Source organism: Eptesicus fuscus, chromosome 12 (assembly GCF_027574615.1).
Source record: "Eptesicus fuscus isolate TK198812 chromosome 12, DD_ASM_mEF_20220401, whole genome shotgun sequence".
NCBI classification, from domain to species: Eukaryota; Metazoa; Chordata; class Mammalia; order Chiroptera; family Vespertilionidae; genus Eptesicus; species Eptesicus fuscus.
In genome coordinates, this window is record NC_072484.1 from 76,788,328 (window position 1) to 76,860,416 (window position 72,089).

Sequence of the window (72,089 nt, forward strand, 5' to 3'; positions counted from 1 at the left end):
GTGCTCCCCAGTGCCCCACAGTGCTTGACTTCATCTATTGCCTCTCAGAAGAATTCCAGGTGTTGTGCCCACCCCTTATGCTTTGAGACCACTCTTCTCAGACAGTGTCAGCACCCACTCTGATTGCTTATACCAGGCCAGTTTTCCCAGCGGTATACTCCCTTGCTGCTGTCAGATTCCTTGGAATCAAACTCACTCAAGTTGCAAGCCCCTCCTGAACATTTGTTTGAAAAAAGTTAAGTTATATTTCATTAACTTAATCCCTTAAAAATTAGGCTTACAATGTATTCCTTCTTGACCACTAATTTAAGATCCATGTCTCTCCTTTGTTCTCTGAAGCTTATCATCCTTCTTTTTTTTCTCTTCAGTTTTCATATAATGCAATATCTACATTGCAAATTTAGCAATTACTCCTGATGCTAGGCATTAATATAATGCTGTAAATGATCTCTTTATATTTTCATTTTTCCAGGCAGGTGGTAGAATTGCACTTCCATACACCCTTTGAGTTTGTACATGTCCATTTGACTTTTTTTTTTTCTTTATCTTTTTGTCAATGAAACTTTAAGAGTCAGTATACATTCATCTTGCCTCTAGCTCTTACTTTGGGAATTGTGAAAGCATAGAAATGAAGCCTTCCTTGGCCAATCTTCTGGTTGGGTATGTTCAAAGTGGAGCCACCCAACTGGCCCACAATGGACAAATAATGCGTAATAAATAAACATTAATGTTTATTATTTCCGAGATTTTTGGGTGACTTATTTTCTTTGCATTATTCTCTAAGATCCTGATGTCCTGGGTTACATTGTCAATAGGATTGTGGCACTTAGAAGCAAGAATCTCCCTCTATTTGTTTTATATCTTTTATGTATTTGAAAGAAGGTTGTAGATATGTAGGCAATAATTTGTTTGCTCAATGTGAATTGATTGAATATACATTCTTGTTTTATATCTGTGACAGTGATTTTCTTTTCTTTAAGGAAGAAAATTGGGTAATGGGAATCCTGACTGAATGTACTTAAGGTCACATCCCTAGACCATACATATTTGTTAAGCAGTAATGGTAACTCAAAGTGTTTTTCCCCTTCTCATTGGCAGGAAGTAACAGGTGGGACTCTGCCAAAGAAGATCTCAGATAGAAATAACCTAAGAACTCTACACTGAGTGCTAGGGTGCACTGGTATTCATATTAGTGAGTTTCCAAGTCCTGAACATTGGAATTCGAATACAGATGAAGGCATTGAAGCAACACTGGCTAGAAGCTGGTCAACACGCAGGTCACACACAGATTCTTTGTGGGAAAGCTGGGGGTCAGCTCACAGGAGAGTCGTGTTGTGGAAAACCCAGGAGTGCAATAGGTTTTACTTTTTAAGCAGTAACCCATTAAAAATGAAAACGAGAAGAGGCCTTTGATCTGTTCTCAGAGCCCTAGAGAACCAAAACCAAAAATGGAATTAGAATTCCACAGTCTGAAGGTTTGTGACCAAACTCATAATCCACAGCCATACGTCCCATTTTCTTACTCAGTCATGTTTTTTAAGATCTGAAATAAGTTTCCTTAATGTCATGACAGGTTTTATATTAACTTACTCAAGTCTTCAAATTGCAACATTAAATCAGATACACGAAAACAAAAACTCATTCATTGACATTCTTTTTATAACTTATGAAATGAGGAAAGAACCAGAGGTTGAAAATCTTCACGTTTAAATCCAAGTTAAAAAATGTTAAATTGTGTTTTTTCCTTCATAGTTTTTCTATTTTAAGAACAAAAATAGACTATTTAAGATTTCCATGGATATAAATACCAGAAACTGTCCATAAAAGAAAAATATTTTCTTATTCAGGAAGGTATTTCCTTGATGGGTTTGTGTTCATCAATAAACTATATCTTGTTTTAAAACATGCAGAAATGTAAGGCTACTAGAATCTCAACCAACGCTTAGAGTGGATTTTATAGGAGCTGATAAGAAATGGGGTAATAGGGAAGAAAATGTATATTGCCATTTGCCTGTAAGCTACATAACCTTCTGTGAATTTCCTAACCTCACCTCTCCTCTCAGCTGACTCAACTGCAACATAGGGGTGAAAATAATGCCCATTTCATTAGGTTTTTGTTCAGACTACATGAGACAATGCTTGCCAAACTTTAAAAACGCAGTCTAGTATTTAAAAAGTGATCAATAAATGTGTTGCTGGTTTTCTTTATAAGCTTGTTGTTGTTGATATTACACAGTAACTTTTCCCAAAAAAAGTTGGTAACTATCTAATCTCAGAATAACTGAAAAAGTATAACATCTCAGCTAGAGCTGAGACACTAGAGAGCTGCTAGTTGGCAAGAGTAGAAGGGAGGGAGAAACATTACATCAAAAAGGGTATGTCGAACACACGAATAAGAAAATGCCTGCCAAGATGTGGAAAGGGAACAAGAGAATGTTTGCTTAGATTTATGAAGATCACCATGAACAGAGCTGGTATGGCCTCCCTACAACAGAATGTTGTGTCCCTTTATGGAAAATTGTACCATCTGATCTTGGATTCAGACCAGTGGCTTCATCTTAAAAAATGAGACAAACGCAGACAACAAAAACAAAATAAAAATTAAACCACAAAACCGTAGTGATAAGATAATCATTGTAATTCAACGAAAATGAGTTCTTAAGGAGTGTATTTATTCTAAAAGGACCACACCATTTCTATTTTTATCCATCATCCTGGGGATGGCTCAAGTCTTGAAGAGGCAGCATGAAAATAAGGCTAGGTTTGTTCTTGAGAATATTCTGGCTTTCTTTCTCTGATTAAAAATCACAACTGCTTCTTGGTGGAGGAAACTGTATATCTCAAAGTCACCAGTGAACCAAGTTTGCATGTGTTTTCATTTTTAAAAATTAAAAAAAAAAAAAACACACCAGAGCAAACCTTTCCCTGTGCATTAAGCCTTCTGACCTTTATTGAAATAACAAAACAGTCACTCAAAGGACACGGGGATGAATTAAAGGTAACTTTCTATTTGCCAGCATTCAAGGGGGCATAGCTTGCCTGCTTTTCTCAGAGGGCTGTTCTGAGAGAATGTTTGCAAAACAGTTCTCTCAGGAAGGTTGTTGAAATATAATTTTAAAGAATCAAAATGTCTGGATATAAAAAGTTTGATATGTTAACAATGAAAAACAGCATTTTCAGACTTCAGACTGCCTTAAAGAAACAATACCAAAAAGCACATGGGGAAAATCATTTAGAATATTGAGTTTCAGATCTGCATGCCTTTAAGTAGTAGCTTGGATTTAATTAAGCGAGCCAGCTAGAGGTATCAATGTGATTTTTGGTGGTGTTGGTAGTGGTGGGTCATATTGTTTTATATTTGTTTTCACTCCAGAATTGTACTTAAAGTATACACGGTTCTGAGAGAAAGGGAATTGACAAATCCTAAGAAATCCCTGACAAAACACTCAGATTTATCCCTCTCTTCTGTGCCTAGGTCACATGTAACAACTGTAATAACTTTTGAACTGATCTTCTGCTTTAGCCAGCTGCATCTTCAATCTATCTACTATCTTTATTCCATGTTTATCTTTGTAATTTCCTTATGATTTATCTACTATTGCTACAAAATCAGGTATAAAAGTTTGTTCGATATTCAAGGGTCATAAAATATGGTGCCATTCTCACTTTCTATGTGACCTTTATTTTCGTTCCTCATATAATTTATTTTCCAGGAAAAGTGGGTTTATTTTCATTCTTTAAACACTTCTCACTTTTTTTCTTTTTTTTTTTTTTTTCTTTTGCACCTTTGATGACATGGGCCCTTCTTCCTCAGAGCTCTTATTATGCTGCCCTGCATAAAATTCTGGCACATGCGCACGTGCACTCGCGCGCGCGCGCATACACACACACACACACACACACACACACACACACACACCCCAATTGAATCAGCTTTTGGAAAGGTGCCCAGGTTGAGAACTCACTGATTTCACTGTTTCAGAGGTAGTATTTTGTCCTAGTGTTAAGAATTGTCTGGAATCTGTGCCAAGATTTGGAGGTAATACCATTTCTACTTATTTAATACTCCCTTGGGAATCTGTTAAATACATGACTTTGACATGAGACATTTGACCACACACTACCTTATTTTTCATTCTTGAAGCTATTATCAATAAATCCCATAGTGAATGAATATTGTACATGTAACACTATCCACTGTCACAAACATGGAGAGAAAAACCCTCCTGAGGTTTAGGACTGAGTGGAAGATAAAAACTTCTCTCTCTTACTTTGAGAGAAATTCTAACGTTGGCCATTTAAGTATCCAATAGTCCATTATTTTAGCAAGAAAGCAGAGAGCATAGGAGAAGCCCAGAACCTTGGCCTCTCATTTCTAAAAGAACAGATTTCAACTACATTCTCCATATTTCTCCTAACAAACTTACTGTCTGATTCTAGAAACCTGGAGGTCATGTATTAACTGACAACTATAAGAAATATGATTAATTTCCAAAACTCCATATCAGAATGTCACATAATTCTTACTCTTATTTTATTGTTATTTTTTTATGAATTCAAGAAAGAATTAAATAAGGCTGAGTGAAATGATAAATTTGTATCAATAAATATAAATTCTAGTGATATATCTGCCACCACTTTATTTATAAGCTTAGAGCAGGCTTTTATTCCATGTGTACATGTATTTCCACTTGTAAAGTGGGATAATAATAATTATCATGCAAGGGTATAGTAAATCTAAATTGAGATATTTGACTTAATATATACCACACATGTACTTTCATTGGCTGCATCTTTCTTAAACTTACTCCCTCTTACTAAAAAAAAATCATACGTTAAAAAATTTAAAGATCTCTTTAGTAATTGTAAGATGTATTATTATCCTATAGACTATAAAAAACAAAATAAACATCTGTGTATTTCTGTGTGATACAAATAAATAAATCACGACATATTTTTCTCTGTTCTTTTTGACTTGCTTAACAAAAGGATGACTTTCTACTTTTAGTAATGGAACAAATGTAAGAAATTCTCCCTTAGATGCTCATACTGAGATAATGCTGGGCTATGCAAATTCAATATTTTGGTAATTTTATGGAGTTATCATAATTGTTAAAATATATTGTGTCTCTTTTTTATAGGGAAGACTCAAGAATGGTCTGTGAATGTGTCATTTTAACCATAATAATGCATACTAGCCAACCCAATCTTTATAGATCAAGGTATTCCTAATCATAATAAGATACCAAGCTTAAAATAAGACCAATCCATGGCTATTTGTGGAAAATGAAATAATTTTCACTAAATTTAAATGAAAAGAGGCATTTCATAAAGATATGGAGAGTCAAATGGAATCCAAGATGAGGAATTTGACTTAGCAGTAAGAACAACTAGAGCCCTGATGGTGTGTCCCAGTGGTTGAATGTTGAACTATGAACCAGGAGGTTGCAATTCAATTCCCAGTCAGGGCACATGCCCAGATTGTGGGCTTGATCCCCAGTGGGGATGTACAGAAAGCAGCCATTCCATGATTCTCTATCATCATTGATGTTTCTATCTCTTTTTCCCTCTCCCTTAATCTCTGAAATTCATTATATATAGTATTTTTTAAAAGAACAACTAGAAAGAAACTCAAACTCCAAATAAACTTCCTTTCAACTTTTTTCTGTATTTCATTGTTTTCTGCAGACTGACTACTTATATTTTCTAACCTAAAAAATGTAAGCAAATATACCAACAACTCTCAAAGCATGAGATACATACCTTGTTTCCAAACCAAGCTACAAATGTTTAGGTGTGAGAGCATGTCATATTTCTGTTGAATGTTGCAGAAGGCCTAGCATGGTGCTGCATATGCAGTAGTCACTTTATAATATTTTACGTAGATTGTTTTGCATGTGTAACTATAAGAATGTGCTTAGTTTAATCAAAAATGGCTTAACTGAGTTTACTTTTCTGCATCTATATTTTTTGAACTCACAGAAAGGTCAGGTAGTCAGATCAATAGAACCAATCATTCATGTTGAAGCAAGTTCTAACCCTTTCAATTATATTTATTTTTTCAGTTACTCTTTCATATGTGTATGAAGGGAACCAGGCAGGGCAGCAGTTTGAGATAGCTGCAGGGAAGAGATTGACAGCAGGGAGGAATTGACTGAAGTAGTTAGCCAAATGATATGACATCCCAAACCTCACAGGAGAAGAGTACTAGTAAAGGCAGAGTAGACTAAAACACATCATGAACTATCACATTCAAATCTTTTAAACACTTATTGACAACCTAGGTAGTTGTGTGTTTTTTTTAATCTTGTCCAAAATATTAATTTAATTTAGAATTGTCCATACTAAAAGTTTTCAAATAAAATATTAGGTTAGAAGTATTTTATAAAATTGTATCTCTGTCTAAACATGTATTGATTAATGGAGTGGCTAAATATATTCACATCTATAGATGAAATATTTAGAAGTGAATACATAGCTTCAACATTTTATTAAGAGTATTTTTCAACAATTAGAATACTTTGTTTTTCTCAAAATAATTTACAGATATTTCCACTTAACTACTTTTAGCAAACACATTTGGAGAGAAATGTAGGAGTCGTTAATTTTCTGTTACTATTAGGATCAATATTATTGCTGATTACAATCATTTCAGTGTCATTATCTCTAGGAAATCTTGGAATCCTTAGCTAATATTAGCCACTTTATAAAATGGCATCTCCTATAAAATGTTTCATGTCTGCTTTTGTTAGTTACCATCCATTGCTACATATTTGGTATTTAAAGAAAGATGTGCTTCTGATTTCATTACCCACTTCTAACATGCTCATTTTAAAATTTAATTTTCTCTCTGTTTCCAGGAATGCTTTTTGATATGGCTAATACAAGGATGGTGATAAATGCATACTTTCTAAAGGATCAGATCTGTGTCAGGAACCATTACAAATATCTTTATTAGAACAATGCATTAAGTTTGGAAGAACTGAGTCTTTTACAAAGTTTTAGAAATGCTTATTCTACCAACTATAGCTTTTACTTCTTAGAATAAATCATGGCTCTGTCCTCTTCTGTGATGGTTTTTGTTGGCAAACAGATGAGTGGGAGTTGGGAACTCAGGTCTAACCTACTTACATCAAAGGGAGCATTAGCGCAAATATTCTTAAGTAAGCATTCATTGCCTAATCAAACGAAACTGGCTTACTCAATGTTCAGCAGCATGTCTTTTCAAATCCTGGCTCAGGCTCTTGACTAATGTGGGCTGCTCAGTCGGATCCCATTGGGGCTGCAGAAATCTCCTATTTCCTTTCATTTTCGGGTATGCAGCTGCATTTCTAAGCCATGACTACATTGTTAAATGAATCATTGATTTGGAAAATCTAAAGTGACCTTCAGCTTGTTCTCCAGCTCTACCTCAAGAGAAGAGAGGCAAAATCAGCAAAATATTAGAAAGAGGCAGTTTTTCTAAAGGTGGTTGTGGCAGGTAGATGGTTGGAGACCATTTTATATGTGTGTAAGTGTGTGTGTGTGTGCGTGTGTGTATCTTTGATCTTCAGAAGTGGCATTCTTCATAATAATCTGTGTTCTGGGTATGGCTCAACAAACAAAGGCTTCTTCTTCTTCTAGTACAGAGACAAACACTGGCCTTGGCTTCTCGGCTGCCCCATTAAACTATATGCTGCTCAGAAAAACTGAAATTCTTCATTAAAGTGGTTTGGACCAAATCTGGTTACATACTTGGTCAGCACAATGATGGTTTTTCTAAACAGTCAATACTTTCAAAGGTTACACAACTAGAAATACTATTTTCATTACTTTTTTTAGATTCACCTTTAATTTTCAGTTATAGTTATGAGGAATGTTTTGTTAACAATTGTAGACATACACTTGTAGACAGCCCCATGGAGAAGCACAGCTTTTTTAAACACTGACTTGCTCCTCTTCATGATGGGTGACCTAGTTAGACATATCAATATTCAATGAAACATATAGATTACCCTGATGGAACAATTCAATGAAGTTCATGTAAGGTCAGTAGAAGATGCAGGTACCATATCCAGTGAGTTACTAATTGGTCTCATGCCAGAAGTGTCATTTATCAATACAGTCCAGTTAACCTCACTCGCCTATTCCCTGAATCCGTTACCCCTTAGGAGCTGGGTGTTTCCAAAGGTTTCTCTAACCGAGGCAGGTATTGGAAAAAGAATTGATAAAAAAAAAAATCAACCCGCAGGTATAAATGACTGACAAGTCTCAACTGCTTTAAAACTGAAAGGAGCTGCAGTTTACTATGCTTGAAGGTTTTTACTGTGTGATGGGAGCCATAATTCAAGATTCCTCAGAGATAACCTAAAAGGAAAGAATAAGTTAAGTCCTCCTCACAACACATGGGTTTTTTAAAAATGAATTTCCTGAGAAGTGGAGTTCATTTATTATTAACTTCCTTTTAGAGCTCAGGAAGCAGATTCTGGGGAAGGTCTCCTAGCAGACCAAGGTACAGCCTTCTGGCCTGCAGGTTCAGTCACAATTCTGTGCCAGAATTGGCCAGTCATCCTTATCTGTTGTGAGGCACCACATTTCTTTCATAAACTCCCAAAATTAAAGCACACTGGCAAACTTCTCTCTTGCCTCTGATTTATCCTAATTCTATTCTCACGACGAGTCATTTTTGGTCTCTCTCACCCCATTCTTAATGTTCAGGTGAGGGGGCATGATGACTATAAAAGGCAAGCAATCAATATCTGGGGTTAGACAAAGCTCTGTAAGCCAATCTGCAAGCCAGAGCAAAGCTCCTCGTGTCCTTAGCTGTAACCTTGGCACATGAAAAGCGACTTCCATTCCATTTTACCAACGTTTCGGTCAAAGATCAATTGCCATTGTAATTATATCATATATCACAGGACGGGGAATCAGGGAGAGGGCAGGCCCTCTAAACTAATACATATCATTAGCATTTAAAGAACATGAAAAACAAATGAACATTAGTCCTTATGTAACTCTTTTTTTCTAGAGCAAATAATTTTCCAAATTAAAATGAATAAATTAATGAAATTGCTGCATACTTGGTAATGTTGGCGAGTCTTCAGCAAAGTTTAACTCATTGGACTTCTGTGTCTGATCATTATAACATCTAATCAACGGGAGCTTAAATACTTCAGCGAGCTCTCAAAATAAATTTGATCTCCGCAGCTCAGGTCTTGTGGATTCCTGGGGTTACTGACTAGGTGAAACATGTTTTTGTTTTAATCCCTGTCTCAGCTCAAAGAGGATTAATGCCCATAATTCTCCTATCCCCATTTAATTGAGAAATGAAGTTTGAAGAGGTGCCTCCTGGAACACTCCACTCTGAAGTATGACCTATTCACTGTCTACACAATAAATCGTCTTCTACTCACGCACTCTTACACACACACACACACACACACACACACACACACACACACACACACCCTGTTCTAAAGAAGGAGAGAAGAAAGGCAGTGTGTGTATGTGCGAGTGCGTATATTTGTGTGTGTGTATTCCAAAACGCCCAATATTGTTGCTTTCTCTTTATCATCTTAGAATTATCCTAATTAAGGCATTCTCTGGGGAGCTCAAACAGTGTCTTAAAGAGCTGTGCTCTTACCTTTCTCTGACACTTTAATGTCCCCTTTGATATAAATATCCCTTTCATTAGTACAACGTAATTCTGGCATTAATGTTGCATAATTGGGATTTTCACTTTTGCTTTCCACACCAGTAGAGGTAAAATGTCTGAAGGAAAAAGGGAAGGCAGACACGATACCCTGGAACTGTTTTCTGAGCAGCTGGACAGGCACTCGTAGAAAAGGGCCAACATTCCGAATACAGATCCCTCCTTGTGTCCTTAGAGAGACACAATGCTAAGATCTAATGCAGAAAGGGCACTGAGAAGCACAGGCCGACTTAATGTCAGCCTCACGTTTTCCCTCCCAGTTGATGTGAAGATTTAATGAGGCAATACCTGTGAAGTGCTTAGCATAGGCCTGAGCACATAGGACAGTGTCAGCAAATGCTGGCTGCTGTCATTTATATAAATAAGCATCTTACACCTAAAACAATCATATACCTAAGTCTTAACACTTCAGAAGGACTATATCTGACACTCAATGTCTTTTCTAACCTCATCTTGGAAGTGACATACCATCACTTTATTAACCATAACCTATTGGTCATGCAGACCAAACCTAATGTGGATGGCATTACATAAGCGCATGGGCACTAGGAAGAGGGACCCTTGGAGGCCACCTTGAAAACTGGCTGCCACACTACCTACGGGCTGCAGAAGCCTTTATCAAGCCGCTTTCTCTTACATTTTAACCTTCAAGGACCAGGTTTGTGTGACACTGTTGTGAGTGGGATGTCAGTAAATGATAATATACTCAGAAATAATAATATTTAAAAATGGAATATCTGTTATCAATGTACAGATGTTTATATGTGATAGGGCACTTGAGCTGTAAAATAAACTTTCAAAATAGGCAACAGAGTAGATACTACTATAATAATTTCACAGATAAGGAAACTGAAGATCAGAGAGATTTAATGATTGACCCAAGTTCTCAACTAGATATCCTCCTAGCATTCTCATGGCATTTCTTCTGCTCGGCTAAGCTGCTTTGTGTATGTGTTAAATGTCTACCTGCTTATGTGCTGGGCGCAGGGTTTCCAACAAACCACAAGTGTAAGATTTCCGTCTTAGGGGTATTTTCTAAAAATCACTAGATTTCAGCAACTGATATGTGCTTTTTTTTTTTCTCCCATTACTTGTCACATACAAATGTGTCTATATGTGTATAGAAACACATGCACACACTCCTTTTTCTGGTTTCTTATATTAATTGTAAACTAAATTTCTTTCAGAAAAGACTAGGGGTCATTTTGTCACAGAGAAGTATCCTCTCCGAGTTAATATGTATAAAAACTTTAGTCCTGGCAGGGTGGCTCAGTTGGTTGGAGTTTTATCCTATACACCAAAAATGGGTCCTGGGTCCAATTCCCAGTCAGGGCACACACCTATGATTTGGGTTGTTTTCTTGATCAGGATGCAAGGGTGATTTATTTCCTGGGTCCTTGTCCAGATGGATTTGAAGAAAGAAGCCATGGACAAAAGGTGGTGGATGCAAAGGGGGGAAATTTATTGGAAGCCAATACAGATTCCCACGTAGGGAGCAAGTCCCACGGGGATAACTCTCCAAGCTCTTTTTTGCTAAGGTTTATAAAGTCTGTAGTTCTTTGTCTCTTCATACTGCTTTCTAATTGGTCACTCTTTAGCAGAATATCAGCTTCAAAGCCTAAACCACACGTGGTCCCCCCCCCTCCCTTATTTTATAACATTTCTCTATCTCCTGTGAAAATCTGTTTTCCTTTTTCTCCCATTTGTCGGCATTTTACTATTCTCTGTGAAAGTTTGTTTCCTTTTTTCCCCACACCCTGTGGCTTTTCCTTCTCTTTTGTGAGTGGATGTCTTCCTCTGCCCTTATCCTGTGTCACCTTTTTTTTTTTTTCCTTCTTCTCTGTGAATGTCTGCCTCTGGTAGCTCTAAGCCCTCACCTATGCATTCCTCCTCCATGGACCCTCTTTATTCCTAAAACTCCCTACACCTGCCTATTTTATCCCTAAAACTCCTTTCACCTAGGTTTCAGTTTTGATCCCTGGTTAGGGAGTGGGCACATATGGGAGGCAACTGATTGATATTTCTCTCTCTCTCTCTCTCTCTCTCTCTCTCTCTCTCTCTCTCTCAAAATCGATTAAAAAAACATATCTTTGGGTTGTGATTTAAAAATTTTATATTTTTCTCTCTTTATTCTAAAATAAATTATAAAAGGTTGTATGTTTATGTTCAAGCTTCATGCAGAATTTTTCTTATTTGGGAGGAGTTTCCAACAACTTCGGTTTGAACTGCTAGCCATTTATATGGGAAGAAAATGAATACTAGTGGAAAAGCCCAGAGTGGATTTGGAAAATTATTATAAGCATTTTGCCATAGATTTGGGCCTTTGACAGAACACTTATTCAAGGATGGGAAATCCTCTATTTCTCTTCTGCATTTCTTTTTCTGAATAGAGTGGAATTGAATAAACAGGCTTGATAAAGGATTCAGAGAAATTGTCTTACTACGTAATAGTGAGCCCATGTCCTAACCAATGGGACAGAAACTGGTCTTCTGTATATCTAAGTAGGCAGCCTTCCATTATCAGATTTATAGCAGAGGGGTTGGGGGAGCAGACAGTTAATAAAGAGCAAAATCTCTATAATTTTCACTTTTTGCAACATCCTTTACCTCACCACCAATTAGCGCACTCTGTATCTAAACTCTGGATTCCTGCAGATTTATTTGCACCTCCAGACATTTTCTAGGTAATTTCCTCGTGCTTACAATATATCCCTGTCTTATTTCTGCATATTCAAACCCTACTGACCCTCCTTGAAGCCTCCTCAACTAGTAATACATAGTCATTTACATCCTTGCTACTGCTTATGAATTTCAAAGTGCTTTAACATAAGCTAATTCCGTGATCCTCACACAACCTTTGAAGATTAGCCCAACAAGTATTGTCTTACTATTTTCATGGATGAGAAAAATATCAGAGTGGTTTAATTAGCAAACAAGGTCATAGAGCTGAAAAAAAAAAGTAGCATTGGAGCTCATCTCTCCTTAAGTGAAACCTACTGCTTCACCTGCATCTGCAACCTTCATGAGATTTTTCTTTCTAAGTCCTTGGAGCTCTTGGAATCTGACATTTTAAAGTAGCCTTTAGGTTCTGGCTGTCTGGTTGTGCAAATATCTCACTGATAACCTAGAAATACACTTATCCTCCACATTTTACCTGTAACTTCACTGTGCATGCCTTCTTCCTATGCTTAACCAAAGATGGAACCATGGGAACAATGGAACTAATGGGAAGAATGTTATAGACATCATGGGCACTTCTCTCTTTCCTGCTCCCAGTAATCCTTGAAGTAGATAACAGAGTCAATTGAGATATAGACTTATATACTTCATTTATTCATCCATTCATCTATCCTTTCATTCATTCAGTTAACATAGTTCACCTACTGTGTGATATTCCCTGTGTTAGGCAGTGGAAATTCAAGTTGAATGTGTCATATTCTTGATCTTCAGGAGCTAAATTTGAGTAGGGGAACTTCCACTCTTCCTTTGAAATAGAAACAATCATAAGCACTAATTTTCCAGAGGGAAATAAATTACTCATTTCTTCCACTTACGTTGCATCATGAGTAAGCATGTGACTGTGACTGAGCCAAATATAGTATAGATCCCTCCTGGAGGACACTCTGAAATGGCTAAATGTTATTCCCCTTAAACTGAGCATTATCTGTCAGAATTTAATTTATAGCTTGGGGATTGTGAATGTTAGGTTACCTCGTCCCCCATTTCTCTTTTAGACTTTAACCTGAATGAAAAAAAGGAAACAATATGAGGATTATCAAATATTTCAGGAATTCTGCTGTGGGTAAAGATGAGAGAAAACCATGTATTCTACTTAGATCTAAAGTATTTCACAAGGATATGAAATAATTTTGAACTGCTCAGTTCTCTGGCTAGTTTTTTGATAAATCAGAAGTTAGGACTTAGAAATTTCATTCTTTTTTTTTTTTTGGCCTAGTCAACCTTGGACCAGTAGAAATGTACCTTTCAGGACTGTATTCAATAGCCACTCAACACTTTGTTCCCTATGTTGCCTTTTAAAATGAATGGTCCTACGGTCAAAATTCTTGCTCCCATTCTCAGAGCTTCATGTCCTCATCATTTACTGGATTTGAACTCTGTACTGTTTTTGGTTGATATTTCATTAGATAAATAGTCACTGAACAACTACTGAACAAATAAAATATTTTGGGAAATTTAGTAATGAGCCTCCAACAATGGAAGTAACATGAAAACAATAACAATCATACAAAGCTCAATAGAGATAGTCCTCAAAGGAAGTAATAAGAATTGGAATAAGATACTAGGGGTTAGAAGACAAGTACATCTCAGAGGAGGCTATGGTGGAACTGTACCTCAAAGAATAAATAGGGTTTGCACTACAGAAATCAGGATGGGAAGATATAACAAACTAACAGAACAGCCTAAGCAGGTAAGAACTCCAGCCCTGATTTTCTACAACTATGCATTTTATTGGACAATATTGATATTGACTCTCTGTTCCATATACTTAGTATATTCATAAGATTTTTTATTTAGTCCTGAGTGTATTTTGTCATATAAGTGTCTTTTACATAATTTGAGAACAAAGTGGAGATAGATTTATGGATACAGAGAACAGACTGACAGCTGTCAGAGGAGAAGGGTGGGAAAAAAAATACTCAGGGGCACTGACAATAGAATGGTGATTGCCAGAGGGAAGGGGAAGGGGGAATTGGGAGAAGTAGAAGAGGGTAATGGGAGGGGGGATAAATGGTGATGGAAAGACACTTAACTAAATATAATACAGTTTATAGAAGCTGTATTGTAGAATTGTATATATGAAACTTGTATAATTTTATTATCAAATTTCACCTCAATAAATTCAATAACATAAAATAATTGATATATTTTACAAAATGATACTCTGTACTAAAATTCAAGATTTAAGAGAGAACCCAAGATAGCGGCGTAGGTAAACACCTAATTGGCGGCCGTGCACAACTATTTCAAGACTACAACTAAAAGACAGAACCTCTATCACCCAGAACCATGGGAGGGCTGCCTGAATGAAAGCCACACAACTAGACTGAAAGAGAGGAGCATTCAGGACACAAACGCTGAAAAGCTGCGGTACCGGGCACGCGCGGTGGCGGATCCCAGCGGGCAGTGGGCATTTCTTCCTTAAACCCGAAGGGGAAATGCGTGGGACCCAAATTCCTATGGGGAGAAACATCCTCGATGCTTCTCTGTCTCTGGATTGTTTGCCACTGGGTCAGAAAGTGAGTGTGGCTTGCTTGCAGAACTGTGCAGAGGAATAATTGTTGGCCCCCCCACGCAGCAGCACAAGACTCGGGGTCGCAGTTGGAGACACGGGAAGGCTGGCTGCCAGTCATTGCTGCTTGCCACTCCCTAGCCTAGTGACGTCCTGAGACCCTGCCCCACACAACCTACAAACTCACCCAAGCTCCAAGCAGCGGCATATGAATAGAGTGCCGCTTAACCTAGCAACCAGTTCAGACAGCTCCAAAATCTCCAAATCCCAAGCAGGGAGGAGAGGACTGGTATTCTCCTGTAGCTCCTGCAGAGTAGCCTCAGACAGTAGCTGACCTGCACCCCATTGGAGATCCAGAAGCCAGTGAACCTAGTGGTCAGTGTGAGGCACAGACTTCAACTCCTCACATCCATAAGTGACACATTCAGGACGTGGACTCAGAGAACACCAAAGCCCCACTGAAACAAATCCTGCACCAGAAGCGTGTCTCCAGAGCAGCAGATATAAACACAGCGGGTCCCCACAGCCAATTGGCCTGGAGGACAATTCCTCCCAGTGTACCAACAGCAATCAAGACTTAACTACACCAAGACTTTGCACCCAGCCCACAAAGGGGTGTACTAAGAGCGACCACCTTGGGTGATTGGGGAAGCTGAGCTACTGGCCCCTATAGGTCACCTACCACACCAAGCCACTTCATCAACACAGGGAGGCATCCAAAATGTGAAGACACAGAAGCATGTCACGAATGGGAGACATGGAGGAAAGTAAACTAGTGGATGACACAGTGTTCAGAACCACATTTATAAGGTTACTCAAGAATCTTCTAAAAACCTTTGAGAAACTTGAAGAGACCTCCGAGGAACTTAGTGAGACCTTCAAGGACCTTAATGAGAATGCCAAAAAAATGGAAAAGGACCAGTCAGAAATTAAGCATACACTGTCTGAAATAAAGAATATAAAGAAACTCAACTATAGATCAACGTACCCCAAGAGTCAAACCAAAGATCTGGAATATGAGGAGTCAAAAAACACCCAACCAGAGAGGCGGAAAGAAAGAAGAATCCAAAAGTGTGAGGATAGCGTAAGGAGCCTCTGGGACGACTTTAAGCGTACCAACATCCGAATTTTGGGGTGCCAGAAGAAGAGAGAGAGCAGGATATTGAAGGCCTATTGGAAGAAATAATGTCAGAAAACTTTCCCTACCTGGTGAAAGAAATAGACTTACAAGTTCAGGAAGCGCACAGAACCCCAAACAAGAGGAATCCAAAGAGGACCACACCAAGACACATCATAATTAAAATGCCAAGGGCAAAAGACAAAGAGAGAATCTTGAAAGCAGCAAGAGAAAAACAGTTAGTTACCTACAAGGGAGTACCCCTACGACTGTCAGCTGATTTCTCAACAGAAACTATGCAGGCCAAAAGGGAGTGGCAAGAAATATTCAAAGTGATGAACAGCAAGAACCTACAACCAAGATTACTCTACCCAGCAAAGCTATCATTCAGAATTGAAGGTCAGACAAAGAGCTTCACAGACAAGAAAAAGCTAAAGGAGTTCATCGCCACCAAATCAGGATTATATGAAATGCTGAAGGGTATTCTTTAAGAAGAGGAAGAAGAAGAAAAAGGTAAAGGTAAAAATTATGAGCAACAAAAAGACATCAAATAAATACATACCAACAAGTGAATCTAAAAATCAAGTGAATAAAAAATCTGAAGAACAGAATGGACTGGTGAATATAATAGAATCAGGGACATAGAAAGGGAGTGGACTGACAATTTTCAGGAGGAAGGGGCTCTGAGGGGTGCAGGAAGAGTTTGAACAAAAATCTTACACCTATGGATGAAGACAGTGACAGGGGTAAGGGCATGGGGTGGGGTGGGGAATCAGGTGGAGGGGACCTATGGGGGTGGGGAAAGAGGAACACCTGTAATAATCTGAACCATAAAGATTTATTAAAAAATAAATAAATAAAATAAAATTCAAGATTTAAAATCAAGGCCCACATTTAAAAAAAAAATCATGATGTAATACAATGCTGCTTTATTGGTAAATTCTCATATTTCCTGAAAATCTCATCATTTCATGGTGACATTTCAAAACTGCCTTCATAAAATTAGGATGATTCCAGAAAGCTTGAAAACAGAGCAGATATTCCCATGATATATGATCTTCCTGGACCTCTACCTCATACACTTCTAACTTCCTTTCAAATAATATAGAAAGGCCGATTTTTCCTTCTTTGTACACAACATTCATTGTTTTTCCTCTCTCTGGGCTATTATTTATTATTTAACTTGGTTACTGTATTATTTAAAGAAAAAAAGTAGTTTGCAGTATTGCCTTATGGGAGATGCTATACAGGGTAAAGCGATATTGATTGCATTGTAGTTATTAACTACTGTTATGAAGACAAGGAAGGAGTGTAAGATAGTGAATCAGGGCAAGAATTATTTTTATCCTTTTACAAACTAAAAGGGGAATAAAATTAGAAAATACTCCAAAAAAAAAACTTAAGAATTTCTTCTTCAAGATTCATAAAATCAGCTTCAATGTTTAAGATAATGGGTGAAATCACAGAAATGAAAATGACCCCAAGGAATAAAGGACTTATCATATTTTAAGAGGGTATACAAAGAATAATCAAGCTGTTTTAATTTGACTTTAGTCCACATTCTCAACATGAACTACTAAGTCCTTCACACAAGTATATTGTCTAGTTAGACTGTCTAGAATTCTTCATATATCTTATTCTAAAATTTTCAGATTTAATAACAATATAAATTTTCATATACTTTCATTCCCTGGTATTCCTCCATTAATATAGCTGGATCTCTGTTCTTGTTGTGAATGTAGATATTGGTGGAATACTCTTATAAGTGAGAATTAACCAAGCAAATAGAAATTCTATAGATTATATTTCACAAAGAGAAATATTCCTAAATGGATCTGTAAGAAGACTTAGGAAGCATAAATAACCCAGTGGAGTAAAAGTAGTCAGTAAAACGTAAAATGGAAGAACACATTTTTAAAAAAATCAAACTGAGAGAAAAGCAGCAGATGTCAAATGCTCAGTAGGAAGTCAAGGCATAGGGACAGTAGAATTCAGAGTAGAGAACAAAGGTCAAGAGATTAAGTAGGAGGTTATTTCTGGAAAAAAAAATAAAGAAGAGGTGTAATTTATCACTGACATTTAATTGGCCTCCGTGGTGAGATGCATTGAAGTACCACTAGTATTTAAAAGCCTATAGCTAGGGCAGAATTAATCAATCACATTTCCAATTGGATTCATCCCTCTGTTAAGTGTTGTGGCAATAGAAAAGATATGCTGCTTTAAAGGAAGTTAGAAGATCCATGTACACATAAATCAAATAGAAAATACTGTTTCAGGGCTCAGAATATTGGTTTTCATAGTCCTTGTAAAACACCTTGCTCATAGTGATTGATCAGCAAACACTTGTTAAGTGAACATAAAAGCTGTTGGTGTTTTCCAAATTCTATGTACTACAGAATTTGAGAAGAGGAGAAATTCAATGAGGGATAAGTAATGAAGAAGGTATAAAAGAAGGTGAGTCTTCAACTATGTTTTTGATAGTAGAAGAGACAATAGGAAAGAAGAATGAATTTGAAGAAAAATAAAGATAAGATAATTTCTTCCAGAAACATACTTGTTATTTCCTTTTCTCTAAGTAATATCTCCTAACATGTTTCTGGTTTTTAAAATTTTAATATCACATAAATGTCCTTTCCTATTTGCCATGTACATAAATCCATATGTAAGACAAACTCTTATCCTCTTAAAGCCACGACAGAGCTCAAGAATGACCTTGAACTCCCTGCTCTTTGGCCTTCCATCTCTTCACCCTGTGAAAGGAGTGGACTATAGTCCTAATCTCCACGATATCTAAGTCTGAAGCAAAACCTTACCTCATTGTACCATTGTTGTTGTTGTTTTAAATGATAACCATCCAAAGATATTCATGCTTCGTGGTCAAAATAAATGTATTGATTTCTGTACATATTAAAGTTTTTACTAATTTGCACCAATACAATTGAAACAATAAGCTCAATAATAACAACAAAATAGCTAATTAAGTTGATGATTGTTTAATTTTACTTTTTATGATGCATATGTTTTTATTTAGATGAATACAATGTAAATGATAACCAGCTAGTTGCAAATATCTCACTTGAAGTGTGTGCCCAATGATGGAAAACTACTGAAATGTGAATTCCTCATGCTGCTGCTCATTGTGGGAAGAGGCAGACGTGGGGCCCTGCAGTTGTCCACGGCCTGATCATTGCACAAATGATCAACTTGTGAAATGAGGGACTGATGTTTGTTTATATTTGCGTGCACAAAGACACACTAGTGGTGCATTTTATCAAATTAAGAGAAACAAACAAATATACTATGCTCATAGAATTTGTTCATTCATATACTCATTCATTCATATATTCATTCTTCCATTCATTTATATGCAAGAACTTTGTAAAAAAAAATTGGGAAAAAAAATCATATAACATAGCATCATGAGTATCACATCCTAGGAGCACAAATAAGTAAAAGGGAACTAAATTACATCAAGTATTAGGAGCAAGCACTATGTCAAGTATTTTGCATACACACATCGTATTTAATCTAAACATGTGAAGGATACACAGGAAAACCTGGATGTGACTTTTGAGATAAATCTTAATAATAAAGAATGGTCATTAAAACAAGAGGTGTAGGATTTGAATGTTATTCCTACTGTGTTGGAGGAATATGAGAAAGTCCTCTGTATCTTAAAGAATAAAGCACACTTGACACTATGCTAGGAAACAGTAAACTGGATCAAGTGCTTAAAGATTTTGAAATTAATTTTAAAATAGAAACTTGTGCTGTGAGCAACAGAAAAAAAGCAGTTAAAACAAAAATGCTAATCAATTCCATATTTTATAAAGAAAAATATGATATGATTGATAATGAGAAATTGGAGAGGAAGGAGACTGGGGTGGAAAGTGGTTGAAATATCCTATCACATGAGGGTCTGTGAGCCAAAATAGTCAGAACACTATTGCATAAGAGGAGGCTAATTAAGAGACATTTTGAGAAAAAAAAGAAAATAAATAAACAAACAAACAACTCTGCAACCTATTTTTGCTAGCAGATGTTCTTGTTCCCTGACAAGTAGACATGTAGAATAGAACTATCACATTTATTTTGAAAGCTGATGGAAGCTCTTGGATTAGATGTGTGGCCACAATGGTTTCTTAATCAGTTATCTTAGTACTTTAATTACCCTGAACAGTACAAAGCTAATTAATTACAGATCTCCTCAGCAGGAGCCTGCCTCAAGAAATTGACATCATGGTAAAATACAGATCAGAAAGCACCCTTTCCACAGGCAGGGGAACCACAAAGATGGTCCAGAGATATTGAGCCAAGCATTCTCTGATTCTTCCCCTACATTCAGACCAGACTTCCACCCCTACGTGGAGAAGAGGAAGTGGTGGTTGTAGAGTGTAATCACTAGTGTGTCAGTCACCTGGGGATCTTGTTAAAAATACAGATATTAATGAAGTATGTCTTGGCTAGTCCCTTAGAATTTACATTTTTAAGAAACTCCTGAGAAATTCTTATGCTTATGGCCCATGGAGTAGTTAGGGCAGTTACTGTGACAGTTTTCCAATGTTGAAGCACGCTTTATGATTCTCACTACAACATCTTGGTTGAATAGGGCTCTAATTCTCTGATTTCTTGCAAAGTTCGGAACTGAGAACATTTTTTTTTTCTTTCTTTTTGCACATTATAACTGGGTAGGCTCACAGTAACCAGTAATTGCTGGAATCTTGATAAATGTGCCCTAACACAACTATAAGAGAATAATTCAATTAAATACTCATAAACCATTCAGAGTTAGAAATGTTGATTCTCTTTCATACTTTTCATATATTCTTCCTTCTGGCTTCAGAGGGTTTAAATATTTTTAAATTAGCTCATTCTGCCGCCAGAGGTCTTCATTTCTTCATTTGTTTTATTATATCATATTAGCTTATAAGCTGACCCATATATTTTTGGGATGTATTTGGGGACAGAAATACAATAATGAAATTGGAATTTCCTCCCCTAGAAGTTGGGCTTCAGTGTGGCTCTGCTTAACTGGCATCTTTATTTTCTTCATCACGGTGCTCTGCACATAATAAATCATTAATAAATACTTTGTTGATGTATACACTTTAAATTTTGATTATTTAAGTGGGTCTGAAATATTTACTTTCACAAATCTATTTTTTCCTTCTCTCTTTAGAACTTTACCCAATTCTTTCTTCTTCAAAGTGATAGCAAGTATCTCAAGTTTATCCTTTTAGCTTGGAGGTGATAATTCTCCATTTTGGGGGAGATGGATGCTACGCTCCAGCATTTGAACACTTAATTAAAGCATAAAGAATGCTTAATTAGGGTAATAAATGCAATTAAACTATTTATTATGGAGAAACTGCTGCTCAATTTTTAAAGCAACAGAGAGGAGATGACCAGATGGGTTAATTAATCAGTGTTAACTCTCATTTGATGAATACTTTGAGATTCTCTGATACAATAAGACTATAAAGATGCCATTAATTGTTGTTTTTATGTCTAGATAGAATATAATTTGGACCCTACTTCCTTAGCCCTCTCCATTTAACCAAGTTTTCACTTACAAAGTTGACTTTAGCTCTCTCAGGGTGTAATTATCTTGTTTCTATCTCCTGATAGTAACTTAGACTATACTACAATAGAAGAAGGTAAATGTCAATTTTCAAGATTTTAAGATATTTGTTTACATATTGAGCAATGTACTACTTTATTTCTTTTAAGAGAGAAGCATATTTTTTTTAATCCTCACATGAGGATATGTGTTTTGAATATGTTTTCTAATTGAATTTTAGAAAAAGAGGAAGGGAGAGAAAGAGAGAGAAACATCGATCAGCTGACTTCTACAAGCACCCAGATGGGGGATGGAACCCACGACTTAGGTATGTGCCCTGACCAGGAAACAAATCCACAACCTTTTGGTATATGTAACAGTGCTCCAACCAGCAGAGCTATCTGGCCAGGACAAAGAGAAAAAAACATATTTTGCTGTCACTGTTGTTAAATTCTGTGAGTACCAATATTTTTCTGTAAGTAGAAAAGACTACAATCTTCTACAGTATGCCACTGAGTCTTACTTTCCCTCAGCCACTGCTTTTTGAATATCTAACATATACCCTCTATAAAAGAACCTTTGGTTGCTTTTATTGGCTTTTATTAATATATTTGTAAAAATGGTTGAGTCTCTTTCTCATACCTAGTGTACCATATTTTTCATTGAATTCAATTTCTGGTTGGAAAAAGAGTCAGCCAGTGTCTGATATTTAAATGATTAGAAGAGTTAACTCTGGCTCCAAAGGCACAGCCAGTTATCTCCTCTCTTGTGTATGTATAGATATCTCGGGGGCAGGGGACACTGGGTGGCAGGAGAAGACAAAGGTATGTGGCCACCATGGCTCTTTGTCAAGGCTTTACACAAAAGTACTGACTATACTATAATAGGAAATCAACTTGCCAAAACATTACAAGAGGCTGAAGCTTCTAACTCACTGAAATTCTACTTAAATTATTATATGCTTGGATGGCTACAAGAACAACAGATAGCTGTGTAATTAATACAAACCATGTCAGCTTCCCTCACTTCCTTCTCATCTCCATGCAGACCAGTAATGAGGCACCTCCTGACACACAATCACAACACACTGACAAAGCATCCTGGTGTGTGAAAAAGACACAGACAACTCCAAGAACCGTGACAATGCTAGCAAGCACAGTTCCTCTTCGCCAGAGATTTCACATCCCGGGCTGTCCCGGCAACAGAGGCTCCTTTGGAGAAGTCATTACCTCCTGGGCTATAGACAAACTTCCAGGTCTGAAGGGCTCTTAGTATGTATCATATAGAAAACAAAAGTTTTTATCTAGAAGAATTAGTTTCTTCTTTCTTATGTTACTACTAGAGGCCCAGTGCATGACATTCATGCACTTGGGGGGGGACCTACCTCAGCCTGGCCTGTGCCCTCTTGCAATCCAGGACCCCTTGGGGGAGCTGGCTTAGGCCCACTACCCTGTGTCTGATATTTGAATGATTAGAGGAGCTAACTCTGGCTCTAAAGGCACAGCCAATGAAATCCTCTTGTGCATGTACAGATAATATACATATCCTGGGGAAGCAGGCCTAAGCCAGCAGTTGGATATCCCCCCAGGTGTCCTTAGCACTGCTTTGGAGGTAGGAGAGGCTCCTGCCACCACTGCTGTACTCACCAACCATGAGTCTGGCTTCTGGCTGAGCAGTGCTCCCCCTGTGGGAGCGCACTGACCACCAGGGGGCAGCTCCTGCATTGAACGTCTGCCCCCTGGTGGTCAGTGTGCATCATAGCAACCAGTCGTTCTGCCGTTTGGTCAATTTGCATATCAGGGTTTTATTATATAGGATTCTTGAGAAAATACTGAAAATGAATACAATTACACATTCCACTGCTTATTTTCACAACCATATGATGAATGTGATCTGAAATCTGATAGTTTCTTTGCTATGGCCTTATCCAATAGATTAAACAAGATAATGAAGTTAACTTTTGTTATTATAAAAAAGGGTAGAATTTTACCTGATATACCACAAAATGTAATCCTTACCACTCTGCTTTATTGAGTCTGTCCATCAGTATCACCATCCTATATAATAAAAGGCTAATATGCAAATAGACAGAATGGCAGAACAACCAAACAACCGAGCGCTATGACATGTGCTGACCACCAGGAGGCACGCACAAAACATAGCGGGCATCAGTAGCAGGCAGCAGAGCACAGAACATGGCAGATGTCGGCCATGGCTGTATGGTGGAGTAGGTGAGCAGGGGTGCCGGACCAAGGTAAGACTCTGGTCACTATCATCGTGGCGAGCCTCTGGTAGTTATTGAAAATTCTTTACTCTTGCACACCACGGTTCCTCCTGGTGCTTTTACCTGCTGCCGGTGCTGGCCCTGCTCACACTCATGCCAGTGCCGGAGCTGCTGCACACACCCGCTGTTGATGCCCCGCGCCGGCCCTGATCACTTGGAGTTGTCAGTGGGTGCAAGTGGCGGCTACCGCCCTGATCGCCCCTCAGGGCTTCTCCACCTTCCTCTCCCGGCTCCTGAGGGGCAATTGGGGCCAGCAGCTGCCTCTTGCACCCTCTGCCAGTGACGGCCTCTCTTGCATCCATTGCCAGCACCAGAGCTTCCATTTGCACCCACAGCTGGCGCCAGCCCTGCTAGCACCCACAGCCGACGCCAGAGCCGCACTCACACCCGCTGCTAGCACCCAGTGCCAACCCCAATCACTCGGCACTACCAGTGCGTGTGAGTGGCAGCTGCCAGCCCTGATAACCACTGAGGGCTTCTTTACCTCCCCCTGCTCCTGAGGGGCGTATGGTGCAGCAGCTGCTGCATGCACCCGCTGATGGTGCCGGCATGCAGGTACAAGCTAGGCTGGTGCCAACAGTGCATGGGGAACAGCAGCAATGGGAGTGGGGCTGCCTGCAGACAGGGGACTCCGGTGGCTGTGGCAGGAGGGCCCGAGACCCGCCCCTGTGCCCTCCACAGCCTTGTGGCCCATAGTGCTTTTCAAGGTGCACAAATTTGTGAACTGGGCCCCTAGTTACCGTATTTTCCGGCGTATAAGATGACTGAGCATATAGAAGATTTTCCTGGGTTAAAAAGTCATCTTATCCTCCGGAAAATATGGTAATTGATATGCTTAGTGCACTTTTTCCTTATCTAACTATGCAAGTTGTTACAGGTAATATTTAAAAGCATAAACCATAGTCTTTGAGCCTTTACTTGACCTTAATACAATTAGTGAAATAAAATTTACATGCAGAATTATTGAATGCAATACAATCTAATTCCAAATGTAAAAGACAAACAAGATAGAGGATGGGAGATCAGTGACTGAGAACAGAATTACCACAGGAGAGAGCAAAACAGGTAAATTCCTCTAGGATTAGTAGACTCTGAAGGAAGGGCTTTCTAGACAAGAGGATATGTGTGAGCAGCAAGAAGATTCCATACTTATAAAAAAATAGTCACTAAGAATGTCCTCATAGGTAGTAATATGAAAAGCAATAATGTTCTGCACTGGAAATAAACTTGGTTACTAAAGAAAGGAAGACATAACAAATAGAAGTCATTGTTAAAGACTGTGAAACTTAAGTTCTAGATTTTTAGAGAAGTCTAATATGCAAAACAAAAGTGAATAATTTGGGAAAATATAATAAGGCTAATTGGTATATCTCATAGCATAAACTTTAGCCTTTATGAGAATTCATATTAAAGAAATATCAGTGGAAAGTAGAACAATCCAGTAAGATATCCTGAGGGTGACACATAGGTCTTGACTTGCATTTTTAACTAGTAGCTCATATTTGAATTTATAGAGATAAGAATAAATACCAGATGGACATAAAGCATAATATAAGTCATGAAGTCATATTAGTTATTGTATGTTTGTGGGGCAATAAAGATATTAATTAAAGACATGATGCAGTATGGAATAGTGATCCACTGAAGTTTAAAAAATATAACTGATAGCCCAGCAGGTGTGGCTCAGCAGTTAAGCATCCATCCAAGAACCAAGACTTCACTAGTTTAGTTTGATTCCTGGTCAGGGCACATGCCTGGGTTGCAAGCCTTGAACCCCAGGAAGGGGCATGCAAGAGGCAGCCAATCAATGATGTCTCTCTCTCCTCATTGATGTTTCTATCTCTCTCCCTCTCCCTTCCTCACTCACTAAAAAAATCAATAAAAAGATAATTAAAAAAAAAACTGATAGAAATTGTTTCTTAAGGTAGATTAATTAAGGGCAGTGGTTCTATGCTTTGTTTTTTACGCACCAGAGGCTATGAAAATAAAGCCACATGTTTATGTGGCTCCAAGTACACGTTGAAACATGTGTCTACAAAATAATGAGTATATTTGCAACTCACATATCCTTTAAATATGTAGAAGTGTGACTAATACAATGAAAATAGATTTAATAAATTAAATATCTCCTAATCTTATGCCATTCTATATTTTCTCAACTAACAGGTGTTGTTATTATCTCATACTGAGGGATGCATTGATTCCTTAAAAATGCTGCCAACTTATATTTGTTTTTCAGTTATCAAATATAAAATGTATGTCAGATGCTTAGCATTTTAATTTATTTTACTTATTGATTATTTGATATTTAATTTTTAATATTGTTACTATCATAAATATGGCCATTAAAATTGATATACTTTATTGTTATTTCTTCTTAAAGTTTTAATAATTAATTCAGAATCCATTTTTAATGTGTAGAGTTATAAAATATGTACATTTTTGAATGACACTAGTACCTTCTAACTCTATTTGTCCCCACAGAATTTGACTCTTTTCTTCATCAAGTAGCATTTGTGGTGTATTATTGAAGACCAAAAAGCAAAGGCATGTTTAGGATTTAGCTGATAGCGGCACATTTCGAAGCCAAACAAGCTTGTTTCATTACCCCAGACTTTGGATTTTCATCACTTACAACATGTCAACTTGCTAAGCACAAATATTCCATCCTCCAGAAAGCACTAAATATTGAAAACAAGATTTGACGAGCTAGAGTAAATAGGATAGAAGTGATATAATGATACAGTTCAAATTTACCAAGAAGTTTTATCACAGACAAATAGTAAAGAAAAAAACCAAACACACCAACTTGTTTCACAACTTCACTCCTCACCCCAGACACATAGCTGTTACCCCTATAATTTATTTAGAAACAATAAGAAAACATTTTTTTCAAATAGAGAATGCTTGTGGATATGCACTTGATAGTGGGATGTGTAGTAAATTTGATGTTGAACTAAATGTATTACAGTGAAATTGCACTTTGATTTGTGACCTTACTGTTCAAGCAACATCGGAAGGAAAGAATTAACTCAGCAAGTCTGGATTGATCAAACCTTGGACATGCCAAAGACAGGCCTGTCTTCAGGACCGACCCTTGCCCAAAATTTTGGAGATAGTTTCTGAGCCTGATAATAAGATTGTTTTGTATGCCAGAGGTCTTGGCCCACACAGACCCATCTAACTATATAAGTTTATTCTGACAATGTGATTTCTGGTAAGTGTTTGTTTTTCCCCTTGGACTGGTCTTTGCAGTTGAGAATTTTGAACCTAGACACAGGCTGATAGAACTACACCCCAGTCAAATCCCTGAACACTAAGACATGGGTTAGCTTCCTGCTTGGCAAATGTTCAACATGGGCCTTATCCTTTGCTGACTTTTGTGTGTACCCTTTTTAAGTAAACAATAACCATAAATAAAGCAGCTTTTTATTTCAGTTATGTGAGTCCTTCTAGAGAATTATCAAGCCTGATGGTGGTTTGGGGACCCTCATCACACTACTCTTTTCTAATTCTCGTATAGACTTCCCTAGTTTGACCCTCATTGTTTTTCTTCTACTCTGAACTCTTGACACTTATCAATATCAAAGAATTCAAGGATTTTGAAGAGCTCTCACTTGAATTGTTTATCATTGTTTTATATATACTCCTTTTTCAGTTAAATAAAATACTTACTTTAGCACAAAGGCTGTGATTGCTGCTTTCTCCAGAAAAGTTGATATGTTTTCATAATAGTCAGCACTAACTAGGCACTCAATCAATGCTTTTACAGTAACGATCAGCCAAGAAACTCATGGGATTATTGGTGAACTAGAAACATCTATTAGTAATTGATCTAATTATTTTATCAGCCTATCTGCACTTGTCCAGAAATATTCTGGATTATATTACTGTATGGCCTAAGCACTGATAAAGCCTATTTTGACCAATTTGTACCTATGTACCCAACATATGGTCAAGTACCAAATGTTTATAAAATGAATGTGTTAAAAGAAAATTTTCTATTGGATTTTGTAAGAACCTTAGTTGAATTTTTTTTCAGAAAACCTAGGAAAGACTGATTATGATCTCTGAAGGCAAAAATAATCTGGCCACTCAGTATGTGTATGTATATATGTGTATGTGTGTGTGTGTGTGTGTGTGTATGTGTGTATTTTACAGGTCCAGTGCATGAATTCATGCATGGGTGGGGTCCAGCCAGCCTGGCCAGGGGGAAGGGACATGGACGGTTGGCCGGCCTGCCTGCTGGTCGAACTCCTGGTCGAGGGGACAATTTGCATATTAGCCTTTTATTATATAGGATATATACTGAGTGGCCAGATTATTATGTGTTCAGAGATCATAATAATCTGGCCACTCAGTGTATGTGTGTGTGTGTGTGTATATATATATATATATATATATATATATATATATATATATATTAAATAGAAGGGTTAAAAGGGTGTCAAGACTGCAGTATTCCAACATTTAGTGATCCATTGCAAGAGAAATATTCAGGAAAGCATATACAAAAATATTAAAACAGGAGAATGTATTGTCACTCATTGGAGAGAAGAGTTTCAAGAAGAAGGAAGTGGTTAACTATTTTAAATGGGCAGTTAATTAAAGTAAGTAAAGACAAATAATCATTGATATAGACAACAGATTAGTTGTTAGAGACCTTTTCAGGAGCAGTTTCCATGTCAAGAAGGGGCATCAGCTTTTTAAGAGTATATTGAGGAAAGAAGATGGTACTAGAGAAAGAGGAAGCTGGGACTTTAACACTTTCAAGAATTTAGCATAGAAGTGTGGAAATAGCTGGAATAGATATATGTGAGCTTTTTATTTTTTCTTCCTCTCTGTTTCTTTCTCATTTTATCTTTCTGTTTCTTTTTTCTTTCTGCTATTATTGACAGAGGCTAGAAGACACCAGAATATGTCTGCATGCTCATTAGAATAACATTGCCATTAGAGGTAAAGTTTAGGGATAAAATGGTGACAGTGCCAATACTGAAGTAGGAGTAGGAAGTGTCATTAAGAAGCAAAGTTCCTTTGAAATTAAGAGGACATGAAATCCAGAACATACAGTTGAGGTATGGAGTCTTATAAGATCATAGGAATTTATCCATTAATCCATTTTTAAAATTCTTGTTTTTTCCTTTTGGCTATATAATATAATTAAATTATACTATGGTGGCTATTGTGCTGTGTTGCCTAGATTTTCCCCTTTAGAAATGAATACTAATTTCCACAGATGCTGAGAGAGTTAATGATTGGCAGTTTTCAGTTGAGACTCACTCCATGGAATACCCTTGTCTGAAGAGACTAACTCACCCAAGACTTGCCCCCTTCCTGTCAGTAACATGCATCTGGTAACAGGTGAAAGTCTACCTCATGTACTCCATATCTGAACATCTCTGTTGAACAATCTTCTCTCTCAGAGTTTTCCACAGATTCAGCTAGGACTTATCTAATAACTAGTAGGCCGACTTTTTTCAAATGCTGCTCCTTTACTCATTCACAAGTATTGATCCTGAGAATACCCTCCAATAAACTTTTATATGCAAATATCTATCTCACTGATTCTTTGAAAACCAACTTATGACATTTGTTACCATGAATGACCTAAACTAAGGCCCTTGTAAAATTGAAATTTTTGGAGATGCAGGCAACAAGAACTCCATCACTAGAAGTAGTTATAGAAGCACTATAACTGGCTTCTGTCAGCAATTGTTCATGCTTTTGGAGGTGTCAAATTGAGATGGTGTATTGAAAGAAAGGAATGAACTAGCAGTGCTTGAAAATTATAGGGAAATGATAATTATAAGAGCTATAGAATTTAATGGCTAATGCTAGGGAATACTTATGTCTTGAACAAAGAGAAGGGAAAGCTAAAGGTGATTCCTCACCAAAGGTTAAGTATAAATCCCCAAAACATCCTTGTCATAAGAGCAGAAAAGACTGAGAATCAGGCCTAAGGCTTAACGGTAAGCATAGCAGAGCTTAATTCTCAACTTTAGAAGATAAGTAGTAGAAGTAGTATATCATGAGCAGGGACATACCCCAGATTTCTTTGACTCCTCTGTACTTTTGAAGTGGTCCACTCCTCTGTGTTAAAAGTTAATATTCCTCCCATGCCTGAAGATGATGCAGGATTTTCTACCTTGAAGGAAAACACACCCTTACTTCCCTTCTCTTCCTTACCAAAGGATTAAATCACCCTATAACCTATTCAGGGAATTGTTAGGACTGCTAGGATAGAAAAGGGATCTTATCTTGAGAAAGCTGAAGGACTTAACCTTTATATATAGGCAGGAGTCAGGAAAGTAGGTATGGGGCAATGATGCTGGGGGATAGAGCATAAAATTTGATAAGTGAGCACTCCTCCATAATGTATAGGAAGTAACACCTGTAAAAAATCCTGTAATATAATACTAACATATTGCTAGGGTAACCTTTGTAAACTTGGAAAAAGAAATGCCCATAGCAAATGATATAGGCATGACAGTACTACTGTGACAGATAGGTGAAGAAGGGATCAATAGGCTCAGAGTTTGAATATCCTATATACAGCTAGAAAGTAATAAAATGTGCATTTTCTAAAGGAGGACCCATAGGAAAATATCCTCTGTTTATCAAAGTAATAATTAGCATTTTAGTGAAAGTGACCCCAGCATCACTGAGAAGCTCAGTGGTGGTTGTTCTCTGTATATCAGGGATGATGGTAGGAGGTTTCACAACTGGGCTCGCTGAACATGGGGTTGATACAATCCTCATACAGTAAATGTCAGGCATCAGTCTGTTCAACAGTTAGAAGACAAGTGGGTGTAATCATTATAAAAACCAGCAAACTCATAATGACAGACAGGGATCCATATCTGTAGAGAACTATGGAGATGGTTCATAGAGCAAAACATCCCTATGGGCAAGATAGACAGGCTGCCAACAAAAATATTGCTTAATGTATACAAAAAGATGAAATCAAGTATGGATAATCAAGAAGGTAAGGGCTGCTGCCTCAATAAATAAATCATTATTCCCTTACCAAAATTACAGACTTCATCTATTTTTTATCTCTTGTGATCTATTAACTAAACGAGAATTGGATCTCTGGGGAAAAGAAACCTACAACAACATGGGAAATATATATGGAAATGATGACTTCAGTCTTTCCCCAAAGAGATCAGACCAGATGAGCAAGATGGCAAGTACATTGAAGGCTGAAGGCCTTTTGGGAGACAATTCTCCATGGGTCTCTAGCATTTCTGCATGTTTACAAGCAGAGGCACCGACTGTCTTTGTTCTAGACTATCTTTTCAAGAATGTTTGTTTACTAAAGAGAGTTGGAAAATAGAGTGTCTCTCTTCAGAGCAAAGGGTAGGTTTTATACACTATTCAGAGTAAAGACAAAGTTTCCCTCTGGGACATAGGTGAGGCAGGCTTACTATTCATTTTAAAAGATTTCTGTTCACTAATCTTAGAGTTTCTCAGCTGTGATGCAAATGTACGGTGTGTACAACATTCACCTGGAACCCTTTACATATCCCAATAGGTTTTGGTGTCAAGGAAAACGGAGGCAAACATAATGTCCATGCTGCTTGCTATGTTGTGAGTAAGACACCCTTCATCTCTGATCATGGGTTTTGTGTCTTCATCCAAAACCATTGCAGGCAAAAATTTTTAGTTTGCAAGTAGGATAAAATCTTGTATCCTTTACAGTTCTTTTTTGTTGTTTTTAATCCTCACCCAAGGATATTTTTTCCATTGATGTTTATAGAGACAGGAAGGGAGGAGGATAGACAGAGATAGAAATATTGATTGGTTGCTCCCCACAAGCCCTAAGACCAAGAGCCTAAAACTGAGGTACATGCCCTCGACTGGAATTGAACCCAGTATCCTTCAGTCCATGGGGCGGATGCTCTCTATCCACTGAGCCAAACTGACTAGGGCTTTCATAAGATTAGGAGACCTGCTACATCAGTAAAGTCTTTAGGATCCAATATTCTCAGGCACAGGACATCATTATATTCCTCACCTCTCTGTACTAACTAAAAGAATAAGGAGACAAAGTATCTGGTAGGTTTCTATGGATTCTGGAAACAACATTTTCTGCAGTTGAGGATATTCCTTTGACATGTATAGTAGAATACCTTAAAGGAAGCCAGTTTGGGTGGAGTCCAGAATTTGAAGGAACTCTGAAGCATATATATCTAGGCTGTAGCATGAACAGTATCTCTGTTGGAAACAGATATTGTTTAGAGAATATGGAAAATCCCAGTAGGAGAATCACAATGTAGCCCACTAGGTTTCTGGACCAAGAACATAACAGCTGTGACAGAGAATGAATGATATGCTTTCAGAAAACATATCCTGGCTTGAGGTAAGGCAAGAGATACTTGAGTTCATCATGTGTCATGAAGTAGGCTTGGGACCAGAAGCACCCATCAAGAACTTAACTCTGTAGTACCATCAACTAGTAAGACTAAGCAAGATGAGCAAGATGGAAAGTACATTGAAGGCTGAAGGCCTTTTGGGAGACAATTCTCCGTGGGCCTTTTCAACAGTGACCCATTTTTACATGGAAGTAGCACATCTAGGCCAAGTCATAAACAGGTGTGGAACTCACAAGTAAGCTGCAATAGTAGGTGTCCCAGAACCCTGTGCCATCCACTATGTTGAACCAATGCCTCTTCCTCAGACCATATTTCTGATTGTATGAGGCTCACCCCCATATGATTGGCTAACAGGGAGAAAAAAGCCTGTGTGTATTTCATAGGTTGATTGGCTCAGTATGTGGGCACAAACCAAAATAGTTTGCAACTGCAATGCATCCCTTCTCAGTGGTTGCTATACAAATAGTTGTGAGTGGAAATCCCCCCACTAATCAGAGATTAATGTGAGACTCCTGGCTATTCACCATGGATAGAAAGACAGGTGGCCTGAGGTTAAAAACAGAAATGACTTGATTAGTTGGGTGGAGACAGGGAACTGGAAGTGGGAAGATTAGAAGATCAAGGAGAAGTGAGTCTAAGGAAGAGGAATAGGGAAAGTCCTATGTGTGTGGTCATAGTGTCTGAATATCTTTGTAATACATGTGCCAATCAGAGAACATCCATTTCAGAAAAGTCACTAGAAAACCAAGTAGATAGACATAGCCTAGCTGATGTCAGCCACTTCTGGTCATTGGCCATCCTAATACATCTGGAGTTTAAGGGAGAAATCAGAACTAGACAAAACAAATCAGGATTTATCAGTTTCTTCAATTTATTATCTATTCATGAATAATGTCTTAATTCCATCACTTGGATGCAACAAAACTGGCTGTGCAATGGGATTCCAACTACTCATCAGCCCCCTTTCCACTTTGATCCTTATGACATTCATTATGCTGGGGATCAAACCTGCAACCCAGGCACATGCCCTTGACTGAGAATTGAACTCACGACCCTTTGGTGTGTGGGCTGATGCTCTAACCACTAAGAACCATTGGCCAGAGCACTGTAGCACTGTATATATTCTTGAAACCATTCCACACTTTTTGTTTGGGAGAATAGAGTCCACTAAATACTAATTTTGTGTATATATATATATATATATATATATATATATATATATTAGATATCTATCATCTTATAAATACAGGATATAGAATCAAAATCATGATTTTAAAACTGGTTACATCCTACATTAGCTTTGAACATGAACAAATTACTTAGCCTCTCTGAATCTAAGTTTATTCATTTTTAAAATGGTTTAAATGAGCTAATTTAGAGGAAGCTTTATCAGACTTTTGTACAAAGAAAATATTTGATAAATATAATAATATTAGTAGTAATTTCTATGCTAAAATAATGATAATGGCTATTAAAATAGAATGTTGTAAGGATTAAATGAGATAAATATGTTATTTCATATTTGACTCACTAAAATATTATTAGATCTTAACTATTTTCTGGTGATATTATTAAAATATGAGTCTTATTTGCATTGTGGCCACACTTTGTATTAGCTTAATATTTGCTTATACACATTTCTTATCCTCTCAACACAAAAAAAATCAACATTTTCAACTGTACATAAAGTATAGTACTGTCAAGCATATTAATTTAATCTCAGACTTACTGCGATTTTGTGATAATTCAGACAGTGGTATGTTGAAATATCTTTCTTTGCCATGAAACAAAAGTGTTTATTGAAAAAAATGGTAAATATAATAGTACCAAAACAGAAAAGTGAAGGTGCTTAAGAGAACAAACCCTTACAGTTACTTAATTACTAGAGGCCTTGTGCATGAAATTCATCCAAAAGGGGGGGGGGGGGCGTCCCTCAGCCTGGCCTGCACCTTCTCCAATCCAGGACGCTTTGGGGGATGTCCGACTGCCGGTTTAGGGGGATCGGTCCTAAACGGGCCGTCGGACATCCCTCTCGCAATCCAGGACCACTGGCTCCTAACTACTCACCTGCCTGCCTGCCTAATGCCCCTAACTGCTCTCCTGCCAGCCTGGTTACCCCCAACATTCATATGGCTGGGGTCCCTCAGCCTGGCCTGTGCCCTCTCACAGTCTGGGAGCCCTCAGGCAATGTCCTCGGGGGGGCAAGCCTAAGCCAGCAGTCAGACATCCTTAGCTCTGCTATAGAGGTGGGAGAGGCTCCCACCACCGCTGCTGTGCTTGCCAGCTGTAAGCCCAGCTCAGGGCTTCTGGTTGAGCAGCACTCCCCCTGTGGGAGCTCACTGACCGCCAGGGGGCAGCTCCTGCATTGAGCGTCTGCCCCTTGGTGAACAGTGTGCATCATAGTGACTGGTTGTTCCAACATTTGGTCAATTTGCATATTAGCCTTTTATTATATAGAATTCATACCAAAAGGAATAATATTGAGAACTTACAATGGGTAAGCACTATACTAAATGTTTAAATTTAATGTTTATTCTATCAATGTTATGCATGCTTCTAGTTTTATTTTTTTAATTGCAATGAACATGCAAACATTTTATAGAACTTGTTATTTAAAAAAGGTGTTTCCTTACCATGTCCCCTCTTCATTCCTACATTTCCTATTACCCAGGTAAAACTATTTTTTGGACCTTTTTTTTTTAAAATATATTTTATTAATTTTTCACAGAGAGGAAGGGAGAGGGATAGAGAGCTAGAAACATCGATGAGAGAGAGACATCGACCAGCTGCCTCCTGCACACCCCCCACCGGGGGGTCTGCCCGCAACCAATGTACATGCCCTTGACCGGAATCGAACCTGGGACCTTCCAGTCCACAGACCAACACTCTATCCACTGAGCCAAACCGGTTTCGGCTATTTTTTGGACTTTTAATAGATGTGTTTGCTATTTTCTTCTATATCTCAAAATGATACACTTATATAGTTACTTTGGAATTCTTTACACAAAGTTGAGATCCTAGCAATCTTTCTCATACCATTTTGCCCTTACACATATACATTCTTCCTATCTTTTTATTACTCACAAATGATTATCTCATACTTTGGAGTAAATCCATATTTAGTAATTTACATATTAAGTAACTTTTTGTTTCTCTTAAGTTAATGTTTTTTGTTTACTATAGTTTCCTATTAATTTTCACTAGTTTATTCCATATTTCCTTCTTTTCTTGGAATTTTATTTCAATACATTAATATCCTTTAGATATTCTTTCTGTTATCTTCTTGAAGCAGTTTCTCCTCTTGTCTTCTGACTTGCTTCTAACTGATTGAAGCAGCTAGAATCTATCTATCCTTTGGAATTTTCCTTCACCGGGATCTAGAGCATTTCCTTTGCTTATCTACTGTGTCAAAATCCATGTCTCCATTATGCCATATCTTCCTTTTTTATTTACTTTTTTGTCTTTCTTCTACCATCACTATTGATTGACAGTGATGAGGTATAATATCTTTGGATGGAAACAATTTCATCTCAGAATTTTATAAACCTTTCTCCATTGTCTCTTAATTTTCAGTTTTGCTTTGTTTGTTCTGCTTTGTTTTTAGAGGTTTGATGCCACTTTTTTATGTTAGTCCTTAGTATGCATGCTTCTTACACTCTGAAAACTTTAAAGTAACCTGCTTACACCCATCACTCTGAAATTCAAGATGATGTGTTTTCGTATAGATGTATTTTAATTCATTTTCTTGGGCCCTTCATAGGCTCTTCTCTTTCAGCCTGGCATGCAATTTCCTTGATAAGAATTCCTTAAAAAAAAATCAATCATTTCTTCTTAGAAATGTTCTTACGTTGTTTTTTATTGATTTTTTTTTCCTTGGGTTTTTCTGATCATTCTCTCTTGAACTCTATTATGCAGATATTGTACCTTCTGTACTAGTCTAATAATTTTTATGTTGTCTCTATTATTTTTATCTCAGTCCTTTGTTCTTTCTGATATAATTTTCTTAAAATTTATCTTTCAATATTTTTATTTTATTTTATTTATTCTATTATAAGTTTCATTCACTAAAGCTCATATTTCTTCTATTAATGTTCTTTTTTTTATTCACTCCTCATTTCAGATTATCTATTTCTCTGAGGTTACCTGGATACTAATCTTCTCTTACCTCTCTTATGTATTTTTCAACATTTATTTTTCCTGCCTAGTCTCATTTTCCACTTATTTGTTCTTATTTATTTTTTTCCGGCTTATTTTGTGGTTATCATTTGCTGTCTATTTACATTTATGAGTGTAAAGTAAGATGCTTACTGGAACCTCAGAATGCATAGGTGGGAAATAACTGTGATGCTTGCTCAAGGTAAACTAGTTTGGCTATGTCACTGAGAAATCATTGATGTCAGCACATTTACAACTTTTTCCGTGAGCGAGTGGTGTTTTCCAGAGAAGGCTCTTGACTTCTCTGGCTGTGGGGTAGCTGGTTGGGTTAGAAAAGAAGGGTAGTAGTATTAATAGTTGCTAACATTATGATGCACAGTACAGTGAACTATTACACAACTGTGATTGGCATGATCCTGTCTAGAGTTCACTGCAATTCCTATCTTTGGATGGTGTGAAAGGGGTAGTTATTTGCTTATGCAAAGTAAAAGAAGGAATCTAAATCTAAATCACTGTTTCTCAGTGGGAGAAGTGTATTGTTATTTTTGGCTGGATAATTCTTTGCTGTGTGGGGTCATTACATATTGTTCAAAAATGTATCATTGCAGATACCAGTCCTCTGAATGCCAAAGGCCACCCCTTAGTCATTGTGAAACTCAACAATGCACTCCCATATTTCCAGCACTCCCTGGGAATGAAACAGCCTAGTTTTCATTCCCAGGGAGTGATTTCTAAATACACTTTTATCCATTTTATTACTTTAAGCCCTGTATAAACCTACTCCTAGAGATACCACCAATTCTTAAGATTAACATTTCTATTAGAGTGCCAACAATTTTGGAGGATTTTAGGGTTTCTTCCATGAAAATTGAAGTGTTTCTTCAATTTTTCTGCTGCCAGTTTAAATTCAGCTTTTGGGGGCTGGATAAATAGTTTCATATTCTTCAACTTTCTAGCTTCCAAATTTTAATTTTTTTTGTTTCTTCTCTTTGTGAGTTTGTATAGTTTGATAACGATTCCTTTATTGTTATTTTAGTGGGGTTTCATCAGGGAAAGGAAGTTAATGAGCACATTATACCTACTGTCTTTAGCTGTTGCAAGAAATCCCTTTTGTGTACTATTTCATTTATGTTCACAACAACCATCCGAGGAAGAAATTCAAATTAAGTCCATTTTTTTTAAGCCAAGGAAAATGAGGCTTACAGAGCTTATATTTCTTGTCTATGTGTCTAGCTCAGTGATGGTCAACCTTTTGAGCTTGGTGTGTCCAACTTCGCCAAAAAACAGCATAACTTGGGTAGTGTGTCACTTTGAGGAAAAAACTAACTCCAAGACTCTAGTCGCAAATGTTTCATCCTCAGGAGCAGCAAATATTTCATCCTCGGCATGCGGCCATATGTCATCAGAAATGGCTAGGCGTGTCAGTGCTGACACGTGTGCCATAGGTTCGCCATCACTGGTAGCTATTAAGAAACAGATCAATACATTTAAGCCAGTGTCCTCACACCCGGCTGTCTGTTCTCAGAGGTGTTTGAAGGGTTTTCTTTTGTTTACCTATGGGTGTGGGTAAGAGGCAGTTTCCAGAACTGGGAGTGTGAGTTCTTTTCCAAGGCCTCTTGGACCATAAATAGTCAGAGCCTCCATTTTGCATCTGTTCTCTTAACCCTGCTGACCTACGTGAGCAAAACACCAGATAGCCTTAAAAGTCAAGACTGTTGTTAAAATTTTTCTTCAGATTGTGCCACATGTGAGTTACCATCAATACCCTTCAACCCCCTGTTCAGACTCCATGCCTTACTAGTATATCTATTCCTCAAGTGGATGGAAAACTTTAAATATCTTTTTTTTTTTTTTTTGACAGCGACACAGATTCTTTAGAAAATTCGACCAAAGTAATAAACTTCCACCTAAAAATAATTCTTTTACATAAAATTTCTGTATATATTTTTAGGGAATTTTCAGATTATCTGAATCCAGTGTGAGAGCCCAGGAAGTTTATATATTATTTTAATTTAATAATAGTAGAACTATATTCTGAAAAGTACCCACCCAAATTTTTACTCTTTTGTATATAAGAACTAGAAAGACTAGCATTCTTTTCCCCAGGACTTTTAAAATACGCTTTTGAAAAAGATCCTTTGAAACTACTGTAGGCATAAGTTATTTTAAGTCACTCTTACCATGTTTTTTTTTTTTCTTTTCTGTCCTAATGAACAAGTGAACTTCTAAAAATTTCAGCTCATAATAGTGACTATGAAAAAGAAGTTTGGGTAGCTGTGTAGAGGCTTTACCTCATCTCTTGGGACTTTCTAGTGTGCTCTCCATTGATAGAATAACTTCAATGTCTAACAATTCTCCTCCTTACATGTTACAGCGCAGACAATCCACAGTAAGTTTTCTTCACTCAGTATATTGTGATAGTTAATTTTATGTGTCAGCTTGATCAGGCCATGAGTGCCCTAATATTTGGAAGGTGTTTTGGATGAAATTAATATTTAAATCAGTAACCCCAGCAACGAAGATTGCTCTTTCTTATTTAGGAGGGCCTCGTTCAATCAGTTGAAGGTGTGTAGAAGAAAAAGGCTGACCCTCCACTAAATGAAATAATTCTTCCTGCTTGAGCCTTCAAACTAGTATAACATCTATTTTCTTTCCTTTGGACTTGGGACTAAAACATTGGCTCTTCTAGGGTTTCAAGTGAAACTATACCATTGGGACTCTGGCTCCTCAGATCTTAAACTGATACTACACAGTTGTTTCTCTTGGGTCTCCACCTTGCCAACTCACCCTGGACATAGTAGGGCTTATCAGCCTTCATAATTGCATGAGCTAATTCAATTGGATAACCTTCTCTCTCTCTCTCTATAAGGATAGATATAGAATATAGATATAGATGATATAGATAGATGCTATAGAGATAGAGAGAGAGAATATATATCCATTGATAGATATCAATCTTATGGGCTCTGTTTCTCTGGAGAACTCTGACTAATACATACATGTTAGAGAGAAGGAGATATAATGAGAAGAGAAGAAAAGATGGTTTAAAATATAAAGATGAATATATGGTTTAATAATGGTTTAAAAGATAAAAATGGTGTGCATTTTTCCTTTTAGAATAAAAGATGCCCAGTGCCCTGATGCAAGCTCCACAGGTAATCCCAGCATATTCTGCAGAGCAGAGTTCTATGGAGCCTGGTGGTGAACTTGTTGCCCCCAGACCAACCACTTCACAGGACTTTAACAAGCAAAATATTTGATTTATCTGCATGTCAAATCAGCATCCCATCTTTTATTGTTATACTAGAGGCCAGGTGCACAGAATTTGTGTACTTGGGGGAGGGGGTCCCTCAGCCCAGCATGCACCCTCTTGCAGTCCAGGAGCCCTGTGGAGAGTGGGCCTAAGTCAGCAGTTGGACATCCTTTGCGTTGCTGAGAAGGAGGGAGAAGCTCCCACCACTGCCGCTGTGCTCGCCAGCTGTGAGCCCAGCTTCTGGCTTAGCAGCGCTCCCCCTGTGGGAGCACACTGACCACCAGGGGGCAGCTCCTGCATTGAGCAGGAATGGGCCGAAACCAGGTTTCAGACATTCCCCTAGGGGTCCCAGATTGCAAGAGGGTGCAGGCCAGGCTGAGGACTCCAACAGTGCATGATTGGGGCCAGGAAGGGACACGGGAGGTTGGCCAGCCAGGGACGGACTGCAGGAGGGCTCCAGGGCATGCCCGGCCCATCTCACTCAGTCCCTATGGGCCAGACCCCAGCAGCAAGCTAACCTACCAGTCAAAATGTCTGCCCCCTGGTGGTCAATGTATGTCATAGCAAGCGGTTGAGAGGCCTTAGCATATCATTAGCATATTATGCTTTGATTGGTTGAACGGACAACTGGACAATTGGATACTTAGCATATTAGGCTTTTATTATATAGGATAAAAGTTTTTTTCTCTCTTATATTTTAATGGTAAGAAAACAAAAATATTTTTATTTCCCATCATATTAAAGTGATTTTGTAAGTTGATGGGACTTTAAATATGTAACCATTTAAATACTTTGTTTTACTTTTTGCAATGTGACATATTAGTACACATAAGAAATCATACATCAAAAAATGCTGGCTTCAAATTATAGTTCCTCCTCTTATTAGTTGCATAAGTATTGCTAACTCACTTACCCATGTTTCAGTTTCTTTTTTGCTAAATATCGTATATAATAAAGAGGTAATATGCAAATTGACCCTCACACCCTCACAAGATGGCTGCCTACAACCAGGTCGGCAGGGGAGTTAGTGAGGGGTAACCAAATGAATGAACAAGCAGGCTGCGTGGGGTGACCAGGCTGGCAGGGGGATTAGTGAGGGGCGACCAAATGACTCAACAAGCAGGCTGCGTGGGGCCACCAGGCCGGCGGTGGGGGGGGCTGTTAGGAGCAACTGGGCTGGCTGAGTGGGGCAGTTGGGGGCAACCAGGCCAGCAGGGGTCAGTTAGGGCAACCAGGACAGTGGGGGTTGCAGTTGGGGGTGAATAGGCTGGCAGGAGGGGCAGTTGGGGGTGATTAGGCTGGCATTGGGGGCAGTTAGGGGTGACTAGGCAGGCAGGGGGACAGTAAGGAGTAACCAGGCCAATGGGAGGGGGAGGTTAGGAGTGACCAGGCCGGCAAGGAGGGGGCAGTTGGGGGCGACCTGGATGGCAGCAGGGGGCAGTTAGGGGTGAGCAAGCCAGCAGGGGGGGCAGATAGGGGCAACCAGAAAGGCAGGCAGGTGAGCAATTAGGAGCCAGCAGTCCAGGATTGTGAGAGGGATATCCCAGACTGGAGAGGGTATAGGCTGAGTTGAGGCTGCCCCCTCACCCCGGTGCACGAATTTCATGCACTGGGCCTCTAGTAGAAAATAATACCTTACATTTTTTTCCTTATGGAGCCCTTATGAAAAGTAAATGGGATAATATATATGACATTATGTGCTCTATGTGTCTAATAATTAATATTAATACATTTGAATACCAGAAAAAGTTTTTTAAAAAGGAATGGAACATGATTTTGTTAAGGAAAAGAAGAGTTTTATCAACACAAAAGAAAAAAGTGGAATATCATTCCATTCAAATCTCTAATGCTATAGTATTTTCTTTCATATATGAGTTTCTGGCTAGTTATACCTAATATTTGTGCCTACAAGCATGTAGGTATCTGTGTATAGATTTACACAAGCAGATTGGAACTGTTTGCTTCCTTTCTCTGCGCTTAGCTGGAATGGTTCCAGAATGAAAGGGATACTGATTAATCCCTCAAACCCCCTATAGGCCTAAACATCAATGGGATTATCTCAAAAAGCCTAAAAAGAGACAGAAAGATCACAGAATGTTACAGCTAGAAGCGATCATCAAATCCAATTCTTCCCTGCCCCTGTTTTGCAAACTGCCCAGATACAAACAGAAGTTTTGCAAGATCTGCCTGAGTTCATTTGACTAATCAGTGGCAGAGCAGATATTCTGGGTCAGCCTCTGAACTGCCCATCCCACTGTCCCACTTGCCCCCTCAAACCACACTGCTCTGACTTTGGTGTTCATGTGTCTGAGGAGACTGGGGCCTCCTGGGTGTGTATCCTTGCCTCCCTGTCAGCACAACTGGATTTGTGCACAAAGGGTTTTTCTGGCCTGGGGTTTGTTTAACAATGTCTGGAGAGCAGACAGTGTTTTGGCCCCAGAGGAAGGTAATTATAGGAAGTAGGGGAGTATATGTAAAGGTATATATTATTTTTACTTTCTGAGAACTCCTTTAGTGGCAAGAGCACTTTATAGGTCCCTTGTTAGGGTGCTAAGGAAGTATTCCCCACACATGGATACCTGGCTCCTCTCCTTCCACATATTAAGGATATTTTCTTAAGGGTCAAACCATCTCATCTACACTAATAAAAGAGAAATATGCAAATTGACCATACCTCCACAACACCCACCAGCCAATCAGGAGTGGGTATGCAAATTAACCCAATAAACATGGCAGGCTAATTTGCATACACAAGCATGGAGCAAAGACTGAAGGCTCCAGCCCAAGCGAAAACTGAAGACTGAAGACTGAAGACTGAAGATGACTGAAGACTGAAGAGGCTTGGCTTCTCTGCTCTGGCCAGAGCGAAGGCCTGGGTCCCGGGTGCCGGAGGAAAACCCGTGCCGGCAGCCAGGGGAAGGAAGGCCTATTGCATGAAGATTCTAGTTATAAATAAAGCTAATTGTGGTGGTATGGAGTGTGGGTGTCTCCAAGTGTCACTGAATCACTTGCTGCCTCTAGGAAAAAGAAATGGAAATGCTTCTTTTCTTAACTCTTAGAATTGCTCATAAAGCTTAGGAAAAAGTAGTAATGGGGAAAAAAAAATACATGGCTACTTTGTGGGGTTTTTTAAGACTTTATTTTCTTAGAGAAGTTTTAAATTCACAGAAAACTTGAGAGAAAGTTACAGAAATAGTCCATATACATACATATAAGCTCCCAATTATTAACATCAGACACAAGCGTGGCACATTAGCTACAACTGATGAACCTACATAGTGTACATTAGTGTTCACTGTTGGTGTTATACATTCTATGGTATTTTTGACAAATGGAAAATGGCAGGTATCCTCCATTGTAATACCATACAGAGCAGTTTCACTGCCCTAAATATATTCTGAGCTCTGCCTATTCATCTCTTTCACTCCCATAATCTCTGGCAATCACTGATCTTTTTACTGTCTTCATTAGTGGCCCAGTGCATGAAATTCGTGCATAGGGGCTGGGGGGTTCTCTCAGCCCAGCCTGCACCCTCTCCAATCTGGGACCCCTTGGGGGATGTCCAACTGCCGGTTTAGGCCCGATACCTGTGGGATCAGGACTAAAGTGGCAGTCGAACATCCCTCTCACAATCTGGGACTGCTGGCCCTTAACCACTGGCCTGCCTGCCTGCCTGATTGCCCCTAACCGCTTCTGCCTGCCAGCCTGATAGCCCCCTAACTGCTCCCCTGCTCACATGATTGACACCTAACTGCTCCCCTGCTGGCCCACTCACCCCCAACTGCCCTCCCCTGCAGACCTGGTCACCCCCAACTGCCCTCCCCTGCCGGCCATCTTGTGACAATGTGGGGGTGGCCATCTTGTGATGTGAGGGTCAATTTGCATATTACCTCTTTATTATATAGGATATTTAAATTTGGTCTATGTATCGATATCTTTGCCATACATTTTCATTTAAAGGCTCATACCCCAGAGGAGAGTTATACATTCTTTGCATAGCCTGCAATTTTCTAAAACTTTGAGTATTTGCTGAACCTCAGTAGAGTCTTGTGAATAAACCTGCATTCAGAACTACAATACCCATTAATATCACCACTAATAAAACACAATTACACAAAATTAAACAAACATGTTAAATAAAATGAAAGAAATAGCCTGTTTGATATTTACCCTGGTATTTATTAAACTAGTACCCAAAATGGTGAGTCCAAATGCTCCTACTTTTAAAAAAATATATATATACTAGCTTTCCCGTTGCAGGAAAATTCCTGCAATGGGATTTCCTGCTGCACTCTACCCTGCCTCTGTTCGTTCCTCCCTTGCCGCCCGCCTCGCCTTCTCCTCCGGCCCGCCCTCGTTTCCCTTCGCCCCCGGCCCGCCTCGGCCCCGCCTCCGCCCCGCCCTTGCCGCCCGCCTCGCCTTCTCCTCCAGCCCGCCCGCGTTTCCCTTTGCCCCCGGCCCCGCCTTCTCCTCCAGCCCGCCCGCATTTCCCTTCACCCCCGGCCCAGCCTCCGCCCCGCCCTTGTCACCGGCCTCGCCTTCTCCTCCAGCCCGCCCGCATTTCCCTTCACCCCCGGCCCCGCCTCCGCCCCGCCCTTGTCACCGGCCCCGCCTTCTCCTCCAGCCCACCTTCGTTTCCCTTCGCCCCCAGCCCCGCCTCCGCCCCTCCCTTGTCACCGGCCCCGCCTTCTCCTCCAGCCCGCCCGCATTTCCCTTCGGCCCCGGCCCCGCCTCCGCTCCGCCCTTGTCACCGGCCCCGCCTTCTCCTCCAGCCCGCCCGCATTTCCCTTCGGCCCCGGCCCCGCCTCCGCTCCGCCCTTGCCGCCGACCCCGCCTTCTCCTCCAGCCCACCTTCGTTTCCCTTCGCCCCCAGCCCCGCCTCCGCCCCTCCCTTGTCACCGGCCCCGCCTTCTCCTCCAGCCCGCCCGCGTTTCCCTTCGCCCCCGGCCCTGACTTCACTCCTCCCTTCTCCTCCCCCTGCCCCCCTGGCTTGCTTGCTTCTTCGAAGCTTTACTCCCCTTTGCAGCTCTTGGCTTCTTTCGACACTGTTTTGATATGCAAATTAGCCGCCATCTTTGTTGGGGCAATTTGCATACTCGTCCTGATTGGTTGGTGGGCGTGGCTTGGCTGGTGGGCGTGGCTTATGTGTAGCGAAGGTGCGGTCAATTTGCATATTTGTCTATTATTAGATTAGATATTTATTGATTTCAGAGAGAAAGGGAGAGGGAGAGAGAGATAAAAACATCAGTAATGAGAGAGAATCATTGACTAGCTGCCTCCTGCACACCCCCAACTGGGGATTGAGCCCACAACCTGGGCATGTGCCCTTTATAGGAATCAAACCTGGGACCCTTCAATCTGCAGGCCAATGCTCTGTCCACTGAGTCAAACCAGTTGGGGCTATTCCTACTTCTTTTTGACCCTACATAGTCATTTTCATCCTTCTTTTGACTTTGGCTCCTGTGGCCTATGCTATTTCTTGGCTCATTCCTTCAGTGAGAAATACCTAAGATGTGAGTTTCTATCTTGCAATAGATGATCCGACACACTCTACTATTTATTATTAAGTTATGTAGCAAACAGCACAACATCTTCAGAAGCATCAGCTAACATTGTTTATAGTAACAGCTCTTTGACTTATTTTATCAAGTAATCTGGTGCTCTGAGATTAATTTTGGATTGCTTAGCAGAGGATATTAAATTCCACTTACATACCATCCTCTATAAACAATTTTATCCCGTTGTCTCCCCACCTTGTCCACATTTCTGCCATCATAATATTTCTCCAATGCTCATTGTTTTCCTCGGTAGCATTTTCTATACAAGACTCAACAGATATTGCACAGGACTCATGGTTTCATTTCCAACTTTGCAGTCATCTTTAAATAGTTTCTCCTAAATTTTCATGCAGTGTAGAACTAAGATAGAGACTAGACGAAAAACTGCAAATAGAAAACACTCCCCAGTTCCCTTGGCAGAATGTAAGCTCTCCCCATAAAGAGAGACACTGAGCTGTATTCAGCCAGAGCCAAAATTATTCCCTACTCATATCCTGCCGGGATATTAGATAACTAGGGTGATGCATGTAATGTTTGCCTCATGTTCTGAAAGTCCTGATGTTCCTTATTCCTGATACTCTCATTTCCAACAATTTCATTCCATTTTCTTTGAAGCTAACTTAGTTTAATACCTCATGACCTCAGACCCCATAAACATCCCCAAGACTTGTTTCTCCATCTCTAATCTATAGCTTTAACTATAGGCTTTCCTTGTACCGTGTTTACTGTCCGAAAGAACAGATTTCTCTTCTAAGTTCCCAGGTCAGGACCCTGAAATGGTTTTCAATTGCCTATGAGAGAATCTGTGCAGTCTTGAGTTCAGGGACAGTCACAAGTACTGGCATCTTTGCTTTTTCTCGTGCTGTTCCTCCACATAAGCCTGTCATGGTACTCAGTGCACTGTCCCACCTAAAAATCCTGGTGGGTTTCAGCTTTGTATGTAACTCATATCCACATCAATTCTGTCTGCCTAAAATGTTCTACTTTTTTTTCTATTCAGATCTAATGCATCATCCAAGTGTTAACTCAAATTTTTAATTTTCATTTCTCCATGAAGCCTTCCTAAGCAATCTGTAAGAATTTCCCTCCTCTTATCTTCATCCACATTTATTACTTGCATTAATCATGTTGATACAACTTAATCATCAATGCTTCTAGTTATTTTTTCCTGTGTGCCTCTTTTGTTTACTCAGCTGTACAGTTAGTCCCACAAAGCAGACAGAGTAAGCTCCCTAGAAGACATTTGTGATTATATATTTTCCTTATCTCAAACTCTCCAAAAGCTCCCCATTGTGGCTAGAATCAAGTCCCAATGTAAAGGCCTTCACTACCTATCTCATGACTACCTCTCTAGCTTCATCAGTAACTGGGTTTACCATTTCTTCGTATTCAAACTTTAAGATAGCAGACGGACTTTACTGATTTTCGATTCTTGCCTGCCATCTTTTTAAAAAAAATGTGTGTTTTTTTTCCATTGATTTTTTAGAGAGAGAGGAGGGGAGAGGGAGAAAGTAAGAGAAACATTGATGTGATAGAGAATCATTGATCAGTTGCCTCTCATAAACACACTGACCAGGGATTGAACCCACAACCCGGGTATGTGCCCTGACTAGGAATTGAACCGGCAACCTTTCGTTGCATGGGATGCCACTCAGCCAACTGAGCCACACCAGTCAGGGCTTGCCTCCAATCTTACATACATTCAGCCATCAAATCCTTGCCTTTCTGCCTGCTAAAGATCTTTAGAATCTTCCCATTTGTCTCCAGTCCTATTGCCACTAATCTATAATATGGCAATAGTCACTCTTTTCTGGAACAGTCACTTACCTTTTTCCTGTCCTGGGTGATTTTATAAAATAAAGTACTGAGTTCAAAGTGATTCTCAGTTATCAAAATAAATAATTAGAGTATGAATTTGAATAAGCGTATTCTGAAGCAAAAAGTAAAATGAGAGTCAGTGTCAAATTTTAACCAAGGGATAGATGACAAGAAGAAGGAAGACTAAAGAGTGAGTCAAGAAGAGGGTGTAAGGCAGAATACCAAAGATACTTTCTATCTATCTATCTATCTATCTATCTATCTATCTATCTATCTATGCCTAAGCAACTGGCTGACCAGCCAACCAGCCAGTAGCTATGATGCACATTGACCATCAAGGGTAGATGCTCAACACGGGAGCGGAAACTTCAGGCATGGGCCATGGAACAGACTGATGAATCTCATAGGAAAGTGGGGAGGGAAGAGGATGGGAAGAAATTAACTAAATTTATATGCATACTAGAGGCCCAGTGCACGGATTAGTGCACTGGTGGGGTTCCTTGGCCTGGCCTGCAGGGATAGGGCCAAAACTGGCACTCTGACATCCCCCAAGAGGTCCCGGATTGTGAGAGGGACCCCGCCAGTGCATAAATTCATCTACCAGGCCTCTAGTTTAACAATAAATGAAATATGAGAAAGAGCAGCCATAAAAAGAGAGAAAAATGAATCTAGTGGGGTGTCATAAGAGACAAGAGAATAAAGTGATGTGAAATAGGGTTGAATCTTGCTGAATCTTGAGAGTGGATCCAATGTAGATAGACTGAGATGCAACATATTGTAAAATATGTGAACAGAAAACAGGTCAAATGTATTGTGTATTCATTATATGCCAAACATTTGACCCATAATGATTTATTTACATTTTCTAATGGAAAAGGTAGATTATTGCCTGTGAAGGAGTATGGGAATGAACTAAGATGATCTAATGAGATGTAGGATATTAGAGAGAGACTCGAGCAAACTTTAATGCTGATGGGTGGAACCTGTACAGAAACAGGAGTTGCAAGTGAGAGAGAAGATAGAGAGAGTGAGTTCAGATAAGAAGGCAGGAGGCAATGGATACAGAGCCCATACAGAGGGGTATTAGCCAATAGCAGAAGGGCCACAATATCTTCTTTTTACCCTTGAACAGTGCTGTATGAATGCACAGGGCTGCCTGGAAGCTGACAGATAGGAAAACTTGTCATTTATTTCTAATGACTTCGTTTTGGGTAGGTTGCAGTGGGTAAGTTTTTTTACTGGCATTTAGATGTTAGTGGTAGTGAAGTAATTAATGCATTTGCAATGTGAAGATCTGGGTTCAAATCCCCCAGTTTTGATGATTTTTCTTACAGTATCTGAGCTGGCCTTTTTCAGTTACCAAACCGGGTTCATATCACTCAATGCAGAGGGTCATCATGGTAACACCTCACCCAGGGCCTGTCACATAGTAAGTAGGTACTCCAAAAACGTATAGTTAAATCTGAATCTGCATTGCCTTCCAGTTCACCCTTTTAGCTTGTTGAATTAGAAACCAGTAATGAGCTATTTCAAAGCTTTCTGCCAACAGCCATTGTAAGGATAAAAAGGGTGGGGGGAGCTTTCATGAGTAGACAGTGCTATTTTCTGTAGAGAGGACTTAGTGCCCACCATGCCTGGGGCCATTAATGAAGCCTGGCTCCTTTTTCTCATTGCTGCAGCTATTCAAAAGGAGAAAGTTCTTCTTGGAAAGGAAGTGCTATTTTCAGAGACAAGATTAGGCTCATTTTGGGCAGGAGTCGTGCTTCTTCAGTCCCGGCACCTCTGAAGATTAGGTTAAAAGGTAAGAAGGAATGACTCAGAATAATTGCATTGCTTTCCTGTGAACTTTAAGATCTTTTAGCGGAGGAGTTTTACAAGCAGTGATAGATAGTCATGGAGAGAGGAAAAGTACAAACCCAAGGGACAAGAACGGCAAAGCCTGACTGAATTTGCACACAAAAAGAAGCTTGGCCAGCCTTGTTATTTTCTTTTTAACCACCCCCAATTTCACAGGAATATTTTTAATAGACCTTTATCTTCCCAGGTCATGAAAACAGATTTTCCCCCCTATCTACCATCACTATATAACTGCATGTCTTATAAAAAGCAGATGTTGGAAATTCCACTCTGAGAGCATGCACATGTAAAATTCAATTGTTGTTTTGTAATTGGGGAAAATACATCCCATAATGATGTCTCTCAGTCAGAATCCAATATCTTACCTCTCAGCACTAATCAAGCAAACTATTGAATAGTACTTATTGATTCCTTATTGAGTTTTTAGTTTAATGCTCAGCTATTTGGGAGATGCAGCAAAAATAAAATTAGACAGTTTCTAGACTTATGATTTTACAGTGCACTTGGAGAGAAAAGGCATGGTTCCGCTGTAAACCTGACAGTAAGGAATAAGACATAATCATAGATATCTCAGTACTACTTGTACTTATTATTTTACTCCCTTATTTGTTCTCTTTCATTCACCCACTCAGGTCTCATAGTGGGTCACCTGGAAGGAATCCTGGGTGCCTCCCTTTTTCTGATCTCCCATAGCTGACCAATTGCTAAATCCTATGGTTCCTACTCCTAAATATTTGGGGAAGGCATCCGCTTATCTCTGGTTCCTGTTGTCATCATCTGTTGAAGCCACCATCTATCCATACCTGGAATACATCAAATTTGATAACTGGTTCCCTGACTTCCAGCCACACTTTGCCAATGCATTCTCCATAGTGAGCCAGAGGGGTCTTTCTAAATGCCCAAAATAGTAACATCCTCAAGTTCACACACAACCCCATCTTTCACACCCTTTTTCTCATGTATGCTTAAATTAAACTGCTTAAAACCATCCTAAGACTGAGGATGTATCTTAAGACAAAGTCTGGGCTCCTTGTGGTAGGATTACGGCACTTACTGCTCTGGCCTCAGCTTGAATCACAAAACTTTTCATCAAATGCCAGAAAAAGAAAAAAAAAAGAGAAAAAAAGGATGTACAATCTGGATTCACTTACTCCCTTTCCTCTTCGCCTTTGCTCTCACCCCTGGCCATGGTTTAATTTTTATCTCCATATTTGGAAAGCCTGGCTTCATTATCTTATACCTCTATTGTGTTTTGGACTCAGTCATAACAACCATCAGTTTATTGTAATTATTTGCTTTAGTCTTTGTCCGCCTCTCTGTCCTTCAATAGAATAGGGCTCAGTTTGATTTATTTGCTATATTCCCATCTGAAACTGGACCAGTCCCTGGCATTTAGAAAATGGTCAATAATTAATAGTTGAGTGAATAAACATGGGACTGGGTAAAGGTAAAGATAAAATTCTGTGAGAGAAGGGCGACTGATCTATAAACCAGCAGGAAAGGATTGAGGTTGGGTAGGATTTGAGATAGCCACAGATAACATTCCATTCCAGGAAATCACATTAGGAAAAGCATTAGAAAAGAGATACCAGCATGATCATGGAGAAACCACCTGTTTGACAGAAACAGTAGGTGGATGTTGGAAATTCTGGGAAATTGGAAAGTTGACCTAGATTTTTTTGGGGGTTGGTGGGGAACATAGAATATAGAGGACCTTGATAACAGGAAATAAATTTATCCTTAATGAGTTAATAAATATGAAATATTTAAGACACTTGACCTCACATCTAGAACTTGTCAGGGAGAGCAGAAAAGCTTGCATGAAGGACATTAAAGCTCTATTCTTTCTCCTATTCAGTTGATAGAGCAGCAAGAAATCCTCTTTCTACAATTCTTGAATTGGACGAGAACTTTTTAAAAATCTTTGATTGGCAGGCTGGTTCCCACAAAGCATAAGCTCATAAGCTGGGTAGCTGATGGCTTAGTCTAAAGCAATGTGCTTTATGTCTGAGCTGTATAATATTATAAGTATCTAACCTCCCTAAACCTCAGTTTTCTCCTCTGAAAATGGGGATAAAAATAATTGAATCTACCTCATAAAGCTGTCATGAGGAAGAAGTGATGTAATTCAGGTAAAGTGCTTGTCTCATAGTAAATATTCAATGAAAGTACCTATTATTTTCATGACAAATCATATTTCTTTTATTATTTTGCATTTACAGTTTCCATTCTAAGGTAAAAAGGTTCAGCGTGAGTTATGTACCCTTGTTAAATTAGTTTTCTGATTGTGGTTTTTGATTAAATGTCATGTAGGATTCGAAGTAGAAATAAATAATCATGCAGACAAGATGTTATACCACAAAAGAACTACAGAACACAAATGAGGGAAATGTTACCATTTGTGTCACTGTCTAATTCACCTGAAGGACTGGGAGGCATTCAGAAGAACTTGATGGTATGTGAATTAGTAAGTGAGTTAACACATTTGATCAAATATTTGAAAATGACAAATCAACAAATATTCTCTATTCATTTATGACAAATGTTATTCACACAGCACACAATAGTGTTGATGACAGCAGACACACATGCAAAGCCTGCTTAGCTCTCAAATCAGAGGCACATTTGGGGACACATAGAGATGAATCAAGAAGTTGTATGCTCTGGGATAAGACACTGAGAAATGGGAGGCTCTGTGGAGAGGAGGAGAAGGCTGGGACCCAAGAGAGCAAGGGAGACAGAGTTGATGGAAGACGTTGGCACTGACAAAGATGTTGGGTTTTTCCAAGCCAAAGTTCCAAGAAAGTAGCAAGCTCAGGCACAGATCATAAACATAAGAAAGTCAGTGGTGGTCAGAGCAGAATCTCTAATAGAAAACTTATTGTAATTGGTCAGAATCCCATCTTGTTGTGGGAGAACAATTAATTTGTTGCAGGTCCTGAGCAAATGCCAGGCCTTGAGGAGAGAAATTGAGTTCCTTAGGATAGATCTAGCCATAACTAAATAGGAAGATAATGCAATACAAGTTGATTGACATCTAGGGTCATAGACTAAAAAAAACCCCTATATATTTTTTTTTTTGTTACTAGTCAGGATAAAAGAGAAGAGGAAGGTGTAAGACTTAAATGTGACTTAGTAGAATGACTTTCCATATATATCAATAGGATACTCTTACTGAATCTAAAGCTCATCTTTATTCTGTCAGGTATTGTAAGTATTGGTTGCACGATTACTGAAGGCCATCAGTAGGTCAAGAATTGGAAACGTCACAAATTCCAAAGGGATAAACTTCCCATCTCTGTCAATCTGGGCTCACAAAATAGGACCATGGATCTGTGGTTGCATTGATAAGAAAGCTCAACTTTGAAGACCTGAAAAATGGTACAAATAAGAGAATCAGAGTATTGACTATAGGCCTGCATTGTCCAAGTCAGCATGGACAGACCTATGTACTATCAGACAATACCATATTATTCACTGAATATGACAGAAACAACCATACCTACCCTAAATGTTCTGAGTGCTAGGAACTTCTTGGTAAACTGTACATTGGCTTGGAAATGAAATTAGAGCTTCAAATGTTTCTGATTGGATTATAGTACTTATGCACAGGTAGTTCTTGAAAACATTATTTTGGTTATTTTATAATTATATATAAAACAATAGAATAGAAAGAATGACTAGAGAAAACCAAAGAACTATTTTTTCTTGTTTATTTGTTTCATTTGCAAATGAATGTCTGTGTTATTAGGAAGGTAAAACAGGTTTTAAAAATCTAAGTATTACCTTTCCCTTATTTGTTTAAAAATTATTTTAAAATTATTTTATAATAACAATGTAGCTTTTGATTTCTTCTCAAAAGCTATATTGTGTTTTTGTGTTTCTTGCAGCATTTTGTATGTGCAGACTATCCACATATGTTTCTGGATATTGATAATTGATATATACATTCACTATTTATGATAAAATACATAACTGGAGTACTTCCTGAACTCAGTGGCTTAATATATCACTGAAAATTAAAATAAAATGCTATTGAACACTTGAGAGTAGCTAATAGATGAAGCATGATGGTTTTAATATCAATAAAAATACATTTTTATATGATCATTAGAAACTAACTTTAAAGGTTATCTGTCTTTATTAAAGAACAAGATAGTGGACTAAAAGACATTTAATATTATTTTTCTTATATTTAACTTATTTTAACTTTCCTTAGGCAATAAATGTGCAAACTATGATCACACTTCTGTAGCTATTTAAATATATAGCTTTGTAAAACAGAAGAAAAAAATACCTCTAAGGAAATTATTTCGGTGCCATGTTCTTGGGCCAAATGTGCCTTTGTACGTCTAAGAACTTTTCCTATTAACCAGGGCCCTTGTGTTCCAGAAAATAAAATGGACAACAAAAAATATTTTTAGTTGTTTTAAAAAGAAAACACAGTTTTAAACTCATTTTTAAAAACTGCTTTCAATAATTGCCACTTTCACAGCATAGGGGCTGAGCCTGGCTGAGAGGAGGGAAAAGGGATTATAAAAGCTGTGCACAACTTGTCTGGTTTGGCACATCTACAGCGGAGTGCTGCAGCTTGCCTGCCAGGATGGTGAAGTCAACACTTAACTAGTATGTGTATCAAACAAAACGTGCTTTTGGGCAGCACATTTTTTAAAAAATTCCCCCCTCACTGTCCCACAAACAAATAGCCTGGTTTCTGCCCAAAATATTCAAGGAAAAGGCTGTGCTTGCCTGGGGCAGAGACCATATGCCTTGACTTCCAGCTTCCTTCCATCAAAGCTGTGCAGTTTGGAAATTAAAATCTACAGCAATAATGAAACATATTAAAATGCATGCAAAGTCTTGAGGGCTTATAATATGCTAAAAACTGGCAATGCATGTTTACATCCATATATCAACTTGGATGTGCTGAAAAGATTTAAAGTGTAAAATATGCAAATATGTGTCATATTGTCACACTTGGTCTCTCTAATGGAACTCCCTTTCATCTCAAGTCGTCTTAATTTCATGAATATTACATGGCCCTCACACCTTTTACTCCTGCTGTTGCTAGGCTGAGAAGATTATGAAAATATGTTAATAGTAACTTTCATCAAATAAAAGTTGCAATATTCCAAATAAAGCATTTTTCCCTCCTCTTAAAATACAAATGGTGAAGGGTTTTACGCTATTTAGTTTCCCTGTGGGAGCCTAGATAACTATAGGCCAATTAAATTAATGAGAAAAGACCATGTGAATGACAACATTTGTGCATAATCCTGGCTAGTTGCACATATAGACAGGTATAGAGTGGTATTTAAAATATCGTTGAAGAATAAAAATCATCCCAGCTCTGAGATCCTGATAGTATATAAAAATGGTTTTTTTACTAGTAAATTAGGCTGTCCTAACACAAGAGCCCATGATTTTATATTTAATTATTGAAACACTATGGGAAGTAGGAGAAGAGAAGTTTAAGGTGAGGAACAATAATATTAGATTCTCAGAAACAATAATAATAATAATAATAATAATAATAAAGATATACTTTATCTTGGATATGCTGTCCCAAAAATTTTAGAATGACAGTCTTGTTTCTTTATTTTGATATCTGCTGGAGGGCTCATTGCTTGGTGAATGGCAAAAAGCAATGAAAAGCATTCTTTTTTGGACCTAATTCTAACCAATGGGTAAGAACAGTTAGCAGTGTAAAATGATAAGAATCTTAGATTGAATGACACTCTGGGTTCCATAATAGAAAAACAATCAAACAAACAAAAAACCCTTGGGGTTTAGTTAGAATTTTATTTTAGAGGAGCACTGGATTTAATAAATTTGTAGAGAAGATCATTTTTAGCATATTCATGGATTTTAAGGATGGGTAACTAAAAATAAAATAAAAGGTTATTCTGACAAGGTCTTTGCCCAAGATTGAAATGAGGAAGTTAACACTTGATAGGAGCCAGCTCTGTGACCCAGGAAATTTTTATGTGGGCGCTGATTCTCCAAAGTGTTTGCATGGATGGAAAGGAAGGATAGAAACAAGAAGCCGGTACTTGGATGCTTACATTGGAAAGGTTGCAGTGCAAAGTAAACTGGGCTCCAAGATGCCAAAGGTAGCAGGAATAATACTGGAAACCACAAGGTACAAGAAGACTGCAGGGACAATAAGCTACGGCTGAAGAGAGATGGCATAATGCTGACTGATAACAGAGGGGAGATAGAACTTCATAACTGTTTTGTGTGTTTTTTTCGTGTGCATTTGTGTGTGTGTGTGTGTGTTTCTGAATCGCTGTTGTTATTGTTGTTTTAATTTGCTTTCTACTGTATTGTGACTATTCCCCTAAAAAAAAAAAAAAAGCTTAGAATTGTTAGACAAACATTAAAGAGGAAAGTGTAGCCCTTGCTATGTGAAGCCAGAGGGAGTAAGCACATAGTTTCATTTGGTTTAATTCTATTTATTAGGAATTCCTCCTTTTTTAAAGTAATATGTATAATCTTAGTGGAAAATTTGGATTTTCCAAATTTGGAGAAAAATCAACATTCTATATCTTTCTCCTTCACTCAAAGGCAATGTCTCTATGTATTATGCAAAATTTAGACCATACTTTTTAAACAATTTTATATGCTATGTCTTAAAACCAAATATTATCTCATGAATAATTCCCTACATCATTAAGAATGCTTATAAATCTCAATCAGTTGCTACATAATGTTTTATAATATGTTTTCATCAATATTTGGATATTTAGTTGGTTTTAACATTCTGTAAAATAATAAAAATGAAATCATCCTCTAAAATACAATATTTTCACATTTATTACTTCTTTTTCCTTCTTGGCTTAAATGTACATTTCAAAAGAGAACACAGATAAAACTTCTCTGACTAGTAGGCTGAACTGGGTTATTCAAAATAAATTCCTTTTGAAAAACAATTAAATGGACTGGAAACAAATTAATGACATCAAAACTCATTAAAGAAGGTGTCCAGCAGGCAGTTAAAAATAACACATTATTCAAAGAACAGAGCAATATGAGTAAGAAGTAAAAAAAGGCAGATAGCAGAAAGATACTGACTCATACTTCAGATATAGGAAAAGTTTAAAACAGATTAGGAAATGACCTTGCTTACTATGTTTAAAGGAATAAAAACTAACCTGACAATACCTGCAGGGCAGATGAAAGTATCAATAATAATAAAAGCGTAATATGCTAATTAGACCAGACGTCCTTCCGGACGACCTTCCAAAGCTGGGGCTGTGAGGAGGGAAGTCTGGGGAGGGAAGCCAGGGTCCCAGGTGCCGGTGGCTGGAGGGAAGCCCGGGTCCCAGGTGCCAGAGGGAAGCCAGTGCCAGCAGCAAGGGGAAGAAAGGCCTACTCTTGCATGAATTTTGTGCATTGGGCCTCTAGTACTAGAATAAGGGCAGATTTCAACAAAACAAAATAGGATTGTAAAATACAATTAAGCAAATTTAAAACTCAGTGGAAATGCTTAAAAGTAGAAATGCCACACCCGAATTGAGAATTAAGAACCACAACCACATCAAAATTACAACTAAACTACAGAACAACCAGCATTCAGAACCACCTGAAATTGAGATGAATGGAAGTATTACAACCTGGAAATTAAAGAAGCCACATCAAGACTGGTAGGAGGGACGGAGATAAGGAATGGGCTGGCCCCACACGCTGGTGAGGTGGATAAAAACTGGGAGGACCCTGGCCGGTTTTGCTCAGGGGATGGAGCATAGGCCTGCAGACTGGCAGGTCCCGGCTTCTATTCCAGTCGGAGGCACATGCTGAGGTTGTGGGCTTGATCTCCACGGGGGATGTGCTGAAGGCAGCTGGTCGATGATTCTCTTTCATCATTGATGTTTCTATCTCTCCCTCTCCCTTCCTCTCTCGGAAATCAATAAAAATATACGAGGGGAAAAAAAAAAACAAAAACCTGGGAGGGATATCTAGGCTACAGAGATCCCTCTGAGGACCAAGGGATCCCAGCTCCACACCAGGTCCCCCAGCCCAGGGTTTCAGTGCTAGGAAGACAAAATCCCCAAAAGTCATGCAAATCAAGAGGTTCAACTATCTGTGTTCACTTTAAGAACACTGGTGAAACTGCCCAGTCTATCAAGGGTATGTATATCCAAAAAGACACCAAGTATCTGAAGGATAGTAACAGCTCTGTTGCTTTCCACACCTAGTAGATGGATTCAGTTCCAACTACAGGTGACTGCAGGGAGGGAGCCAAAGAGTGCTGATCTTGGGCCTCTCTGCTTCTTCAACATTTAAAGCCAGTATAAAAAAATGAACATGGACAATACTACTCTTCAACATGACCGAAGTCCCTTCTGAACCAGCTAGCCCACTGGACCTGAACCTTAAGCAGAGATTATCAGTGATGACATGACAGACCTTTCACTTGTAAGGATGCACTTTCTCAGGGCGTCCATGTTATTATCTGTCCTAATGCTCAACTATTTTTAACTGCCCAGATTTATTATAAATGGTATAGCAAAGCTTATAAGGTCATGCAATCCTTGATTACTATTGCAGTAAATTAACCCAGATTCATTTTAATGAGATACATAATTTCTTGGTTGATTTTTTTTCTTTTCTTTTCTTTTTCCTTTTTTCCCCTTTTGATGAGGGTTCATCTCAGTGCAAGCCCAGGATTTGGTAATTGGTTGAAAGATTCTCATTTTTGTCTCCTGACCTTGCTCTCTTTAATGTCTGCATGCAGCAAAGTAAGAGTTATTCTAAGAGACCAGAACAAATAGATTCATAGTGAACACCCAGCATTAAAAATGCACCCAGAAAAAAACTGGTCATCAGTTTTTAGGTTTATTTTCCTTCTTCATAATGTATTGCCACAATGTGCACAAGAGTGATGTCTGCAGTCTAGAGTTTTACCACTGATAATGGGAAAAGAGCAAATAACTGTCTGATTATATAAGCAAGATAGAACCACTACCAGCAAAAAAAGTGAAATTTTGTTAATGAATTGTGAGTTTTGTTTGAGTTATACAAAACAGCCTGTATAAAGTTTTCTTTTTCTCTGTATTGATTTATGTGAACAATTAATTTGACTGTTGACACAGGCAATGAAAAGAGAAAATAAACAACTATGCTTATGATTGCTTATAATTTTTACATCCTCAGAATGCCAGGTAGACAATTGTGTGAATTCACCTAAAACCATTTAAAGCAAATCATATGGTTGCACTTCTGAATCTCATTTTAACACAACTATAGCTGTGTATTATTCCAAAAGAATATGAATAAATGTGTCAGTACACACAATTATTCCCTTGATTAAGGATCGATTGTCCCAAACTTTCTGAACATTATCTTTCATGAAAAAATACCAAGACAAACTGAGTTTTACTTTTAATGGGGGCTTCTCAAGTACAGCTTTGCTAACCTGCCTTTAACAATAGATCATTTATCACATAGCCCATATCTATAGAATTATTTGTATAACAATAATAGTAACAATAGTAATAACTATTATTATTAATAGATCTTACTCTTAAAATAACTTAGAATTTTAAAAAAATGCCTAGTTTTTCTCTTAGATATTGTATAAAAGAAGTTACTGAACCAAAATAAGTTTAGGATTGGTGTTTTATGATTGAAATATATATCACCTTTTACAGTATGTCTATCATCAACAACAAGAAAATGCTATAATCAATTTTCCATTGATAACTTCATTTGCTATAACTGTCTTTACATATTATTTATATGTTTTTAGTCAGAAAATTATAATATTGGAAAAAGTAGAAATTAAGTGCTAACTTTTCAGTAGGTATAGATGAAGAAAGTTAAAATCTGAGAAGTGACACTGGTGGCCAAATAAAAATGAGACCCAACTTTCCTGATCTCTAACCAGGTATACTTTCTACCAAACATTGGTTTTTATCATCAACCTAAAAGAGAGTCACACTAATAGAAGAAAGATCCAGAACAGGAAGGATTGTCAATCATACTAAAAATCAGGGTATAAGAGTAATTTTCACCTACTAAAGGATATATTTTTTAAAGTTCAGAATTATGTACATGGAGGCAAAGACTAACAGGGCCAGAAAAATAAACAAACAAAAACTATGTCTATAGAGACAGCAGAGAAAGGGTTTTTCGTTTTTCTAGTTCCTTCTCGAATGATACAATTGAGAGAATTTTTGAAATATGAAATAATTTAATTGGAGTCAAGCATTACTTCACTGAGGCTAGCACACCTATGACTTTAATGGGGATGGATATTCATCAAACAGCTGTGATGTGAGAATGTGATGAATTTAGCACTATATTTAGTGGCTACATGATTGTATGTTCAGAGACTTATAATAGGTAGGTTGAGCCAAACTAACAAAACAAAAATAAAAACTTGTGAAAGAGTTTTAAAGAACTGTCAATGTACGTGACATTATTTTATTGGAGCCACTAGGCTTCTAAAGAGGCTTCTTCAAGTAGCTAAAATCAGCCTCACAAATAAAGCAACCAGAGCAGTTTTGAATGGAGAATGGTGAAAAGGTTAAATGAAGTGAGGCAGAAAGCTACTCCACAGAGGGAAAGAGCTAGGCAAGGTAGAGAAGGCAGAAATGGTAGGGCTGCAGGAGGGCTCAATGAAGACAGCCCAGATCCCAGCAGAAAATGCATGCTGAAGGACTTCAGAGTGAGCAACAGAAAGGCCATTGGTGGGACAACTTACAGAATCTAATTAGAGGTGCTTGTATTTATATATGATAAATGCCTAATAGATTATGGGGAGAGGCAGATCCTTGTAGGGTATTGGTAAGTTAGTGTGCTTAAATTGTTCCTTGTTAACAGTTTCAGAATCCTGGGCTATATGGATTTTGACATTAAATTTAAATACAAATAATATTGGAGCACATTTTATACCATGTTATCATCAACAGAATGTAATGAGCAAGCCACCCAAGTTTTTGTTGATTTAGCTATTTAAACAAGCTATGTGGCCCGGCCAGCATGGCTCAGTGGTTGAGCATTGACCTATGAACCCAGGAGGTTACAGTTTGATTCCTGGTCAGGGCACATGCCTGGCTCAATCCCCAGTGTGGGGCATATAGGAGGCAGTCAATCAATGATTCTCTCATTGTTGATGTTTCTATCTCTCTTTACCTCTCCCTTCATCTCTGAAATCAATAAAAATATATTTTAAAAATCAATCAATAAATAAGCTATGTGACAAATGGATTTAAATTGATGACTATTGCTATTTAGTTATATATCAATATTCAAATACATATATTTAATACCTGATGGGATTAGTGCAGACATTATATGAGTGCAGACATTATACTAAAATATGAGATAAATAATCATTCACTCTTAAAATTTTAGAAAAGTCAGGTATATTTTCACATATTCTGTTTTATGAGATACAGAATTTGTCTATATAATCTATTATTTGTCCAGTTAATCCATTCCTAGATGTTATCCAATAGATGTTAAAACATAGGTTTATACAATCCTTGTGTAAGAATGTTCATAGCAGCTCCATACATAACAGCATAAAACAGAAAATAACACATATGTGTATATATAGGAGAATAGATTTTTAAAATATTGATATATTCCTACAATGGAACACTACTCAACAAACCGACTACTGATATATTCAATAGCATACACACAAAAAATATTATTCGGAGTCAAAGAAATTAAAGTAAATGATTCTCTTTACAAAAGAATAAATAATGTATGCTCCATTTATATGCTTTCTAAAGTAAGCAAAACTAGCCTATGGTGATAGAAATCAGGTCAATGGCTGCTTCTGTGGTGAAGGGATTGACTAGGAAAAAGAATAGAGAGCATTATGGGTATTAGAAATGTTCTAACATTTGATACACATTTTTCAGACAGTACACTTAAGATCTGACAGTTTGCTGTGTATAAATTTTACTCTAATAAAAATCAACATCCATAGTTGTTTTTCTACATCTACTTGTCTCACATTGGAACTCATATTGAACTTATATTAGAGGTTCTACCATTTTATGTTCTCTTCACTCTTTGGTTAATGGATGGTTGGAAAGATTTTCTTAATTTTGTAGAATGTGTGTTTATTGTTTCAAGATAAATTATATCAACAAATTTGGAAAATTGTTGAGGTATTCTCCATAAAATATGATATTAGCCTGGGTAGTGTTGGTCAGTGGTTAAGCATCGACCTGTGAACCAGGAAGTCATGGTTCAATTCCCAATCAGGGCACATACCTGGACTGAGGGCTTCATACACAGTTAGGGGCATGCAGGAGACAGCTGATCATTGATTCTCTCTCATCATTAATGTTTCTATCTCTCTCTAACTCTCTGAAATCAATAAATATATATGTACATATATTTTAAAAAGAGGATATTACATTTTATCAATTCATCTCATAGATTTCTGAATAAAGGTTTTAGTGAGGTAAGGTCTAAAGCATAATATTAACATTGCAATCATAAAGTGGGTTATGAATGAAAAAACATCTTGACTATTCTTGAACTATTAAATATATCCAAGTTTCTCTTAACTATTAAATATAGCTTGTCATGCCTTTCTTTACTTTTCCTCTTCTTCTTCACGACATGATGCTTCACAGCTCTGGGCTACTATCACCTGTAATTACAGTCTCCCTCTTAACATCTCAATCAACCACTTCAGTATTCTGGTCTATTTTTCCCTGCAATTTGCAGTAAGTTCATCCCGAAGTCATAACACTACCAACTTGACTCCAGTGGCTACATTTGGGCAATGAGTCCTTATAGTATTATATAAGTTTAAGAGATTCTAGATGTTCACAATATAGTTTATAGAAGATGTCTTACTCATTTTAAATGCTACTCATTTTAACTTTAAATATTAGAGTTAAATTCAAAGGTATTTTGTGTACCCTCTAGAAGTTCAATGAGAACAATGCCCTAAATATTAGGACACCAAGCTTCTCTTCCTAGTTATATCTCAAATATACCCTCTCCAGCAGTTTATTTCATCCCAAGATCATGTTTTGCTCATATATAGAGAAATGGATTCATTAAATACAAATCTAGGTCCTTTCCAGCTCTAATTATAAATGTGTGTTTATTATGGTTTGAGTTTAAAATGAGATAAAACAACCCAAACATAAAGTCCCACAATGGTGTGCACTGTACATAAACACTTCACAATTAAAGATCAAACATGTTTTAAATTTTTTTAAGGAATTAGGTTATTCCCAGTGACCATATCACTGTCCTGCTTACATCTATTGATAATCAAATATGAGGGTTTAAAAAGTAAATAATAACATTTTTTTCAAAGAATCTTATAACTTTTTAAACCCTCACCTGAGGATATTTTTTTCTTTGCTTTTCAGTTAAAATGGAAGGGAGGGAGGGAGATGGGAGGTGGAATGGGGAGAGAAAGAAACATCACTGTGAGAGAGACACATCACCCTGAGTCCTACATGCACCCTGACTGGGACAGGGCATGAACCTGCAACTCAGGTATGTGCCCTTGACTGGGAATCAAACCAGAGACCCTTTGGTGTTTGGGCTGACACTCTGCCACTGAGCCACAAAGGCCAGGGCAAATTGTATAACTTGAAATACCATTAATCAAAACTACATTAAAAACACAAAACTGCTGACAAATAATTTTAATTGTCAGTAAATCAATAAGTTAAATTAATACCAAGCAAGAGAAGGAATAAAAGGGAATTGCTACTCCTGATGTAAAAAAAAAAAATTAAAATAATACACAAATCAAATAACAATGTCCTGGTTTTTGTTCTCCAGAATCATATATGAAAACAAAAATTTAAGTGAAAGCAGTTCATTTTGGAGGTGATCTCAGTAGGGAGCAGGGAGCAGAAAAGGAATGGAAGTCAATCACACTTGCACAATTGGACCAGTTACCCCTGTGGCAAGTCGAGTTCCATCCCACTGGGGAACTCTAGGAACCAGGTTATAACAGGCCTCCAAATTATCCCAATCCAGGTTCCAGGAAACAGCATATTTATCCTTCCTCTCCCCTCACTCATTGCTTAAGGGAAGATTCATAGAACACTCAAATCTACACATACACTGTGTTTGAAGTATCTCAGTACCCTCACTATTGGAAAACCTCTACCCTACTATAGTGACTGAATCAACTTAATATTTTTCTCCTCGCATTGAAAATACTGGTCAAAAAATCCAATTATTTTTCTTGAAATCACATGTCTGAATATTATCTGAGCCAGAATTAGAATCAAAATATTCTCACTCATGAGTTAGAATTTACGTTTTATATCATAAATATGAGTTTTTCTCCAAGTGTGATGTTCAAAGGAGTAACATTAGCATCAGTTGGAAACTTGTGAGAAGTGAAAATTTCGGGGTCCCACAATCTCAATGAGTTTGTCCCAGTTATCTGTTTTAATCAAAGTAACTCTGATACATGCTAAAAATTGATACCTGCTATTAAGATTTTATCTATACACAAGTAGGAAGTGACATATCCCCCACTCTTCATCACACACACCAAAAAACTATGCTGGGTAACTTAAAAATGTATTATATTGCATTTTTCTTTTCTGGCTGAATTTAAAAAATGTATTCACAATGTATATTTATCCACAAATTTTTGTTAATAGGTCAATATCCTATATAATAATAACCTTATATTCTAAGTGTCTAGTCATCTGGTCGGCCATTCAACCAATCAAAGTATAATATGCTAATGATATGCTAAGGATGCTCAACTGCTCCCTATCATGTGCACTGACCACCAGGGGGCAGATGCTCAGACAGGTAGGTTAGCTTGCTTCTGGGGTTCTGCTGATGGAGACTGAGCGAGCTGGGCTGGACACACCCTGGAGATCTCCTGCATCCCTCCCTGGCTCCGATCATGCATGGGTTGGGTGCCTCAGTCTGGCCTGTGCCCTATCGCAATGTGGGACCCCTCAGGGGATGTTGGAGAGCTGGTTTCAGCCCAATCCCACAGGTCAGATTGAGGGACCCCCCACTGGTGCACGAATTCATGCACTGGACCTCTAGTATTAACATATTTTCCATGTGAAAATAATTTAATTTGGAAGCAACTTAGTATGAATAAAAGATAGGAATACTATGGTCACATTTGTGTAACTTTCTGAAAAACCATTTTTTTCCCCCCTTTGGGCCCAAGTTTCTTCAACTTAAAAAAAAAAAAAGAGTCTTGAACTAGATGATTTTTAAAATTCTATCTAGCTTTATATTTTTCTGCTCCAATGACTAGTTGTAACTGAAGGATAATTCTAGCAGAATGGTGAAGCTGTCCTGTGTAGATATAGATCTGGCTCCTTTGCTGGACAATTGTTTAAGAAAAAGAAAACCCAGAAATATATAGCATTTGGCTAGGGTTTGAATGATAGGAACCGTCTTCACTTATGTATGAGTTGGTATGCCAAAGTCTTTGAAGCTTATATATTAGCTTGTCTTGGTCTTAGAAGGCCGGTCTTTGACACTGACAATCCCCCAGACTGGTCCTCGTAGACCAGATTTAAGCATCAGGCAGCTGCAAAGAGGTTCAACCAGTGTGCCACAAGAATTTTTAAAACATGAGATACCTGACTATTTAGTCAGGGAATTGACCTCTTTTCTCTTAGATTGTGAAACAAAAAAATGACAACAGCCAACATAACAATAGATATCCAGTGTGAATGAATCAAAATTATACCTATAAAATTATACATTTTATTTTGTCAGCTTGGCAAAAAAAAAAAGTCTCTTTTTTAGTGTGGCACAGAATTTTAGTTATTAGTTTATTTATGCTCTGAGAGAAAAAAAAAAATAAGATTGAAAACCGCTGCTGTAGACTCATGGCTGACTCTCTGCACTGCTTGCTTTGGCAACTCCTTTTCCGGCCTACCAGAGCTGAGCTTTGCAGAACTGTTTCTAATATTTAACTAACATTTTCCCTGATGCAGCTTCAGTCCGTTACACTATGTTCTCTTCTTAATAGTGTGAGTCATCGGCACCATCTTAAAAGGCGGCTTGCTTGTAAATAAGGTACAATCAGCGGAGTCTCCAACTGATGCACTGCAGCTCATGCCTCCCCCCACAGTGAGCAAAGTAACTTTGAAGAAGACAGGATCACTCATCTTCCCCCAAAGGGTCATCATGCAGAGCTGCGGGGTAAGCCAGTGGTCAGTTCCACGGCTTTGTGTTAGCCGCCAGAGTCATCTGCTGATTCATGGGATTCATTTTAAAGTGTCATCGGGACGCTCAGACTTAATGCACAAGCAAACAAAAAGAGAATGCACATCATGGCAACCTATACAGGTAATGACTTCTCTATTTGAAGACGATTGAAAAGAATGTCTTTTAACGAATCACTAAGTGTTCTCTAGTCAAAAAGTGCCCAGCAGATTGTAAGAATATAATAAAGGTTATTTTAATAAGTGATCAAAATGACCAAAGCCTGAACCCACCCTGCTGGAGTCCTGCTGAATGTTTGAAAGACGTCCAAGAGTAAAGTCAGGGTGTTATTGGCAGAAGAGCCAGGAAGGCTGGAGACTCTATCTCAGGTGGCAGGGTCATTTCAGGCCACTCCAATCGCCTCTGATATATTTTAAGAGAGTCATGTATACAATAGAGTTGACAAGCAAAATATTTAATTTTATTTGCTGGATCTGGCAATGCTAATACAAGCCACAGTCTTTCTACTAAAACCGAGAGAGCTGAAGGAAGAAATAAATCATATCTTGACCAGAATAAATAATTTGCATAGAAATAGAAACCTTATGAAAACGTTGTAAATTATGAATTCCCTTCCCAGTTGAGGTAAACATTACCTCCATTGACAGATGAGAAAATAGAGTGGATGAGAGATTTTTCATAGGCTCCTGAGCAATAATAGCAACAGGACCAGTGCACATGGCTCATGGTGCTGAGAAAGAGTATTATATTCTGCCTGGGCTTTCTACCATCAACTTAGAGGGTGTGGATGGTGCTTATCTGCCCCACATCCAGCGTTCCTCTCCTCAGGATCTAGGACCAGTATCCCCTATGGAATACCATCCTTATCTTATTTCTGTCCTGGAAGTTTGGATGGGATTTACCCTACTACTAACTCCAGAGTTTGCCATTATTGGTATAATGCATCAAGATATAACAATGGTTTTGATGAATGATGCCTAGATTTGCTCATGCTCTAAGCTGCTTCTAACAGAGTAAACTTCACAATTTTTCTGAACTTGAAACAAGGAAGCTTATGGCCCTGGGAGCTATTGACAGCCTTGTTGAAACCAGAGAGAGAAAGAAATGCTGCAGAAGATGAAGGAAGACAAAAGAATTCGAGATGAGAAATGTGAAAAGAGGAACTAAGTACTGTTCTCAAAATATTAGAGCTCAGTGGGTCTTGGACAAGTTCACCTTTATTTTGCTGGACCACCTTCCCACTCACTCTCATCCCAGTTTACACTAAGGGCATTCTCTTTCCTGGAGCCTTTTTTAAATGTAATTTTCAATTCTCCCTTTATGTCCTTTGTTTTACATCTTTGTGATGATAACCCCTGAATATCTGAACACAAAATTCTAAAAGAAACATGGAAACTAGTTTTGCTTATAGAACAAAGAAACATAGATTTTATTTTTAGAGAAGGGAAGCTAGAGAAAGGCCAGCTCATTGACAATTCAAGTTGACCTTACCATCTAGCACAATCTCTGTTTTAAAGCCTTTCTCTAGATTACAGTTTCTTTCTCTTCAAGGAATGTTTCATAGTTGATGCCAGTTTCAATGACCTCTGGGTCAATCAGCCTCTATTACCATGTGACCTGGTATAGGAAGAACCAACTTAAGGGCAAACTGAAGATGTTTCTGTCAGACAGAAAATTTGCTGCTGTTCATGGAAATAACTGAACATGTAGTCATGACTACCCCATATTTCTGGGCTTTTGCAGTCAAATGCTCCTCTTATAACTAGATATATTCTAGTGCTGAAAACAAAAATTAGGCTAATATCAAAAGAAAGATGGTGTATGAAAGAATGGATGGTGTTGTTGTTTTTTTTTATTTCTATTATCCAAATAAATGCATTAAATAAATCAAAGACTTCATCCTGAATTAGATAAAAGATGCATTTGGATTTTAAGCAATCACATCTTTCCCTGAGTCCTTTAACACTGCCATTTGATACTTGTTTATGTTATATTTTCTCTTGCAAGTTTGTATATCTTGCTTTACTTAAACTTGCAAAGCTCTGCAATCTTGAGGTTTCACCTCTCATATCCTCCATAGTGCTTAGTGCAGATTTTTACCTAGTACACAGGAACAAAAAGTATCAATTCCTATGTTTGAAAATGTGGATTGAATTGTTTTCCTGATACAATAGGAGATCTTACCCTAGTTATTCTGCCCCATCCTATATAATAAAGAGGTAATATGCAAATCGATCATCACTCCATCATACAAGATGGCCTCCCCATGTGATCAGATATGGCCGCCCCCATGTGGACACAAGATGGCCACCAGGGGAGGGCAGTTGTGGGTGATCAGGCCTTCAGGGGAGGGCAGTTAGGAGCAACAAGGCTAGCAGGGGAGGGCAGTTAGGGGTGACCAGGTTGGCAGGCAGAAGCGGTTAGGGGCAATCAGGCAGCAGGCAAGCGGTTGGGAGCCAGCAGTCCCAGATTGGAGAGTGTGCAGGCTGGGCTGAGGTACACCACCTCCCCCATGCATAAATTTCATGCACTGGGCCTCTAGTCATATAAAATGGGGGTGATAATGGCTGTTGCTCAGACATCACTGAGTAGCTGAAAATCTCACAGAATAATGAACATGAGCTTGTACTTTGATGCAAAGCTATGCAATGTCTATAGTACATCTCCAGATCTCTCTGTTCTATTCCTATTTGTTATTTTTGTACTACTTTACACATCTTTGTAAATTGTAGGTGACTGAAGAATAGGCAAACTATCTTGTCCAATAGAGTTTCCAATGACTTCCCTCTCCACTGCAGAAAACACTATTTGCTATTCAGTGTAAATATTTGCTTTTTTAACTTTTCCTTTAAACAGGTTATACCATCTGCCTATCCCCACATATGAGAAATATCAAACCTTTAACACACGTTTTTTTATATCTGTGGAAGATAATTTTGCCTTATTCTAAAAATATTTTTTTAACAATGTCAGAAATTTTCTACCAATATGACTAATGGATTCACCTACCAGAGCCAGGTAATCTTCTTCACCAGAGGAGACCATATTGTGGATGGTTTAGGTCCAAGCGGTGACTACAAAGAGGTAATAGAACTTTAATGACTCTAGGTTTCTTTAAGGTTAATTTTACCCTTTAATAATTTTGTGATTTACTTTTTTATATTGAGAATTTAGTTTTATAGTATGATTATTTGATGATCTCTGTACAAGTATTAATTGTTTATAAAAATCTACTTTCTGCTGTGTGAGAGACAACAGAGACTGGTTTATGAATCATTTTTTGTAGGAGTTCAATTTCATCATCTGACGACTTGGTGATTTTTAGTGTTTGTTCGATGTGAGACAGAGAATCTGGTTTACAAATCTCTCTGTTTGTTTTAAGCTCAAATGAAGTATGAATTTGATAATGTATATACTCTTCACCCTTGGATAACTTTTAGAGTTAAACCTTATATATTTGTCTGTATGTCTTAGTCTCTATATCTTAGACTTTTACCTCCGATTGTATAGATGCATAATGGTTTCCTACTTTTAGATGATATTGATAAATATGGCTATAAAGATTTTAAAGGAACTTGTTTTGGCTGGCTTATAGAGATAAATAAGCACTTACATAAACTAAATGTTCCTCAAATTTCCAGAAAATAAGGAAATTGAACTTTAATATTTTAAATGGGCAAAAAAATGTATTTTTATAAACAATTTATAAATATTTGAAGAATTCAAGAGAACATAATTTCGATGAGTCTGGCAAATGAGACTACTTAAATATTTTTGGTTTAATATAAACAGCTATGTGTTCTCTGATTTATCAGTATTAAATATAATGCAAATGCACATTTTTCTTCTCTGTGTGTATGTTTCCTAAACTAATACAAGTTACTGATCAAATAAGCTAGCATTACATCTACTTAATGTTCAAGATTATGAAAAATGTAAATCTGTGTTTTGAATCTGTATTAAGATTAATTTTATTCTTACAGTTATTGTGCTTTGTAGTTGTCAGCTTGAAGAAAACTTCTAAGATCTTTAGGTGACTTAAATCCTTGGACTGATATTCAATCAAGTCAATTAATGCAATTTCATTGGGTACTTAGACCATTTCTAAGTTAGACAGAGCACTGAAACACTGATTGCTAAGCATTAATTTTAGTTTATGTGCTTTTGCCTCTTATTTATATGCTACCCAGAGGCTATATCTTTGTAGCTGTTAGGATCATGTTTGTTGTCACTTTGAGAAGTTGCACTCTAAGAGATGTGTGTCTCTGTAGAAAGCAAGTGTCTGTCAGTTTGCAGTCATTGGATTCCATTTTTCTCAGTGAAATAGAAGTTGCTTTAGTTTAAAGTTCCAGTTACTAGAAGTAAATGAGAGTGTACTAGGAGTGGTAGTGGCAGAAAGGTACAACTTTGAATATAGGATGACAAGATGTGTTCTTGTTTACTAAGGGGAAAAGAGCATACATAGTTTTGTTCCAAAGTAAAGTGATTGCTCCGGAATCACAAGAGGGTGGTGAGGAACAAAAAACCGAATAATTATAGAAAGTTGTCGAAGGTTCATGGACAGAAAATTTTATTCTCTTTGGGTTGTACTGTGTACAAATAATGAATGTAAAATGCTATGAAATATAAAATCTTAGCAAAGTTTTCTCAATTTTGATGGGCTTGCTTTCTTCATTTACTGTATATTGCCTTGACCTGTGTATACAATTCAGTGTAATCTGCACAGATTATGTGTTTTACCAGAATAATTTTCTGTGCTTTGTGGTCACTTTATTATGACCTTGATTATTTAAAAAAAACACACCAATAACAACAAAGGCTTCTCACTAATGAAAGAGCTAAGGTTATTTACAATCATGTTACACTTTATGTTTATTTAAAATGTTTTATTGTTGTTAGTTTGAAGTGAGTAAACAAGTATTATTTCCATCTTATGTGTTTAAATCTCATGACAACAGTTTTAAAATTATTTTTGGCCTTACTAAAATTGAATCCTAGATGTAAAATGAAATAAAGTAAAATAAAATGAAACTCTCAGACTTTAAAAAAAAATTACATTGATTTTTTTTAAAGAGAGGTGAGGAGAGAGAGAGAGAAACTTTGATTGGTTCCTTTCCACACCTGACCTCACCATGATGAAACCCATAAGCTAGGTAGTGCCTGGACTGGGAATCAAACCTACCACTTTTTGGTGTAAGGGATGATACTCCAATCAACTAAACCACCCAGTCAGGGCAAAACTCACACTTTTTGCACCAAAAACTATCTTTGAGACTTCCAAAAAGGTTCCTGAAAAATCACAAAGATTTGTACTCCTTATAAAAGAGAGATGGCAAAATGGATTTATTTGATATGTCAGCATTAATACATTTTATGAAAGGAATCGTCAAATCAGAAAATATGCTCCTCTGTTCCTATGTTAAAATGCCATGGGTATATTGTTGATATAAGGAAATTGTATGGCTCCTAGAGCTGTGGCAATGCCTTAGCTCTCCCAGACATGATTCTATCAGAGTCCTGGTGCTGCTTTGCCTTATGATATTAGATTACAATGTTTTCTTAATCTTTGTTTCCATGCATGACTGGAACCTTTTATTGAGTATTCTTACATTCATGTCAGTATAGTTATTTGCATAGACTCCATAGAATTTACTATCCTTTCACAGGGCATAATTGGAAACATTGGTTTATATGGCCAAGTCTTTTTTATGGAATGTCATATTTGACAACAATACTCATTTAATCAGCTAAAAACCATCCAATTTAAAGTAACTAAGTTTGCCTTTTCATCAATGGTTACAGAGCCCCTTTGGAAAAACTGGTCTGGTATCTGGCTTTTACTAGTAGGTTTCCAAGTCTTAAAAGTAAGAGCCATAGCTGGTTTGCTCAGTGATTAAAGTGTTGGCCCACAGACCAAAATGGTCCTGGGTTCTGGGTTTGATTCCTGTCAAGGGCACATACCTCAGCTGCAGGCTTGATCCCCGGCTCTGGCCAGGGTGAGTTCAGGAGGCAGCCAATTAATGTGTCTCTCTCACATGGATGTTTCTCTCCCCCTTTCTTCCACTCTCTCTACAAGTCAATGGAAAGATAAACTCCAGTGAGGGTTAACAACAACAACAAATAGAGAGCAATAAATGTCATTTTTAGGCTGGTCCAGGAAGCTTAGAATATTATAGGGCCTTGCAAAGTAAGGAATTTCCCTTTTTTATACTATAGGTGAATCCGGTAGAGTTTCTTGGTTTGGCTTTCTAGCCTAAAGAGGCTATTAAAAACCCAGTATGAAATTCCTCATGCAAATTTCAAGTAAAACAAATATATAAAGATCTATGTGGTAAGTTAGCACTCTTGATGCACCTATCAATAATCAGGTGAACTCTAATGAGGCCAGTCTTATTTTGTAATCAAGAAAAATGTTTGAGATTATTTTTTATCAAATCAGAAGAGACTGTACAAAAATATTATAATGTACATGTATAATAATAAAAGCCTAATATGCTAATTAGACTAGATGACCTTCCTGATGAAGCCAGGGCTATAAGGAAAGCCTGGGTCCCAGGTGCCAGAGGGAACCGGGTTCTGGCAGCCGGGAGAAGGAAGGCCTACTCTTGCACGAATTTTGTGCATCAAGCCTCTAGCTTGTATTATAATGGGAAACTATTCATTGTCTGCAAAACACTTCTATGAACTCTCTTGCACCTGGTTGCTAATTGTAACTAATAGGTAGGCAAACAATGTTTTTTCCATAGTTTCTATTCACCTTCACTCCCCTTTGTGAAAAAAACAAAGTTTTGCATTCATTTGCAATTTAATTCCTTTATTCCATATACATTTTGTGTGTGTGTGCGTATGTGTGTGTATGTGTGTGTATGTGTGTGTGTGTGTGTGTGTGTGTGTGTGTGTGTGTGTTTCAACTTGTTCTGTGATCTGGTTGTAATATCTTCCTGGTTTCCACATAGAAGTCAAAACTTTAACATATATTTATTTTTTTACATTTCTATGACAGTCC